We start from the raw sequence: 69,875 nt of genomic DNA, 5'->3' as shown, positions 1-69,875 counted from the left end.
CCTCAAAAACAGGTCTGAAATATTATCAATGTATTTATTATTTATAAGGTAAAAAATAAATTTGATTATCTCATTTGCATATTCATGAATATTAATTAGATTATACAAAAATAGGGTTAAAATGCAGAAATATGCCATTATATAGCATATAAAAACCCTTTTTGTTGTCCTTTTTTATGTTGAAATCGTTGAACTAACAATTTGATGTTTGTAAACTATTTATTTATCAAGATACCACTTAAAAGATGCAAAATATTGCTTAACTACAACAAAAAATGTGGGTGTGGTTGAACCCAACACATAAAAACGATATGTTATGAATTATCAATAATCTAATATCATGTAATATGGCGTTGCATTGCAATTAAGGTCTCTAAGACAGACATACAATTGTCAATACATGCACATAACACACACGTTTCAATATGAATAGCTCGAACTACACACTTTAAGTAAATGTTAATGTTTGTTATCCTTGGTTTTGCAAATAAGAGCATGTCGGTTTATAGTCTGTTCGATTGTGATGTCCACGGCGTTCCTTGTACCCGGGATGTCTGACCTGCTGACACTGAATCCATTCTGTTTGAGAAGGTCTCTTGCCCCTGGATGCGTTGACTCTAAATTTATCAATGTCAAATGGTACACTGACAGGTACTTCGCATAATTCTGGTGATCATACGCAAAGAACAGTGGGCACATCTTTTGGATACATGTAACGTAAAGGTCGAGATCATTCTCCTTTGTTGCACGCAGGAAGGTGAGGATGAGCCATACTTTGTCAATGTAGTCGATCCAGAACTGGGCTGTTTTGCCTAGATGACCTTGTCTCACATTATCTTTGAATTCCAGATATTTCTGGTAGAATTGTACAAAATCGACATATGTGAGCATTTTAGCGAGTTTGTCATGATCTGGACATTCGGCTAATTGTTGCATACTCGCTATCGCTGTCTCGTAAAGCTGGTAATCACCATCAACGAAAGAACGTGCAACAAATTCCACAAACAGGAGCCTTTCCAAAGCCTCTAAGGTCAACTTATGGACTCTCATTGCTCTGTTGTAGTGTTTCCCATTCAAAACTTGTTCCAAAGAACCACTAGCACAGATACCCGATTCAATAACTATTTCTGAGAATCCACTGCCTCGTAAACGTTTCCCAAGAGCCCCAAGATATGAAGCAAGTGTGTGAAAAGCACCCAGGTGAATAATTGTATCTTTATACATTGCAGGGTTCTGCCATGTGATAGAGTATGCTTTCTTGGCCACAGCTAAATCAAATGTCACAAATGTATACTTCTGACCAACGAACTCGGATACTTTTTGTGATTCCTGGAGCACTTTCTGCACTGTAGCATTTTCTGTCATAGGAGCATTCACGGGAGGCAGGTATTCAACAACGGACTGTCTCAAATGTTCCGTTCCTGTGGTTAATGACACCCATCCAGACCAGCTAGGCACTAACTGTTTGTCATGAAGTAAAATTTTCCTACACATGAACCAAGCAAAGTCTGACGCTGATGCTAGTTCGACTGTCTCGCATTCACCAACTGCAATACTTGATGTGTTGATAACTGGTTCAGCCTTGTTGGACAGAAAACATTCTGGGATATTTTCTGGTTGATAATCCACTGATCTAGTTCGTGTTATCTTGGCAGGTTGCGTCAAGGATTCACTTGGATCATCTGCAAATTCGTCGTCTGCTTTCTCTTGAATGACAATCCCATGTGCAGTGTGAGTAGTTCCAGATCCGGATGGAGTCTCCTCATTCAGGTCGAAGTTATCCCAGCATAAATGGGTAATAATATTGTTAGTTGGTGATATCGGTGCTGGGATACTATTCTCCCTTCCAACAGTGCTGTTGCACATGGCCGTTTCTTATTCTAGTATTTGGGAGTAGGATTGACAATGTCCAAAATGATTCATGAGAGTTAGAATCTCAGCACTACCCGTCATATGCCGCAAAGTCATTCCAAGCAAAAGATGTTTTGGCAATTTGAGTCTTCCATTGGTGACTGCGTGACAAAGGTCTTGTCCAAACGAATTAACAAGTCTCTGGGTCTTATTCGACACAGTCGAGTCATTTTTACCACACAAAAGCACCGTAAGAAAATGTTCCAATAAACAAGGCATGTTTTTTGACATTGACAATAAGTTTGATGCCCTTGGTGGCAATTCACTGAATGATTGTCCCTCCTTAAAGTCCAATATATTGCGTCTAAGCATCATGGCGCAATCTTCAACAACACGTTCATCGGATGCTGCCAATTCGAATGCTGTCTCTACAGCCTGACCTTTTAAGATGTTGCTAGAGTAGACAAGCTCACTCCTATAATTTGGTTGCCAAAACTGAATTTGACCTTGAAATTCTCGTAGCAGTTTATTCTTTAGTTTATCAGTTTTGTATGATGGGTTATAGAACTCCGGGCTGTTATCCATCATGAACTGCAAGTACTTTTCGCGTAACATCGTCATACGCATTACATTTCCGCCTTTAACAATAGATTGCTTTACGTAATCACATATGTACGTAAAAGCATTAGCATGAGCTTTGGTGAGACCGTCGTCAATAGCACTTTCCTCTAAGCTTTCCCGTGCTCTGGTGTACGCTTTCCTGCAAGTCGAATGGTAGCATACCTCTTTTGCGATGAGATCTACATTTCTGATTTTACATAATAAATTCTCATCACGCTTTCGATCAGCAGCATCCTTTATACTATTTTCAGCTGTAGCAGTGAGACATTTAGTAAGCTGTTCTTCCTTTCCTTTGATCGACTTGCGTACTTTTCCACAAAATATACACTCGTCTGGAAAGAGTGTTGATTTTTCGGATACTCTAGACCGTTTTGATGCACTAGGATACTGAATTTTGGATTCATCGCAGGATTTCCTCTTGAGATAGCTAGATGAATTTGTAAAGCTTTGGTAACACCATCTATGTACGCCATGAATATCTTGATTAACCTTTTCAGGAACTAAAGAACAAATGTCATCTAGGCGAATGAGTTCATCATCTGAAGCCTGTCTTTCAGTCACAACACTCTTAATCTTTTCAAATGTTTTGTCAGTCAAAGGTTTAATAGTGGTGTCAGATTTGTTTTGTCTAAAGTGTATAATGCATATCTTTTCGCCAACATTTTTAGCTGATCCTGATTTTCTCTTGCTTGATCTTTTAATTCTAACTGGACGTTCCTTGCCCATGGTATCTGGTTCTTGTAGCCTGAAAACATACAATAACGTGTACACTCATAATCTGGTAAAGAAAGAACACAGGTTAATCAATTATAATCTTTTAACATCACATAATCTACAACAATTGAAATCATATACATTTTGTTGGGTTTTGGCAGTATACCATAATATGTCTTCTGAAATATGACCCAAATGTGTTTCCATAGTTTTTTTTATAATGAATACTTAGCTTCATATTAACAGATTGTGATAATTTTTTATACACTTACATGAATTATATCCTATGTAAATTTAACTGAGTCATTCAAACTACTCTAACATTTATATCCAACAATATCCTCATTCCTACGCAAAACAATATTTTTTATCCGTCAAGAAAGTTTGTTGTCAATTTTAGATCAAATATAGCGATCTGGACCGCTCGAAGTAGCGGAATTTAGATGACCATGTAACTAAAAAGACTACTAAACGAATAAAAGCTACTTACATCGACTGTAATGTTTATTTCTAAGAATAACATGATTATCTCCAGCAGACGACACGTTGTTGACACTGGAAACGGAAACTGTGAACGGTTGCAAAAAATATCTGTCGTGAAAATCACTCTAAATGTGAGGTATGGAGTTCCATTACCGACAACTATTTGCTAACATTTTCCAAAGACAGAAAGTTTACCCAAAATAAATCAATTATTTGTGTTTATTTCAATCGCCATCTCCAATCATCAGCAATAGTGCAGTAAATTCAAATAGTGAATGAAAGCAGTCACATATAACACTCATATTGAAAGTAACTAGAAATCAAAGAAAGATACCTTTAAGTGTTTTTGGATTCTGGTACTATCTACATAGTTATTTCCAGTACTTTCTGTGAAAAAAAATCAAAATTCAAATGCATGAAAACAGTGAAAATTTTATTTATTTTTAAAGGCCAATTTTGAAGTATTTCTACAATTAAAGGGACTTAATTCTTGTAATGTTTAGCTAAGAGTTATTTTTTCCTTTTTAAATATACACATCAACTCACAATATAATTAGATTAAGCAATATATGTTGAGAAATTTTTCATTTGGACTCGATAATCTCTTGTGTACAAATGAAAATAAAGCGTGATATTTTCACATCAGGGGGGAGATAATCAATCGCATGATGTAGGCTTATCCAGCGTCCGTTTGTCATCCAACAAGTGGCATTCAATGGGGGATACATTAAGCTTTACAATGATATAGGTGTCATAAAATCCCACTAGGGGGGGACCTAGGGTACAGGTGGCCCGTCCTCTATCGAAGTCAAAATTATCTACACAACCCATGTCGATATCCCAGCCATTTATATATTATTACATGAAAAGTGCCGTCGCTTGTTGTTAATGACTGAATGTTACAATGGCCATAACATATGTTTTTTACATTTTATCAATAAATTTAATTCAGCTATTTAATCCAAGTCAAAACCAAAACAACTGTGGCTTTTTATTTCTACCATGAGAGGCTTATTTATGCAACATTGATGGTTTGTTGATTTACCTCTTGTACTTTACATTTCCCATTGATAGCGTTCTGCTGACTTTAACACATGGTTATTCAATACTGTCCTACCTATCTTAAATTCGTATCATAACGTTACACATGCCTCTTTTTTATCTTAAAATATTTTTTATGATATTAAAAATCAAAACAAAGAATTTCTGAACTAACAAAGAATATCATTGATATAACAATAACGTGACGACTATATTCCTAAAATGTGTGTAAAGTGGTAGGCACACAATTATTAAATACAATTCATATTATGTAATTGTCAATAAAAGAAAAAGACGTGGAATCACATCAAAGGTCGATTGACGAAGATCGAATGTCCTGATGGAACGTCAGGCGTTTTCCATAGAACATCAAAGTTTGGTGTTTTGCTATGACGTCATGCGCTGTTATTTGCCCATCAAAGTTGTTGTTCACGTCAAATTCGTTGTTTTTGTTGTTCTCAATAAGTTGCTGTTGTTGTTGTTGTCGTCAAGAAATAAGGCTATTCTTGTGTTTGTTAAGGTCGATTCTCATGTGGTTAGCGTTTCTGATCTGTGTAATGAAGCTCACATTGTGTTGCTGATCGGAATGCTGAGGCTCATACCGAGGCTTGCTAGATTGTTGATGTTTCTATTGTTGTTGTTGGATCCATCGTCATCACGTTGGTTTTCCTTTTTGCAATAGGAACCATGCATTTCACTTTGAAAGCAAAACACAAGGATGTCCCTATGCTTTTTTATCACGAAGCACCGTTTTCAATTGTAGTGGAAGGCGAAGTGTTGATCAAATCCTATACCTGTTATCGCTTCTTTATTAACTTGTGCAATTTTACAATGACAGGCTTAATCTTTGCATACCGGGACTTCATAAATTTTATCGATTACAATAAAGTACGCTTATTTTGTGATGAGACAGACATGTTTTATACATTCATTATATCGCAACTTTTATGCCTTCCTAAAGGCATATTTCAAGTTAAGGTCTTCTTCTCTAAATAAACTATTCACATGAATCTAATGCAATAGCATTCTTCAACCATGCTTACAAGCAAATGGCGAGATATTTTATGTTAGTTTAAACATATTTATTTCTTTTGGCAAACACAGTGTACATCAAGTAATTTACAAAACAATTAGTATAAGAAAAGGATTGAAACGAAAGAAATAAATCTTATATAGTTTCTCTCCTTGCAGTAATAGTTACGCAATATATGGGTGTATTATAAGACTAGTTAGCAGTGGATATGCCAGAAATAAGAGCTATACGCGATAAATCTGAAAAATAAAAAGTGTTGAAAGAGAAATATGGGGATGAAGGACTGTTTATGCAAGAGATCGTACATGAGGTTGCAGCAATTTGTGACTGGGTCAGTATCAGATTGTTATGAAAAGCGCCTGGATTCTTTAATATATTGTTGTACACATATAAATATTTTGGAGTTTTCCTTTTTGTCGAGGTGCGAACATCCAAAGAGAAGTGTATCGAGTTCCACATCACTAGTTATACCGGTTATGATGTTAATAAGTTCAGTGCGAATGTGGTTATATTTCGGACATAAGAAAAAACAGTGGTTAGTAGTTTCAATAGCACCACAAGAGCAAAGAGGCGACGAGATAATGTTTTTCGCAAAAAGGTGATCATTTAGCGCACTTGATTTGGTTCTTAACCGCGTGTGAGTTAGTTGGAGATAGCGTTTACCTACATAATAATACGCCGGAGTTTTAACTAAGGTCCTGTTTAACTTGGATTTAAAGATGTTTAGCGATTCACTATTTTTAACCTCGTCTGGTAATGTGTTCCACTTTCGTATTACTGCGGGAACGAATGAATTATAATAAAGGGTTGATCTACATTCGGTAGTGCGTAAATCATTTGCATTTCGAAGATTATACCTCGCAATAGATCCTACCTGTTGGGGTACCAGATCGGATAAGTATTGAGGACTTCGAGAGTTTTGCATTTTGTAAAATAATATGAGTTTATGTATATCGCGTCGATCTTGCAGCGGTTCCCAGTTAATTTCGTGTTGCAAATCATTTAGGGACACCAATTTGGTTGCTCCACAGGCAATTCGCGCTGCTTCGTTTTGAATTTTATCCAGTTCATATTTTTCTTCTTGTGTGCAATTATCCCAGATAACATCTGAATATTCGATAAGTGGGCGAATAAAGGACGTATAAATGATTTCTAAAGATTTTCGGTCAAGCTTAAATTTTAGTTTGCGCATAATATTAATTCTACCACATGCTTTATCAGTTATATATTTAAGATGTATGTGCCATTTACAATCCTTCGACAGGAAGACTCCTAGATGCTTGTGGGAACTAACACCAGGTTTTTGTGTAGCGAGCATTGTGAAGTTGTATTGATTAGGTTGTTGCTTTCTGGAGAATGTAAGTGATTCTGATTTAGATGGATTAAATAGAACATGCCATTTTAAAGCCCAGTTAGAAATTTTATTGATATCATTTGGTAATATTGCATTTGAATGGTTGGGCTCGTCTATAATAATGTACAGGGATGTGTCGTAAGCGAATAGACGGATGCTACTTTGGATATCATTTACAATATCGTTTATGAAGATTAAAAATAGGAGGGGCCCAAGTATAGAGCCCTGGGGAACCCCGGCCTCTAGTAAAGCCCAATTAGAGACGGCGCCTGGAATGACTACTCGTTGGCGTCTACCATTAAGATAATTTTGAATCCAAGATAGCAGCTTACCGCGGATGCCATTGGCATGGAGTTTAAGTAATAGACCCTGGTGCCATACTTTGTCAAAGGTTTTGCTTATGCCAAAGAAGACAGCTTTGACCTCTAATCCATTGTCAAGGGCTTTGCAAAACGTATCATATATATATTTTATGTTGAGCTTAACACGCTTTGACCGAAACAAATTGATTAAATATTAGTCGGATTTGCCGCACCTACAAACCCTAAAAGGAAATAAAAATATTGTATTTGTATTTTGCGCCCGCAGCAACAATGTTTCTGCGCAACCATTCATTTAATAATTTAGTTTAATTTAGCCTGCGTATTTTACGACTAAGACTGTTATAACGCTTTGCATTAAAACATTGATTTAAGGACGATACGGACCATGGACCATACGGCCCAGATTACCAGACCATACGGCCCAGATTAGCGGACCATACGGCCCAGATTTGCGGACCATACAAAACATGTGTGAATCAATATTTATATCGTGTTCCACTTCTTTATTATTTATAAATACATTTAATAAAATATTAAAGTTGATGTAATAACATTAATGACTACATTCTTGTTTAAATTTTTAACATTTGCGAACAATACGGCTCAGAGCTTTGGACCCTACGGAACTTGTCTATATTAATATTTATTTCGTGCTCAACTCCTTCAATATTGTATCAATAAATTTAATAAAATATTTAAAGTTGCTGATAAAACATTAAAGACAATATACTTGTTTAAATTTGAACATTTGCGGACCATACGGCCCCGATTTGCGACCGTACGGACCATTTCTATTTTAATATGTATTTAGTGTTCCACTTCCTTCAATATTTTATCAATAAATTTAATAAATATTAAAAGTTGCTGTTATAACATTAATGACAATATACTTGTTTAAATTTGAACATTTGCGGACCATGCGGACCAGACTATACGGCAAATATTAGCGGCAATACGGCCCAGATTAGCGGACTATACGGTCCAGATTAGCGGACTATACGGCCCAGATTTGCGGACTATACGGCCCAGATTTGCAGACCATACGGAACATGTCTGAATTAATATTCATTTCCTGTTCCACTTCTTCCAATATGTTATCAATACACAAATTTAAATATTCAAATATCTGTAATGACATTGATGACAAAATACTTGTTTATTATATTAATATTCATTTCGTGTTCCACTTACATGTATTTCAATATTTTTTTTCAATAAATAAATTAAAATATCTGTAATGACATTGATGAAAAAATACTTGTTTAAATTTGAACATTGGCGGACCATACGGATCATGTCTTAATAAGTAATTCATGTTCATTTAAGATTGTAAGAAAATATCAAATATAAGAATGATCTGACCATAAACGGCAATAGTTCTATTATTTCATCGTTTAAAGCGGGACTGCACGGTTTTGTCAAATATTTATAAATTTATATAAAATGTGTAAAAAAAATATTATACATGTATTTCAATATAAATTAAAATAAAAGTTAAGTAGAACATGTGTCTAAAATGCGAAATAAACCAGATATTTTATTCTGAAATCAAAATGTCAGTACAGTCGAATTCGCCAGCATGTATATCATGCATTTACGATGTGAATCTAAATTTAGTTTACCGGATCATGTTAATTTTCTGCAACGATATCTATTCATACGACACACAAACACTAACCCCGATCCTGTAATGAAAAAACGAACGGTTCGGTTATTGTAGGAAAATATGTACGAAATATCTTCGCCACAATCGGCTCGGGCGTTAACTTGTCTTTGCTGCATTTTTTGAAATTCGTCTTCAATGTATACTTGTTCTTGCTTATTTTGTGTTATTGTAAAATAGTTGTATCAATATATTACAATTTAACACATATAACAATCGTGCAGGCCCGCTTTTGTACTTTCTATATCATAAAATAATACAAAACTATGTAAAAATCTTCAAAAAATCCTCAATTATATGTTTGCCTCTAATTTCTTTATTATTATAATGAAGAAGTTTATGTAACACTCTTCAAGTATTCTTATTTCCACTCACGTTTCAATTTAATGAAACGTAACAAAAATACTAACAAATAATGTTTTATCCCGAAAAAATATGTCCGAACATGAATACATATAATGCATACCAACCTAAAATTCTTCAAAAATAATCTTACAAAATTCGTTGTCATGACGCCTTTTACTGTCTATTTATAACTTTATAAATTTTGAAAACCTCTCCTTGATTGCCATCATTTATTGAATCGACTGACCTGTTTTTATGTCGCAATGTTGTTGTTCTGTTGGCCCGTGATGTCCGTATAGTGTTTTGTTTTACTTCTCGGTTCGATCCTGATCACGGCACCATATAAGTCTGTGTCACCAAGTCATGAAACATAATAACCATTCATAACACCTTTTCAGTTTTCTTTGCGTTTTATGTTTGCTTATTAAACTCATCAACTCGTTTTCAAATGTTTGTGAAATACAAGATAAAAGCGAGGCCTTCCGGCCTCGCGGCACAAAACGTTGTGAGTCTGCTATGCCCAGTGTGTTCGTGGTACTATCCAGTTACCTTAGTTAAAATACCGATAGAAATAATTAAACAGTCGATTGTAATGTGCGCAAATTCGGACGGGCCGTGTGGAAAGTCACGTTACAGTGGTAACGTAAATATGACTTTTGCAACGGACACATAACGAATACATGCGGAATTGACCGATCTTTTGTCTCTGAATATGATACGGAAATGAACAAGGACTCAGCAAGTATGATAAAAACACGTAGTGTCTGACAATTATTGACGTGTTATACCCGAAGCAATCAAATGATGGTCTCGGCGTGACTGTCTTTTGAAGATTGTATAAAATTTAAGTCATTTCTTTGATAAAAATTTTGATTATTATATTTATTCAATAATGCTCCTGTAACATAACGCACACAAAACGCACATTTGGGGCATTGTTGGTATTATATAATGATCGAAATTTGTAGCACATTTCATACAATCTTAAATAGGCAGCCATCTGGATCAACAAATCATTAGCCTCGGGTTATAATTACCGGACACGAATATTTGCTTACCGTATGTGTCAATCTTCGGTCATTTCCGTATTTATCCGTTAGGTGTCCGTGGCATACGTATATTTAGGTTGCAGACACGTGACTTAACAAACGGCCAATCAGAATTGTACATGTAGACACGTGACGTTACACAGCCAATCAGAATTGTACACATAACAATTATCAAAGCTTTCGTTGTTTATATCTATATTTATGGACAGTCTTACTAAAACGGCCGAACATACAAGTCGCATTATTGCTGGCTTTCGCGGGATGGGCCCATTGCGGGCTTCGCATGTATCTTGTATTTGACAAACATTTTGGAAACGTTGTGTTGTGTTAATAAGCAGAAATAAAACGCAAAGAAATCAGAAATGAACTTTGTTGGTTACTGTGTCTTTTACACGAACAATGTGTAATTACGCTACACAGTACATTTTATGGAGCCGTGTACCATGGATACGACCGAAGTACGATCACAAGTGCGATCACGTGCCGAAAAAATGAAAACATCACAACCACAACGCGACAAGAATTCAGGTCAATTGTTTAAAAAAATTATGGCAAACTTGGAGAGGGAATTTCAAAATTTATAAAGTAGAAAATTAAAGTAAAAGGCGTCATGACAACGAAATTTTTAAGAATTGTTTTAAAGAATTTAATGTAGTTAGATGTTAAAAATAATAGTGTTGATAATAAATTATGTACGAACAAACTTTACAAATATCAAAATCATGCCAATTTTGCATTTATCGGTACATTTTTATAAATAACGGTGAATTGAGAATAAAAAGAGATATTTGAGTTTTACATTATTTTTATGAGTTATAGAAATAATGAAATTAGAGGCGAACAAATCATTGAGAATATTTAAAGAATTTTATATAAATTGTGTATGATTATAATAAAGATTGTATACGAACGTGCGTTTTTTGCGCACAAATCCATTTTAAATTGTTGGTATTTTTATAAGTTCCATTTAATTAAAACGTACAAGGAAATAATAATATCTTATATAGTTTTGTTTATTATTTTAATAAAGAAACTTTGGCGGTGGTTTTATTTATTAATATAATTAAAAAAAACTCGGAGATGATACAAATATTCAAAGAATTTACCTAGTATTTTACATTGGCAGAATTAAGAATTTAGGAATTTAGATTATTTAAGACAGTTTTGTTTATTATTTTAATAAAGAAAATAAGGCGGGTTTTGTTTCTTAGAATGATAAAGAAAATTAAAGAGGACGAATAAATAAAATTATTGGAAAATTTAAAAATAGTTTTCCGAATTGTAAAAGAAAGAAAATAGGAAATAAGAAAAATAATGTTGATTGCGAATATGAATAGGGCAGACACACAAATAAAATATGGAAATATGTATATACGTCATTGTGTTGATGCAAATATATGTAGGATGTCGGTAATATTGAAGGTCTTGAGTAATTTTAAGTAAGAATTTAATGCGATCTGACGCGTATAGCGCAGTGAAAATATAACGATATGTACGCATTAAATTTCTAATATAATTGTTTAAGGGTTACAATTATATTTTATGAGCACGGCTGACTGATCAGCGTTCGGACATACCGAGCCCGAGGTTCTGATAACCTTAGCGTCCTCATGAGTAAGAGAATTTATCCCTGTGCCATCGAAGCAAATTACGCTATGGACAGAAGATGCGATGTCGCATAAGAATTATTTGATTAGTTCGATTAGGAGCAAAGACCTGAATTTTGAAGTATACCGATACGTGTTCTTATATTATGAATGCATATATATAAAAGTATGCCTTGTCATATTTGCGCATTTTTACAAGTGCACAGGTCAAACATGTTAATAAATCTATGCCCAACGGCAAAACTATAGTGATAAAGATGAGGTTTATGAAACCATGATATGAACAGGTACGTCTATCATTACCCATTACTCTAGGTCAATAAAGTGGCGCGCGCCTGTCAAAAATTTACTGGCCGCACGTGCGTAAAATGGTTATGCCTAAGGCGGTACACAAGTCATATTAAGTAAATGGCTTGTCAGATGTCAAACTGTCATGTACTTATCCGAAGTATGTTTTGAGGAATTGACTAATATTTTTTCGTTGTAAAGAATTTATTTTTTTGAATAAGATATCACAGTAAGTTGTCATGACGATATTTAACAATAACTAAGGGGATATTTATAAATGTTTGCCATGATTTTGAACAACTGATACTTGTATCACCACGACACAGATAAAAATATCGAGATTTGAAGACAACGCCGAAGAAGAGCGACTTCGCGAGACAACGCCTTCCACAACGAATAGAAGAAACAAACAACATAATTAGAATGGAACATCACGGCGTTTACTCTCAAAGTGAATACCTGGTTCTATCGCTAAAAGAAGACCAACGCCAGAAGATTTCGAAGGACAACAAGTGACGCAACACTGGACACAATACTTGTGACGTTAAACACTATAGAGTAGATGCAGCCGTTCAACTGTTTGACGTGCGTAGATAACGCATTTGGAATGATACTTCCGAGGCCTAAGACATCAAGGAGAACACTGCTATAGTTAATACCTCGTGAGCATTATGGCCAATAGAAGATCTTAATGTCCCGAGAGAAATGAAGACGCTGGGGCCATCAACAAAAGTACAAACGACAACGAAAACAACAACAACGATGAATACAACGGAAACGACAATCGACGACGCAAGTTAAACATCGGAAAGCAGAGCTGAATTAACAAACGCATTCCAATCGCCACGGACGAACCTACAATCGACTTATCTTCATGACGGCGGCAATGACTTCAATGAAACATCGTATTCGCCGCGAGCTACAACTTCAAGACAACATGGACGACACCAGATGTACAGATGGCCAACGATCAACAGATGATGTTCTACACAACATTTTGATTGACATTTAAATTGTATAACAATTACTAATGTTATTTATTTCAGCAGAGATGCTTGTCAAGGAAATTATATTGTTATCCGCATATTTTCCATCATTTGAGTGTGTTTATATGAATGTAGTTTTTTGTTATTTAATTAGTAATTCAATAGTAAAATTTTCAAACATTTTTTTAAATCATAAAATTTAAAAAAATCAAATTAAGGGGGAAAGTTGTGTAACATAACGCACACAAAACGCACATTTGGGGCATTGTTGGATTTATATAATGATCGAAATTTGTAGCACATTTCATACAATCTTAAATAGGCAGCCATCTGGATCAACAAATCATTAGCCTCGGGTTATAATTACCGGACACGAATATTTGCTTACCGTATGTGTCAATCTTCGGTCATTTCCGTATGTATCCGTTAGGTGTCCGTGGCATACGTATATTTAGGTTGCAGACACGTGACTTAACAAACGGCCAATCAGAATTGTACATGTAGACACGTGACGTTACACAGCCAATCAGAATTGTACACATAACAATTATCAAAGCTTTCGTTGTTTATATCTATATTTATGGACAGTCTTACTAAAACGGCCGAACATACAAGTCGCATTATTGCTGGCTTTCGCGGGATGGGCCCATTGCGGGCTTCGCATGTATCTTGTATTTGACAAACATTTTGGAAACGTTGTGTTGTGTTAATAAGCAGAAATAAAACGCAAAGAAATCAGAAATGAACTTTGTTGGTTACTGTGTGATATCAACGAACAATACGCAATTACGTGACACTCCAAATATTCGTTACGTAACAAAAACAGCATTCTTTATTGTTTAAAAAGGTAATACAATTTCACTTATTATATCTAGTTTTGAACAAACTGCTTATTATACAGTATTATACTTTATTTTCATACATGCATTATAGTACATAAGTCATTTTTTCCTCAACATAACATTACGTTGTAAGTACATTTACGTTAATATTATTGTAAGTTGATGATACAGTTTTAATATTTCTTATTGTTTGCAATTACTGTACACGCAACGTAAAAAATAATCAAAATAATGTGATGTGTCGAATCATTTTTGATTGACAGGATTAGCAATGTAAACCGGTAATTAGGTGGAGCAGAATGATGGTATACTTGTTATGAAAATGAAATTATTCATAAAAATAGGTAACTCGCAGGGTTTTAAATTTCTTTCGCAAATTATTGTCGCTCAGTTAAAATTCTGTCGCCACGTAAAATCTAGCCATTTTGTAGAAGTTAATAAATCAGTCTAAACTGCATATAATTAGTTTGTAGCTGTATAGTAATGATTTGAATTGAAACAAACCTAATGTTATATCATCCTTTTTTCTCATTTATACATTCAAATAACACGTACAACAAACATAGATATATAAGAAATCATATATGAGCTTATTAATATGTCTGTAATGATCTTTCTAGGCTTAGCCACTAGCAAAAGCATGTAAATGATGTTAATATATTCAGTGCATATCTTAAAAGGTGTATGACAATACAAACCACTCCACATCATTTATTTGCTCATACAATAGTAGTTAACAATAAGTAATAATAAAACACTGTCATCAACTTACAAAAATGATTACGTACATGTAATATTATCTGTTGAAAAAATGTGGAATAAATGACTTATACATTATGAACCATTTTATGCATGCATGAAAACAAGTATGATACATTATAATAGCACAGTTTGTTCAAATCTAGATTTAATTAGTAAAATTGTATTACCTTTTTAAAGAAGGCTGGTTTTCTACTAGCGAATAAAACATGTATCATGGGACAACAGGTCACAATTGATTTATTTATTGCACAATAAACAGGAAATCCTATACATGGATTATGCGAAAACTGAACCAGCTACTTGCTTCTGTTTAGAATTACACTGTTTTACTAAAAATAATCACAACACATTGGTCTAGGTACTAAGTGCTTTAACAAACTTGTGGTAATTTTTAGTGACAAGTTTGACATTAATTTACAGGCCTTGGTCGGCATACATGGGAACTTTTGTATTTTCCATATGATAAAGGGTTCGATAAAGAGAAGCAATACAGTAGTGTGCTATCAAAACGTATTCACATAAGCCTCCTTTGTTTTCGAAAACGCGCACTAGGATTTGTAACGTGGTGCAATTAATATATCAGAGAACAGTGTTTATATGTATAAATATAATTTTATCTCTTATTGGTTTTGTGCAAAGAATGAAGGCACAACGAAGCAGTTCTTGCCCTTGAGAAAATGTATGGAACGAAATACGAGCACGGAGCCGGCATCTTGTGTTAGTTCAGCTTGGACACAATAATGATTTTACCTAACTCTTTTTACGAGTGTTTTCCACAAGTACTCATATTAAGGGACTTGTTCAATATAAAGAAGTGAAATTGCGAACTAACATTATTGAACGGTGTTAATCGTTTGTTTTTGTTCCGGCATTGGACGCTTTGCAAGACTTTTTGATAAATAGACACAAACCTGAACACCTTGAACAAAATGAAATATTAGGAACTAACATTATTGAATAGTGACAAGCGTTTATTCCTGTTCCGTTATTGGTCAATTTTCAAAACTTTTTGATAAATGGCCAAACAACCTGAGCACCTTGAACAAAATGCTACTTTTGTAGATGGGTGAAGGTTACAGATGAAAATGCCCTAACGAGTTTGGTTTTTCAGATGAAGCGACTGTGCTGTCGAAATTCTTGTGCCAACGTTCGAGTACGTTGTGGAGTTGCGTTATAAGGGAAAGCAATCGTGATATATCGACTATCTCCGGAATCCTCCGCAAGATAGATTAATGCAATTATTCGTCTGTTGTTACAGAGTGACGGAAAAGAACGGATGTTTGCTTCCTGTCCTGAGAGTTTTACCTTTGTTGAAAAATATGGATTTATTTTTAATTATGAAAAAATAAGTAAAAGAATTCAGACGTATAAGATCTTTCATATTGTATTTTGAGCATAGTGTCATACTTGTATGCGATTGTCAATTGTTATATATGTAATTACATACGCCAACATAGTACCGATATTAAACCTTTTTAATCACCAATATTTATTAATTGTATTGTGTTCTTCTGGCGTACTCTTAACCACAGTTAAATTGCACCATACATATGCGTTTTACGGTGAGGAATAGATTAAACCTACTGTAACCGACAGTAGAAGTACATCGGAAACACCTGACAAAAATAGTACAGCACATCAATTTATTATTTGGAATTATCCGCTAATTCACAACATTGCACGAAGGAATGTTAAATACACATATAAGTAGTATTTTGAAACATTGTTTGTGTACTCCAAAATGACCAGCCCTACTATAATGGGTCGATCCTAACCTGTTTGGTATTCCAGATTGAGGTCACGGCTGGATTGCAGCACGCAGATCTTTGTTTTTAATCTTGATTGTGTCGTGCGATATCCTAATTGTCTCGTGCGATATCCTGATTGTCTCGTGCGATCTTTTACGCTAAATAATCTTATCAATGAAAATCAAGTTACATACAGGCATGTAATATTCTGTCATTGAAGTGGTTACATGGTTGTTCTTGATCGTCAATATAATGTTGTTCACGTTGTTTTGGTCATAATGTGAATGAGGTTTATGCGTACGTATGTACATATTGGTAATTGTTGTCCAATAAAGTGCATACTGATTTATAAATGAAGTACAACTAAGTTAAGTTTTCGTATATTGCTTGTTTGTATGGCAATATTGTTAGTGTTGAAAATCTTAGAAATGTATTGAAAGTCTTTGAATGAATAATATCAGTTTGTTAAATGATTTTGTTCGAATTGTGATTTTTACACTATCTGGTAAGGTGTGTCACATCTACTAATAATATAATGTGTTAATAAAATGAACATTAAAGGGGCCTTTTCACAGATTTTGGCATGTATTGAAGTTTGTCATTAAATGCTTTAAATTGATAAAGCTCTAGTAAAAAAATCAAAAATAAAATTTAAAAAAGTAACCCTCAACAGGGCTCGAACCACTGAGCTCTGGAGTTCTGGTGTAAAACTCTATTACTTAGACCACTCGGCCATACATGCACATACAATTAAGGTTGTATTTTATACTTTATATAAACAATCCTCGTAGTTTCACAAAATATAACGACAACAACAGAACTCTCCAAATTATTCAATCGTTTCGCGTTGCAACGCTTTATAATTTTCAGGTTTTTAACTCGTAAAAAGATGCATATAATGGCTATTTAAGAGCATGGAAAATGTTCAGTATTACTGTTTCCTCAAACATATTATAACTAAAACGAAAATGTTCGATTCTGAAACAACTTTTTTTTAATTTCGTCAATTTACCAAAACGTGGAAAAAAAACTTTAAGGATTCTTATGTGTCATTGGATAATGCCATTCCTTTGCTAATAAACAATTTATTTGTTAAAAAGAATATCAATTTGTCATAAAGAATATGTTGACATAAAGATGCAAAGTGTGTTGTTTATTGACGTGTTTCATGCTTGTGTTGTTTATCTTATTAAGCTTAATATTTTCTTGTACCTTTAAACGCTTACAACAAAATGGCATAAAAAATTGAATGCCCCGAGTGCAATGTATTAAAAAGTCTATGTGTATTCTACACATTTTTGCATCAGGAACAGAACATGAAGTTAGAATAACATAGAGACTATGATACAGAATAAACGTCTGAACTTATTTAAGAGAAACCGATTTCAATTATTACATCATATTTTTGTTTTATACTTCATAAATCGTGATAGTTTGAATACAATAACCTCCTAGCACATACATACCTTCTTTATGATTGTTAACACATGATTAAACTTTTTGATAGATTGACTTGATCATATTTAAAATTTTACAGCTTATTTCTGTCTATTAATTTGACCCACAAAGCTTCGTGTATAACAGTATCAAATACCTTTTTATAATCGATTAAAACGTAATAAAGTTCTAATGTATTGTTAATTGGCGTCGTTCTGAAGTGCGGCGACTCGTATGTAATACGGTTTTTTGTTCGCTTATGGGGGGGAGAAGTTATTTTACGGATCAATGTATATATTTTTGTTGTCAGAATATCTTGCATAGTGGTGATTTTTTGTGTAAATTAGTGTAAATAAGTACTGCATTTGTGCCTATTACATTGACTAAAACATTTTTGCCAATAATGCAAAGCTAATTCTTTTAATAAATAACTGATCACAGGGACTGGGCAATAATAAAAGATCACAGGGACTGGGCAAATACGCAAACCGGTGAAACTTTCTGGTTTTGTATAAACACAAAAATAATCAAACTTTTCTAACAATAGCGCAGACTTTTGCTGTTCGAGTTTTGGTTAACGCGTATTTTCTTCAATTTAACAAGACGACAGCGATTACAGGGTTTATTGCTTTATTGATAACCGTTACACTACAGTCACTTATTAATATCTTAGTTAGAACGTGATTTTTCAAGCGGTTCCGTAGTGTAGTGGTTATACGCTCGCTTCACATGTGAGAGGCCCAGGGTTCGAGCCCCAATAGAATCAAATTATTTTATTTGTGTTCTATGTTAACTTTTGGTTTTGATGTAGACATGTTAGTTTAAATAAATATGGTGTTCTATTGTAACCATTTTTATTTTGCCCATGAAATATATGTGTAAGAGGGTGGAGGGGGGAGGGGGGGGTTCGTAAACACATTAAAACTTTTACAGTGTTTTCATATCAATAAGTACTCAACCCCTATCGTAAATGAGCAACGTAAGAATAAGTTCAGAATCATCTCCCCTTGAAGTTGAGAAAAATATGAAATGACGCTAACAAGATGAAGCAATTTTTTTAAAACCTACACAGTTCTGTTCCATTAATGAAAACTTCACACGGATGCCAGTAAAAAAAGGAAACCAATATAAATAAAATGAACCATGAAATATTTGGGGGTTACAACACAAAATCATATATAATGGTTATTTGGGGGCTATAACACAACATCATAGATAATGGTTAATTTGGGGTTATAAAACAAAATCGTAGATAATGGTTATACCAGTATATTTTTCTATTTTGTAATGTTCTGGATTATAGTGTGCAACATAAACATGGATATCCCTTTTGCTACGGTGTGGGGACTTATTGTATTTTCGCAACACAGACTTTGCGGAAAAATAATATGTCCGAAATCCGAACACAATGGTTATGTCCGAACAAAATCTCTACTTGCGAAGTCTTAAGTTAAGCTTATTGCACACAAGCTGCATTATACAATTAAGCACATATTTGCTTGTGATCTGTTGAAAGACTTACTTTTGTATTAAAAAAACACAAGCCATTATGTTCATCTGAGTACGAACCTGGTGTTTCGTATGTTGTTTTTTAAAGTCAACAAAAACATAAGCTCCTGAGCACGTTCTGACATTGCCGGTTTCTTACTCGGCAGCTACTTAATTCTAGGGTTTCCGATGGCTTTTCTTCCTAGTGGCCGGTTAAAGGATAGGAATTGTGAGGAAAGATTATCATCGTTTAAGTTGTCACATAAATCAAAACTTACTGGTCATCAACTGGCAAGGTTTACATAAGAGCTATAGGTGGTCCTCTGCTGACAGGTTTGATCCTACGTAACTTACTTGTGCGAAGGATTTATTAAGAATTGATGTCGAGATAACCGACGGACGATATCTATCAGGTACAAGAACATACATATATAAAACGCAAAACTAATACATTTATCGTCACAAAATAACTCTGTTGGTGAGCTTAGATTAGCAAAACGCTAATTCACAGGGAACGAAGCAGGACATAACGTTACAATAATACGAAACAGAAAACATATTTTTTGACATATTTTTACAACAGATTTTGTATATTTATTATCGAATCCCGGTCCTATACAGTTTTATGCAATAATTGTAGTTTTGCAGCAATATAACGAAACGTACCGGTAATGTTTATTTTGCAAATCATTTATTAAAGGGGCTTTTTAACGTTTTGGTAAATTGACAAAATTTAAAAAAAAAATGTTTCTGATTCTTAAATTTTCGTTGTAGTTATGATATTTGTGAGGAAACAGTAAAACTGAACATTAACCATGCTCTAAAATATCCATTATATGCATCTTTTTTATTTATGATTTAAAAACCTGAAAATTATAAAGCGTTGCAACGCGAAACGATTGAATTAATTGGAGAGTTCTGTTGTTATCGTTATATTTTGTGATACTACGATGATTGCTTACATAAATTATAAAATACATCTCTCATTGTATCAGCACGGATTGCCGAGTGTGTAAGAGATCGACTTTTACTTCAGGGGTCAGTGGTTCGAGCCCAGTTGCGGGATACTTCTATTTCTTTCTTTAATTTCATTCTTGTTTTTTTATGGAACTTTTTAGATCCAATGCTTACATTTATCAATATAAAGCATTTAATTACAAACTTTAATACATGCCAAAATCTGTGAAAAGGCCCCCTTTAAAATGTAGACACGCAGACACAAATGTAATAAATTAAAATCATTTGTGTTGTCTAAGAAATGATAAAGCAATTTACTGTTCCCTGGATCAGTGTACTTATCAAGCTGTCAGATTTAAATTACAGGTAAATGCATAGACCAGCACAACAACAATTAATATAATAATTATCTAGGTAACTGTAACCATTTTGCTTGGTATATAATTTATAATTGATTCGGAATATATTATTTTAGCCAACATGTATCCCAAGTGATTTTTTTCGGTAATAAATAAATTACTATGTATACCGAATATTTAGTTCTCTATCATTGCTTTAGCAATCATGTCAGTCGAAGCAGAAACATCATTTATCAATACAGCTGCGTCTTACGTAAGTAGTTCGCATACCAATATATATATATATATATATATATATATATATATATTCTACAAGATTTAAGAAAATGATGCTTACCAAATGCTTCCTGACTTTTTCCATTATATATGCGGGGCTTAAACAAATATTGTATTTTCAGTTTTCACCCACATTTTTTCCCAACAACAAACTAGAGCTGTCCCTTTAGGTGGTGAATACCCTTACATGCGACATTCCGATACGCTGAAACTCGTGGTATTTTGATAATTATAAATTAACTTTATTTTTGGTTATTTTCTGGTGTTTTTTTTATTCATTTTAATTATATGTATGGCGTCTGCCGAGCTACTGAACAACCGAACTCTATATTTAAAAATTCGTCATAAATACTATTTATACCGTTTTGTAAAGCCCATCCTTAAAAAAAAACAGGATATTTCAAATGGTTTGCGCAAGTTTATGTTGATTACTACTTTTCAAGATACCACAAAACATGTCAAAATATTACTTCAATTGGCAGCGGGATAATAATGTTCAGCTTTTTGTGTTTAATAGCTGAGTTTACACCAGTAAATTCCAATACATTTATTGAAAATGAACATGCTCTGTATGTTAATTATGCGTTCTCATTAAGTGTATTTTTTGTAGAGATTAAACACACGGGAATAATTTAGAGTTAATTAACAAAAACTGTTCAAAGACAGACTGCAATCGGGACCTTGGTATTTGGGCGAACTTAACGGGTTTTCTTATTTTACACTTGATTGGTATCAGGCTATGTCCTGCCCGCATCTTTATAGTTCGATGTAACCTTAATATGCGAAAAATTCCAATCGTGAAACATCGTCTTTCTCCGGAAACTTCGTAAGAGTGTCCGGAGATAGTCGATGCATCACGATTGGTCATCTATGTTAAAAATCAGAACATCAACCAGCTGGAGGTTGGTACCCGTTAATAAAATTATATAAAAAGTACTCACGAATGACTTTTCCATTAATTGAATCGTTAAATGAATATTAAGATTTGTATTTACTTATGTCATTTTATATTGAACATTCCTGACGTTTGTAGCAAGTGTTTGATTCGCACGTGTCTCTATATGTTTATAAATTATGAATATGATTACTGATTTCATTAGATCTAGTTGAATGAACTTGCAAAATCAAACCACTATTTGACCAGAGTCGTGACATAATTATGCCTTGCTTTGAACTTAATGAAGGAAATTGTATGTGTAAATTATTGGCATGTGCCGTATGCTATGAATCGAAATAGTCAAATCATTAGTGAGTTAAATACATGTAGCTATCTATAAATAAACATCCATAAATTATTTATAGATCTCTGCACCAGTGGAGACAATGTGAAAGCATGCAAACCCTGTGTTGCTTACTTATAAGTCAATGTCACATTAAACACTTGAAGGTACTTAGTCCTTTCACACAGGCAGCAGTATCATAAATTTGCCCCGCCCCCCGGGACCCCCCCCCCCCCCCTGGACCCTACCCCCCCCCCCCCCTTGACCCTACCCCCCCCCCCCCCAAGTTTACCCCAGGGGTTCCAGATTGTTAAATGTTAAATTGTTTATGGTTTTACTTTTCAAAAACGAACATTGACAAAAATACATAGTTTGATAAAATAACCCTCAAATAGGTATAATATATGGTTATAGTCACAAGTGATAGTGGTACTGTCTTAGTTTGTGTGACTGTCAGACCTTAGAGTGCATTGGCATGTAAGATCACCATCAACAAATTACTTACAATCACGATGAAAAAGAATTAAATTCTTTGTCATCATGATTGTATTTCAAAGTAGATCTAATTTGTCTTTTTCATCGTGATTGTATTTCAAAGTAATTTGTCGATGGTGATCTTACATGCCAATGCACTCTGTGTTCAGTTGAACATTATTGTAACTTGAAATGTAATTATGATTAATAATATATTGACTTCAAAATTATTTATGCAATGGCCTTATTAATGACTTCAGTCTACTGAACTGTTGACAATTATTACCAGCAGGGCTCGACATTAAAGGTAGTCCGACTGTCCGGGACAACCAAATTGTTAGTGCGGACAAGTAAATAAAGAATCTGCTAGTCTGACGGGACAAGTGGTCATTATAATTGTATTACTTACAAAAAATGCCTTTAAAGCCATTATTTCTGTGGAGATATAACTCAACTTTTCCGAGTATATTTTGTATACGTTTAATCGTCGAAGCCTGAGATATTCCGATAGTTCCATGTGATACATGTACTACACTGTACTGTTCACAAGGGAAGCAACCCTTAACTTTTTTTTCTTTGCCAAGATAACAAGAATATTCTCCCTTGTAAAGAATATGCATTTTACGACACCGGTACACACCGATCTTACAGACAATTAACGTAGTGACGTCCTCTCTATGTATAGAATGATTTTGTTTTTAATTAAATATCAGTTAAGTACTGTACATATACATCACTTTTAAAATTTTCTGTTTGATGTTGGTAACACGGTAAGTCAGGTATTATGGCTTTGTATAATGTTTAAAAATCAATAATCTTGAGTTTTCCTGTTATTCTAGTCAGTTCTTTTTGTATTGAAATTGCCTACAATTATGTTTACATGTATTTTGAACGATTCAAGTCTTTGTGATTTGAGCATTTTGTATTATTTCATTATTTTGCAAAGTACTGAGCTGAATAAGATATAATGGTCAGGACAAGTTGCGTTTTGGTCAGGACAAGTGAAATTATGGTCTACTTGTCCGACTGGACAAGTGGCTTCAAAGGTTAATGTCGAGCCCTGACCAGTAATTTAAATTATTTCAGAATGTAGCATGAAGATTACAGAAAGAGGTCAAACATGTGTACAAGGCCCTGTTGTTGCAGTTGTGAGAGCTGTGAGTACACCCGCATGTTAGTGTGTTAGTTAAGGTACAGTTATCTATAGATTTTAAATGGAATTCTGAATTCATAAGGGGAAAACCAGTCCCCGATTAACAATTAGGCGGAGTGGGTAACTGCCTATGGGTCCCGCGACTTTAAGGGGACCTATGAGATAGTGTCAATTTTTTTTAAATTACTAAGCCTGTAACAATACATTCTCGCATTACTTCAGCAATAATCATGTGCGTATAAAACACAGTACTGAAATATCAAATAAATGATTGAGTAGATTCTATACAATTATAATTGACTTAACTCTATTTCAATATTACTTTTTTAAATGAAAATCCATAAATTTTAACTTTTGTCACAACAACTTTCACTACCTATGGGCGTCCAGTGTGTACTGGCACTGGGGCAAACTGTCACTCATGGTAATGGATTAGTTCTTCTTGGATGCTCTGAGCTTTTATGAGTACATACATACAGCTAAGACCTAGTTCTTCTTGGATGCTATGAGCTCGACCCGAAGGGTCAATATAGCTGGGAGTTGTATTATTGCAACTAGGTAATTGATATACTTTTTTCCAATCATCAACCAGGCATTGAATTTTCTGCCCCTTACTGGTATATTGATGAAGATATGCCCAGACATCTCTTTGGGCTTCTGTCAGTGAAAAAGGTCCTCCCACATATAACTGTGTGAGGTCCTGAGATTTAATGAGTTTAAGTGTACATCCAGTCTAGTCTTGTTTAAGATGAAAGTTTCATTTTTGCATTGCCAATAAATATCTTATAATCTTTTAAAGGAACAAATTTGGATCATAAACAGTTCAGAAATGGCATATTAATTAACCCTTTCCCCCATAAGAAGCAAAGTAAAAATGGCTTTTGCAACCAGCATAAAAAGAACAGCCTGCAAGTAACTTGCAGCCTGTTCAGGTTTTATGCTGTTTGCTGCTCATAAGTATCTGATGGTTGGAAATGAAGCCTTTAAAACTTGAATGTAGTATGAAAGGTCTTTAATTAAATGCAACCTTCTGATGGACAACGAATGCTTCAAAAGTCGTATCTATGTGGTAAAGGTTTGAACGAGTTAGAGGCAGATTTCAGGGTTCTATGCCAGTTGCAATACTCCAACTCCCAGCTATGGTCCATCTGGGTCACTGGTAAATGCAACTGGTATTAACTGCATTTTCCATGTCAACTCTGCCGCCTGGAATCCAGGCAGCACTTTAATAGGTAGAATGAGCAACATAAACTATTTTCTGGCATCTATTATATATAAAACACAAACAGATCATAAATATATCGTTAATGCACAAATGAAAACAACTTATTTGATATGGTGTGCTTGCAGAAAAATGATATCTATCCAAGTTTCAAACATGTCAACGGTTTACGAAAATGTGTTTTTGCAATGGAAATCGCAGAGTATTACGAAATTGAAAATATGCTAATTTATACATCGACTATCTCCAGCATCCTCGGCAAGATAGATCTCCTTTTTAATCAACCAATCATGCTACATCAACTATCTCAGGAACCTCTGTTAGAAAGATTGAATTGTCACTTCAAAACTTTTGCACTCGGTTTAATTCCATTGTTCTTATAAACATTCTGTTCTGAGCATGTATCCAATTAAAAAAACGCAAATTGATATAAATGGTAAGAGGTCTTTGTTACGATGTATAAGGGCGATTAACATGATTTTATTGACAAACTTTAGACTTTTTATGCCCCCCTTCGAAGAAGAGGGGGTATATTGCTTTGCACATGTCGGTTGGTCTATCGGTCGGTCCGTCCACCAGGTGGTTTCCGGATGATTACTCAAAAAACGCTTGGGCCTAGGATCATGAAACTTGACCCCTATTGATTTTGAGGTCACTAGGTCAAAGGTCAAGGTCACGGTGACCCAAAATAGTAAAATGGTTTTTATGTCCCCCACTATAGTAGTGGGGGACATATTGTTTTTGCCCTGTCTGTTGGTCTGTCTGTTGGTCTGTCTGTTTGCGCCAACTTTAACATTTTGCAATAACTTTTGCTATATTGAAGATAGCAACTTCATATTTGGCATGCATGTGTATCTCATGAAGCTGCACATTTTGAGTGGTGAAAGGTCAAGGTCAAGGTCATCCTTCAAGGTCAGAGGTCAAATATATGTGGCCAAAATCGCTCATTTTATGAATACTTTTGCAATATTGAAGATAGCAACTTGATATTTGGCATGCATGTGTATCTCATGGAGCTGCACATTTTGAGTGGTGAAAGGTCAAGGTCAAGGTCATCCTTCAAGGTCAGAGGTCAAATATATGTGGCCCAAATCGCTTATTTTATAAATACTTTTGCAATATTGAAGATAGCAACTTGATATTTGGCATGCATGTGCATCTCATGGAGCTGCACATTTTGAGTGGTGAAAGGTCAAGGGCCAGGTCATCCTTCAAGGTCAGAGGTCAAATATATGTGGCCTAAATCGCTTATTTTATGAATTCTTTTGCAATATTGAAGATAGCAACTTGATATTTGGCGTGCATGTGTATCTCATAGAGCTGCACATTTTGAGTGGTGAAAGGTCAAGGTCATCCTTCACAAGGTCAAGGTCATCCTACAAGGTCAAACGTCATATAGGGGGACATTGTGTTTCACAAACACATCTTGTTGAATGATAACTCAAGAACGCATACGCGGCCAACAGGGCGACCTCTGAACAATATAACTGAAGCAACTGGTCTGTTATCCTAAATCTATAATTATCAGTCCAATGAAACATCATCATTTGTGTAAAAAAAGTGGATCAGTGAAAATATTATTAGAATATGAGATTTTTTGTATATTTTGTATATTAAATATTGTGTTAATGTTTAATTTTGTTGATTAATATAAATATAAGCAGGACAGGGGAGGAAATACACTATTATATCTTTCTTATATACAGGGGAAACAAATGCAATAAGTTTAAATTTCATGTTTAATAAATAGAGGACATTTGTTCATGTCAGTGTGAGATCATTTGTTATTTTTTATGATCACATTTTATTATTACTTTGACAAAAACAACACTTACCTGAATACCACAATGGATTCCACCCAAACAATACCCCACGCCCCCACCAGAATCCCTTCCCCCCCAACCTCGACCCCCAATTATTATTTTTTTAAACATCATCTAATAAATTACCACACCCCACATTATACCCCCCTCTCACCCCCCATCCCCTGTACCCCCCCCCCCCCCCCCACCCCCCCCCCAAAAAAAAAAAAAAAAAAAATTTTTTTAAACATGTAATAAATTACCACACCCAACATTATACCCCCCTCTCACTCCCGCCTACCCCCAACCCCCCCCCCAATTTTTTTTTAAACATCTAATAAATTACCACACCCCACATTATACCCCCGTCTCACTCCCCCCAACCCCCCCCCCCCAAAATTTGTATGCCCCCCCTTCGAAGAAGAGGGGGTATATTGCTTTGCTCATGTCGGTCTGTCGGTCGGTCCGTCCACCAGGTGGTTGTCAGACGATAACTCAAGAACGCTTGGGCCTAGGATCATGAAACTTCATAGGTACATTGATCATGACTTGCAGATGACCCCTATTGATTTTGAGGTCACTAGGTCAAAGGTCAAGGTCACGGTAACCAGAAATAGTAAAATGGTTTTTGAATGATAACTCAAGAACGCATACGCCTAGGATCATGAAACTTCATGGGTAGATTGATCATGACTTGCAGATGACCCCTATTGATTTTGAGGTCAAAGGTCAAGGTCACGGTGACCCGAAATAGTAAAATGGTTTCCGGATGATAACTCAAGAACGCATACGCCTAGGATCATGAAACTTCATAGGTAGATTGATCATGACTCGCAGATGACCCCTATTGATTTTGAGGTCATTAGGTCAAAGGTCAAGGTCACGGTGACCCGAAATAGTAAAATGGTTTTCGGATGATAACTCAAGAACCCATACGCCTAGGATCATGAAACTTCATAGGTAGATTGATCATGACTTGCAGATGACCCCTATTGATTTTGAGGTCACAAGGTCAAAGGTCAAGGTCACGATGATCGGAAATAGTAAAATGATTTTCGGATGATAACTCAAGAACCCATACGCCTAGGATCATGAAACTTCATAGGTACATTGATCGTGACTCGCAGATGACCCCTATTGATTTTCAGGTCACTAGGTCAAAAGTCAAGGTCACAGTGACAAAAATCGTATTCACACACTGGCTGCCACTACAACGGACAGCCCATATGGGGGGCATGCATGTTTTACAAACAGCCCTTGTTTAATTTTTTTTAAACATCTTATAAATTACCACACCCCACATTATACCCCCCTCTCACCCCCCACCCCCACCCCCCCCCCCCCAAAAAAAAACAAACAAATAAAAATATTTTAAATATCTAATAAATTACCACACCCCACATTATACCCCCCTCTCACTCTCCCCTAACCCCCCCCACTCCCCCCCACCCCCCCCCCCCATAAAAAGGGAAAAAAAATTTTTTTTAAACATCTAATAAATTACCACACCCTTAATATTATACCCCCCCTCTCACTCTCCCCTACCCCCCAACCCGACCCCCAAAAACAGGAAAAAATTAAAAAAAATCATCTAATAATCATCTAATAAATTAACACACCCCACATTATACTCCCCTCTCACCCCCACCCCCCCTTACCCCCCCCCTCCTAACCCCCCCCAAAAAAATATTTTTTTTTAAACATCTCATAAATTAACACACCCCACATTATAAACCCCCCTCTCACCCCCAACCCCTACCCACCCGACCCCCCCCCCCCCAATTTTTTTTTTTAAACATCTAATAAATTACCACACCCCACATTATACCCCCCTCTTACTCCCCTACCCCCCCACCCCCCTAATTTTTTTTAAAAACATCTAATCTAATAAATTACCCCACCCCACATTATACCCCCCTCTCACCACCTGTACCCCCCTACCCCCCCCCCCCCCAAATTTTTTTTTTCCTTTTTTTATTTTTGAAAGATCGCCTAATAAATTATTAAATATGAACAATTTCCCCATGATTGCTTACGTTATACTGTCAAGCACTCGAATAGTCAAGCGCGCTGTCCTGTGACAGCTCTTGTTAGGTCACAAGGTCAAGGTCACAGTGACTCGATATAGTAAAATGGTTTCCGGATGATAACTCAAGAATGCTTCAAGGTCACAGTGACTCCAAATAGTACAAGGGTTTCCCGATGATAACTTACATTAGGTCAAAGGTCAAGGTCACAGTGACAAAAAACGTATTCACACAATGGCTGCCACTACAACTGACAGCCCATATGGGGGGCATGCATGTTTTACAAACAGCCCTTGTTTTTATTTATGTCATGCAATGTCATGCATATTTGAACTCTCATCACTATTTATTTGTTTGGTTGGCTGGGTTTTATGCTTAAAATCTAATTAGAACATAATTATCTCATGCTATATATGCTGAATGGATGCTTGAGAATATGGGGTATGTTAAAGGGGCCTTTTCACAGATTTTGGCATTTTTTTAACTTATTCATTAAATGCTTTATATGGATAAATGTAAACATTGGATCGTAAAAGCTCCAGTAAAAAATCAAGAAAAAAATTAAAAAAGGAAAAGAACATTGCCCGGAGCAGGTTTCGAACCAATGACCCCTGGAGTCCTGCCAGAGTCCTGAAGTAAAAACGCTTTAGCCTACTGAGCTATTCCGCCGAGTACACATTCTTGACGTATTTTATACCTTATATAAGCAATCTTCGTAGTTGCACAAAATTTAACAACAAAAACAGAACTCTCCAAATTATTCAATCGTTTCGCGTTGCAACGCTTTATAATTTTTAGGTTTTAAAATCGTCAAAAGATGCATATAATGGCTATATTAGAGCATGGTTAATGTTCAGTATTACTGTTTCCTCACAAATATCATAACTAAAACGAAAACTTACGAATCAGAAACAACTTTTTTCAATTTTGTCAATTTACCAAAGCGTGAAAAGATCCCTTTAAAAATTCACAATACAATTGCACAATTAATCAGTTTATGTAACAATTTAAAAGTTAACCATTCTACGATTTACAAGAAAAACACAAATAACTAATAAATAGGAGCCTTGTTTTGGGAAAACTGGGCTTTTTGAATTTGCGTTAAGTGTATTTCCAGATTAGTCTGTGCAGACTTTCGTTTTTAGGAAGTTTCTCTTTCCCAGGAGGTTTCTTCTAAATGAAACTTCAGTCTAGGCAAAAAGTGTTGCCACTGATTACATGTAGTTTATGCATACTGCACAGGCCAAATAAATTGGGACAGCACTTTCGTCACAGGCATTAAGCACCGTTTTCACAGAGTAAAGCTGAAATATTTGTGCAAGCCTTTCCCAAGAAATTTGTTGAGGCACAGAGGCAACGCCCAAGGATGGGCTATGATTGCGGTTTCAAGGATTGTGGTTTCAAGGATTGAGGTTTCAAGGCTTAGGAAATCCATGCACAGCATTTATGTAGTTTTCATATCCAAATCAGACTATGATGAGGACAAACATATATAGTGCGTTGAACATCTATATAGCCTTTGGTCTATATGTTTTTTGGCATAGACTACTTATAAATATTTGAACATTTCTTTCCAAACAGTGACTTATGAACCCGCCTTCCTTTGATGGAATGATTGTTGCCTGAAGAGACCATAGACCAGCACAACAACAATTAATATAATAATTATCTAGGTAACTGTAACCATTTTCCTTGGTATATAATTTATAATTGGTTCGGAATATATTATTTTAGCCAACATGTATCCCAAGTGATTAAAAAATCCTCCATTTTCAAGTAATATTCTTATACATTGTTTCCGGTAATAAATAAATTACTATGTATACCGAATATTTAGTTTCTCTATCATTGCTTTAGCAATCATTTCAGTCGAAGCAGAAACACCATTTATCAATATATATATCCTGCCCGCATCTTTATAGTTCGATGTAACCTTAATATGCGAAAAATTCCAATCGTGAAACATCGTCTTTCTCCGGAAACTACGTAAGAGTGTCCGGAGATAGTCGATGCATCACGATTGGTCAAATAGATGTCAAAAATCAGAACATCAACCGGCTGGAGGATGGTACCCGTTGATAAAATTATGTAAGAAGTACTCACGAATGACTTTTCCATTAATTGAATCGTTAAATGAATATTAAGATTTGTATTTACTTATGTCATTTTATATTGAACATTCCTGACGTTTGTAGCAAGTGTTTGATTCGCACGTGTCTCTTTATGTTTATACATTATAAATATGATTACTGATTTCATTAGATCTAGTTGAATGAACTTGCAAAATCATACCACTAGTTGACCAGAGTCGTGACATAAGTATGCCTTGCTTTGAACTAAATAAAGGAAATTGTACAGTATGTGTAAATTATTGGCATCTGCCGTATGATATGAATCGAAATAGTCAAATCATTACATGAGTTAAATACATGTAGCTATCTATAAATAAACATCCATAAATTATTTATAGATCTTTACACGCGTGGAAACAATGTGAAAGCATGCAAACCCTGTGTTGCTTACTTATAGGTCAAGGTCACATTAAACACTTAAAGGTACTTAAACACCTATCTTACAGACAATTAACGTACATGTAGTGACGTCCTCTCTATGTATAGAATGATTTTGATTTTTTTAAATATCAGTTAAGAACTGTACATATACATCACTTTTAACATTTTCTGTTTGATGTTGGCAACACACAAGTTTTTGTCAGGTATTATGGCTTTGTAAAATGTTTAAAAATCAATAATCTTGAGTTTTCCTGTTATTCTAGTCAGTTCTTTTTATATTGAAATTTCCTACAATTATGTTTACATGTATTTTGAATGATTCAAGTCTATAATTTGAGCATTTTGTATTATTTCATTATTTTGCAAAGTACTGGGCAGAATTAGATATAATGGTCAGGACAAGTTGTGTTGTGGTCAGGACAAGTGAAATTATGGTCTACTTGTCCGACTGGACAAGTGGCTTCAAAAGTTAATGTCGAGCCCTGACCAGTAATTTCAATTGTTTCAGAATGTAGCATGAAGATTACAGAAAGAGGTCAAACATGTGTACAAGGCCCTGTTGTTGCAGTTGTGAGAGCTGTGAGTACACCCGCATGTTAGTGTGTCAGTTAAGGTACAGTTATCTATATATTTTAAATGGAATTCTGAATTCATAAGGGGAAAACCAGTCCCCAATTAACAATTAGGCGGAGTGGGTTACTGCCTATGGGTCCCGCGACTTTAAGGGGACCATGAGATAGTGACAATTTTTTTTAAATTACTAAGCCTGTAACAATGCATTCTCGCATTACTTCAGCAATAATCATGTGCGTATAAAACACAGTACTTAAATATCAAATAAATGATTGAGTAGATTCTATACAATTATAATTGACTTAACTTTATTTCAGTATTACTTTTTTAAATGAAAATCCGTAAATTTTAACTTTAGTCACAACAACTTTCACTACCTATGGGCGTCCAGTGTGTTAATCCGGCACTGGAGCAAACTGTCACTCATGGTAATGGATCAGTTCATCTTGGATTCTCTGAGCTTTTATGAGTACATACATACAGCTAAGACCTAGTTCTTCTTGGATGCTATGAGCTCGACCCGAAGGGTCAATATAGCTGGGAGTTGTATTATTGAAACTAAGGTAATGGATATACTTTTTTCCAATCATCAACCAGGCATTGAATTTTCTGCCCCTTACTGGTATATTGATGAAGATATGCCCAGACATCTCTTTGGGCTTCTGTCAGTGAAAAAGGTCCTCCCACATATAACTGTGTGAGGTCCTGAGATTTAATGAGTTTAAATGTACATCCAGTCTAGTCTTGTTTAAGATGAAAGTTTCATTTTTGCATTGCCAATAAATATCTTATAATCTTTTAAAGGAACAAATTTGGATCATAAACAGTTCAGAAATGGCATATTTATTAACCTTTTCCCCCATAAGAAGCAAAGTAAAAATGACTTTTGCAACCAGCATAAAAAAGAACAGCCTGCAAGTGACTTGCAGCCTGTTCAAGTTTTATGCTGTTTGCTGCTCATCAGTATCTGATGGTTGGAAATGAAGCCTTTAAAACTTGAATCTAGTATGAAAGGTCTTTAATTAAATGCAACCTTCTGATGGACAACGAATGCTTCAAAAGTCGTATCTATGTGGTAAAGGTTTGAACGATTTAGAGGCTGATTTCATGGTTCTATGCCAGTTGCAATACTCCAACTCCCAGCTATGGTCCATCTGGGTCACTGGTAAATGCAACTGGTATTAACTGCATTTTCCATGTCAACTCTGCCGCCTGGAATCCAGGCAGCACTTTAATAGGTAGAATAAGCAACATAAACTATTTTCTGGCATCTATTATATATAAAACACAAACAGATCATAAATATATCATTAATGCACAAATGAAAACAATTTATTTGATATAGTCTGCTTGCAGAAAAATGATATCTATCCAAGTTTCAAACATGTCAACGGTTCACGAAAATGTGTTTTTGCAATAATAAAACGCAGAGTATTACCAATTTGAAAATATGCTAATTTATACATCGACTATCTCCAGCATCCTCTGCAAGGTAGATCTCCTTTTTAATCAACCAATCGTGCTACATCAACTATCTCAGGAACCTCTGTTAGAAAGATTGAATTGTCACTTCAAAATTTTTGCACTCGGTTTAATTCCATTGTTCTTATAAACATTCTGTTCTGAGATGATGTATCCAAATAAAAAAACGCAAATTGATATAAATGGTAAGAGGTCTTTGTTACGATGTATTACGGCGATTAAAATGATTTTATTGACAAACTTTAGACTTTTTATGTCCCCCTTCGTAGAATAGGGGTATATTGCTTTGCACATGTCGGTCGGTCTGTCGGTCGGTCCGTCCACCAGGTGGTTTCCGGATGATAACTCAAAAACACTTGGGCCTAGGATCATGAAACTTTATAGGTACATTAATCATGACTCGCAGATGACCCCTATTGATTTTGAGGTCAAAGGTCAAGGTCACGGTGACCCAAAATAGTAAAATGCTTTTTGGATGATAACTCAAGAACGCATACGCGGCCAACAGGGCGAACTCTGAACAATATAACTGAAGCAACTGGTCTGTTATCCTAAATCTATAATTATCAGTCCAATGAAACATCATCATTTGTGTAAAAAAAGTGGATCAGTAAAAATATTATCAGAATATGAGATTTTTGTATATTTTGTATATTAAATATTGTGTTAATGTTTAATTTTGTTGATAAATTTATATAAATATAAGCAGGACAGGGGAGGTAATACACTATTATATCTTTCTTATATACAGGGGAAACAAATGCAATAAGTTTAAATATCATGTTTAATAAATAGAGGATATTTGTTTATGTCAGTGTGAGATCATTTGTTATTTTTTTATGATCACATTTTTATTATTACTTTGACAAAACAACACTTACCTGAATACCACAATGGATTCCACCCAAACAATACCCGACGCCTCCACCAGAATCCCTTCCCCCCCAACCTCACCCCCCCCATTTTTTTTTAAAACATCATCTAATAAATTACCACACCCCACATTATACCCCCCTCTCACCCCCCATCCCCCATACCCCCTCCCACCACCCCTCCAAATTTTTTTTTTAAACATGTAATAAATTACCACTCTCCCCTACCCCCCCCCCATTTTTTTTTTAAACAACTCATAAATTACCACACCACACATTATACCCCCCTCTCACTCCCCCCTACCCCCCCCCCCAAAAAAAAAGGATTTTTTTTAAACATCCAATAAATTACCACACCCCACATTATACCCCCCCTCTCACCCCCAACCCCCTACCCACCCCCCACCCCCCCCCCCCCCCAAAAAAAAAAATTGTTTAAACATCTAATAAATTACCACACCTTACATTATACATGTACCCCCCTCTTACTCCCCCCCTACCCCCCCCCCACCCCCCCCCCAACCCCCCCCCCCCCAATTTATTTAATAAACATCTAATAAATTACCACATCCCACATTATACCCCCCTCTCACCACCCGTACCCCCCCTACCCCCCCCCCCCCCAATTTTTTTTCCTTTTTTTATTTTTGAAAGATCGTCTAATAAATTATTAAATATGAACAATTTCCCCATGATGGCTTACATTATACTGTCAAGCACTCGAATAGTCAAGCGCGCTGTCCTCTGACAGCTCTTGTTAGGTCACAAGGTCAAGGTCACAGTGACTCGAAATAGTAAAATGGTTTCCGGATGATAACTCAAGAATGCTTACGCCTTGGATCATGAAACTTCATGGGTACATTGATCATGACTGGCAGATGACCCCTATTGATTTTCAGGTCACTAGGTCAAAGGTCAAGGTCACAGTGACTCCAAATAGTACAATGGTTTCCGGATGATAACTAACATTAGGTCAAAGGTCAAGGTCACAGTGACAAAAAACGTATTCACACTATGGCTGCCACTACAACTGACAGCCCATATGGGGGGCATGCATGTTTTACAAACAGCCCTTGTTTTTATTTATGTCATGCAATGTCATGCATATTTGAACTCTCATCACTATTTATTTGTTTGGTTGGCTGGGTTTTATGCGTTAAATCTAATAAGAACATAATTATCTCATGCAATATATGTAGAATGGATGCTTGAGAATATGGGGTATGTTAAAATTGCACAATAAAATTGCACAATTTATCAGTTTATGTAACAATTTAAAAGTTAACCATTCTACGATTTACAAGAAAAACACAAATAACTAATAAATAGGAGCCTTGTTTTGGGAAAACTGGGCTTTTTGAATTTGGGTTAAGTGTATTTCCAGATTAGTCTGTGCAGACTTCCGTTTTTAGGAAGTTTCTCTTTCCCAGGAGGTTTCTTCTAAATGAAACTTCAGTCTAGGCAAAAAGTGTTGCCACTGATTACATGTAGTTTATGCATACTGCACAGGCCAAATAAATTGGGACAGCACTTTCGTCACAGGCATTAAGCACTGTTTTCACAGAGTAAAGCTGAAATATTTGTGCAAGCCTTTGCCAAGAAATTTGTTTAGGCACAGAGGCAACCCCCAAGGATGGGCTATGATTGCGGTTTCAAGGATTGTGGTTTCAAGGATTGAGGTTTCAAGGCTTAGGAAATCCTTGCACAGCATTAATGTAGTTTTTATATCCAAATCAGACTATGATGAGGACAAACATGTATAGTGCGTCTCTATATAGCCTTTGGTCTATATGTTTTTTGGCATAGACTACTTATAAATATTTGAACAGTTCTTTCCAAACAGTGACTTATGAACCGGCCTTCCTTTGATGGAATGATTGTTGCCTGAAGAGCAAAACATTGGAGAGTACATCAGCTACATATGTCTAGCTTTTAGTTTCGCTCTATATTTTATTGGCATAGACTGCTTAGAAATATTTGAATAGTTGGTTTCAAACCAGTGACTTATGAACAATATTAGGCCTTTGATGGAATGATTCTTGCCACAATAGCTAAACATCCGAGAGTATATCAGCTTATAAATAATTATGCCCCCCTTCGAAAAAGAGGGGGTATATTGCTTTGCTCATGTCGGTCTGCGGTCTGTCGGTCGGTCTGTCGGTCCGTCCACCAGGTGGTTGTCAGACGATAACTCAAGAACGCTTGGGCCTAGGATCATGAAACTTCATAGGTACATTGACCATGACTCGCAGATGACCCCTATTGATTTTGAGGTCACTAGGTCAAAGGTCAAGGTCACGGTAACCAGAAATAGTAAAATGGTTTTTGAATGATAACTCAAGAACGCATACGCCTAGGATCATGAAACTTCATGGGTAGATTGATCATGACTTGCAGATGACCCCTATTGATTTTGAGGTCACTAGGTCAAAGGTCAAGGTCACGGTGACCCGAAATAGTAAAATGGTTTTTGGATGATAACTCAAGAACGCATACGCCTAGGATCATGAAACTTCATGGGTAGATTGATCATGTCTCGCAGATGACCCCTATTAATTTTGAGGTCACTAGTTCAAATAATTATCTATTTATTATCTTTGTCTCTCTTGGTTCATACAAACAGTAATAGATTGGATAACGTCCAAGCATTGTAAAGATAATAATTGATTTGCAGGCAACTGAAACTGGATTGTAGTAGTAAAAGGCTGAGCACAACGTGATCGCCTTTTGTCCGTCGTGCGTTGTCCGTAGTGCTTTGTCTGTTGTGCGACGTCAACATTTGCCTTGTTCACTCTCTAGAGGCCACATTTTTTGTCCAATCTTCATGAAATTTGGTCAGATGATTGGTTTCAATGATATCTTGGATGTGTTCGAAAATTGTTACGTTTGCTTGAAAAACATGGCTGCCAAGGGGCGGGGCATTTTTCCTTATATGGCCTTATATGGCTAATCTTGTTAAAACTCTAGAGGCCACATTTATTGTCCAATCCTCATAAAACTTGGTCAGAAGATTCATCCCAATACACTGCAACGCCGATATATCGCGGTTGTTGGGGTCCAAAGATTGCGAGCACGATATATCCAGCGCGCGATATAACTCGAGAAATGTCTAACTAAATTGTATTGCAGTTAATTTGTCAAATTTCCCCAATGTTTTCATTTTATATACGGCGCTACTACATATTTGTAAAGTGATAATTGCAAACCAATTCTTCAATAAACATTTTTCATAACTACATACGTATCTGTATTTATCATAAAAACCAAAATGAAAATTATATTTTTCATTTTCATGTACGATTGCTCGCGAAACAGTTCAAAAACGCTTTAGCCTACTGAGCTATTCCGCCGAGTACACATTCTTGACGTATTTTATACCTTATATAAGCAATCTTCGTAGTTGCACAAAATTTAACAACAAAAACAGAACTCTCCAAATTATTCAATCGTTTCGCGTTGCAACGCTTTATAATTTTTAGGTTTTAAAATCGTCAAAAGATGCATATAATGGCTATATTAGAGCATGGTTAATGTTCAGTATTACTGTTTCCTCACAAATATCATAACTAAAACGAAAACTTACGAATCAGAAACAACTTTTTTCAATTTTGTCAATTTACCAAAGCGTGAAAAGATCCCTTTAAAAATGCACAATACAATTGCACAATTAATCAGTTTATGTAACAATTTAAAAGTTAACCATTCTACGATTTACAAGAAAAACACAAATAACTAATAAATAGGAGCCTTGTTTTGGGAAAACTGGGCTTTTTGAATTTGCGTTAAGTGTATTTCCAGATTAGTCTGTGCAGACTTTCGTTTTTAGGAAGTTTCTCTTTCCCAGGAGGTTTCTTCTAAATGAAACTTCAGTCTAGGCAAAAAGTGTTGCCACTGATTACATGTAGTTTATGCATACTGCACAGGCCAAATAAATTGGGACAGCACTTTTGTCACAGGCATTAAGCACTGTTTTCACAGAGTAAAGCTGAAATATTTGTGCAAGCCTTTGCCAAGAAATTTGTTTAGGCACAGAGGCAACCCCCAAGGATGGGCTATGATTGCGGTTTCAAGGATTGTGGTTTCAAGGATTGAGGTTTCAAGGCTTAGGAAATCCTTGCACAGCATTAATGTAGTTTTTATATCCAAATCAGACTATGATGAGGACAAACATGTATAGTGCGTCTCTATATAGCCTTTGGTCTATATGTTTTTTGGCATAGACTACTTATAAATATTTGAACAGTTCTTTCCAAACAGTGACTTATGAACCGGCCTTCCTTTGATGGAATGATTGTTGCCTGAAGAGCAAAACATTGGAGAGTACATCAGCTACATATGTCTAGCTTTTAGTTTCGCTCTATATTTTATTGGCATAGACTGCTTAGAAATATTTGAATAGTTGGTTTCAAACCAGTGACTTATGAACAATATTAGGCCTTTGATGGAATGATTCTTGCCACAATAGCTAAACATCCGAGAGTATATCAGCTTATAAATAATTATGCCCCCCTTCGAAAAAGAGGGGGTATATTGCTTTGCTCATGTCGGTCTGCGGTCTGTCGGTCGGTCTGTCGGTCCGTCCACCAGGTGGTTGTCAGACGATAACTCAAGAACGCTTGGGCCTAGGATCATGAAACTTCATAGGTACATTGACCATGACTCGCAGATGACCCCTATTGATTTTGAGGTCACTAGGTCAAAGGTCAAGGTCACGGTAACCAGAAATAGTAAAATGGTTTTTGAATGATAACTCAAGAACGCATACGCCTAGGATCATGAAACTTCATGGGTAGATTGATCATGACTTGCAGATGACCCCTATTGATTTTGAGGTCACTAGGTCAAAGGTCAAGGTCACGGTGACCCGAAATAGTAAAATGGTTTTTGGATGATAACTCAAGAACGCATACGCCTAGGATCATGAAACTTCATGGGTAGATTGATCATGTCTCGCAGATGACCCCTATTAATTTTGAGGTCACTAGTTCAAATAATTATCTATTTATTATCTTTGTCTCTCTTGGTTCATACAAACAGTAATAGATTGGATAACGTCCAAGCATTGTAAAGATAATAATTGATTTGCAGGCAACTGAAACTGGATTGTAGTAGTAAAAGGCTGAGCACAACGTGATCGCCTTTTGTCCGTCGTGCGTTGTCCGTAGTGCTTTGTCTGTTGTGCGACGTCAACATTTGCCTTGTTCACTCTCTAGAGGCCACATTTTTTGTCCAATCTTCATGAAATTTGGTCAGATGATTGGTTTCAATGATATCTTGGATGTGTTCGAAAATTGTTACGTTTGCTTGAAAAACATGGCTGCCAAGGGGCGGGGCATTTTTCCTTATATGGCCTTATATGGCTAATCTTGTTAAAACTCTAGAGGCCACATTTATTGTCCAATCCTCATAAAACTTGGTCAGAAGATTCATCCCAATACACTGCAACGCCGATATATCGCGGTTGTTGGGGTCCAAAGATTGCGAGCACGATATATCCAGCGCGCGATATAACTCGAGAAATGTCTAACTAAATTGTATTGCAGTTAATTTGTCAAATTTCCCCAATGTTTTCATTTTATATACGGCGCTACTACATATTTGTAAAGTGATAATTGCAAACCAATTCTTCAATAAACATTTTTCATAACTACATACGTATCTGTATTTATCATAAAAACCAAAATGAAAATTATATTTTTCATTTTCATGTACGATTGCTCGCGAAACAGTTCAAAACAAGAATTCTTGCTGTAAAAAAACGTATAAAATAAAATTGTGCATATATTGGAATTTACCCTTATAAATAGTCCTAATTAAGGAACTGAAACAGCGTAACGGTAATGATACAGCGTGTTTAAATTATATTTTATTAAGAGGAAATGTCAATGCCACATAATTTGCGAGATGCTGCGGTACTTTAGTTGAAATTTACAACGAAACTTTTACTGGAAATAAAATTATCTCAATGTTGTACCTGCTACGAAACTTTTATTTAGAAATAAATACACCCACGCTTTTTATCAGAACAAATAAATTCATGACCAGTACCGAAATTTAACAGTTTATATACCAGTAAACTGCCATTATTACCTTTGAAATGACACTAATTGGTTATTTGTTAAGTGTTAAAAACAACCCCAGCCGTGTGTACACAACACTGTCACTTATATCTACTGTTTTTCATGCTTCACTGCGTGCCATAGTAAGCCGCTACATATAGGGTGTTAATACAAGCTAGAACCAGTTTTTTGCGTAAGTTAGCGAATTCTCTGATTAAAACATGTCATTTAGTGATCATTCTCGCCGGATTTTTGGGAGCCATAGCCAAAGCGCGATATATTGGACAGCTCGATATAACGGTCCGCGATATATAGGCGTTGCAGTGTATTGGACAGCCCGATATAACAGTCCGCGATATATCGGCGTTGCAGTGTAATATCTTGGATGAGTTCGAAAATGATGTCGGTTTGTTGAAAAACATGGCCACCAGGGGGCGGGGCATTTTTCCTTAAATGGCTATAGTAAAACCTTGTTAACACTCTAGAGGCCTCATTTATTTTCAGATCTTCATGAAACTTGCTCAGAAGGTGTGTCCCAATGATATCTTGTATGAGTTCAAAAATGGTAACCTTTGGTTGAAAAACATGGCTGCCAAGGGGCGGGGATTTGTTCCTTATATGGCTATAGTAAAATCTTGTTAACACTCTAGAGGCCACATTTATAGTCCAATCTTTATGAAACTTGGTCAGAAGATTCATCCCAATAATATCTTAGACGAGTTCGAAAATGGTGCCGGTTGGTTGAAAAACATGGCCGCCAGGGGGCGGGGCATTTTTCCTTATATGGCTATAGTAAAACCTTGTTAACACTCTAGAGGCCTCATTTATTTTCAGATCTTCATGAAACTTGCTCAGAAGGTGTGTCCCAATGATATCTTGTATGAGTTCAAAAATGGTAGCCGTTGCTTGAAAAACATGGCTGCCAAGGGGTGGGGCATTTTTCCTTATATGGCTATAGTAAAATCTTGTTAACACTCTAGAGGCCATATTTATAGTCCGATCTTCATGAAATTTTATCAGAAGATTGGTCTCAATGATATCATCGACGAGTTCAAAAATGATGACGGTTGGTTGAAAAACATGGCCACCACGGGGCCGGGGCATTTTTCCTTATATGGCTATAGTAAAACCTTGTAAACACTCTAGGTCACATTTATTTTTCGATCTTCATGAAACTTGGTCAGAAGATTCATCCCAATACACTGCAACACCAATATATCGCGGTTGTTGGGGTCCAAAGATCGCGAGCGCGATGATAACTCAAGAATGCTTATGCCTAGGATCATGAAACTTCATAGGTACATTGATCATGACTGGCAGATGACCCCTATTGATTTTCAGGTCACTAGGTCAAAGGTCAAGGTCACAGTGACTCCAAATAGTTTAATGGTGTCCGGATGATAACTAATATTAGGTCAAAGGTCAAAGTCACAGTGACAAAAAACGTATTCACACAATGGCTGCCACTACAACTTACAGCCCATATGGGGGGCATGCATGTTTTACAAACAGCCCTTGTTTTTATTGAATTTGGTTTTATCAAGAATAACTGAACCATAAACGCTCTAGGCATTCAAGAATAACTAGGTTCTGCGCCCTGCTCATTTTTGGTTCCTACCACCTGCCACTTAATTCTTTCCCACTCAGAAGCAAAGTGAAAATGGCTGTTGTAATCAGCATAAAACCAGAACAGCCTGCGAGTAACTCATCAGTATCTAAGGGTTGGAAATGAAGCTTTTAAAACATGAATCTAGTAAGAAATTTCTTTAATTTTAATTCAACTTTCTAAGTGACTCCAAAGGCGTCAAAATATATCTAAATGCTTAAGAGATAAGGTTGGTCAACAAAAAAGTAAACATCTGTAGAAAGTGAATATAAGTACTTCAAAAATCGTAAATTCCAAATCAATAAACTTTGCCCGTAACCATATTCACAAGGTGTAGGACATTTTTTTTTTCAATATTAATTAAGTTAATAGAAAAGGTCCTACTTTCAACCCTTGCTTTTTTTTTAGCAGAACCCTGTAGCTTTTGTGATCCTTTTGTCCCTACATGAAATAAAAAGAAATGTTGTGTGCTTACTAATAATCTTAATTTAATCATGGTACATGTATGTTTTTTTTAGTACATGTACTGATTGTCTGCATGATTGTCAGTCCTAGAAAAAAAATCTAGAACATACATATATAGAAATTGCACTGAAATATGGTCCTACAGAATTCTTATCACTAAAATAGCCCAGTGTTTTTTCATTGTTTGCATTGAATTTTGGAAGATCACATCGGTTTGACAAAAATTGTCAAAATGGTGTATTTTATTTTTTGCAAATATTCTGCACACCTTATGGCCAATAAATGGCAATGGGAAAAATTATGTTATATAATAAAAATCATCCATATGCGGGGCGGAAAGTGGCTTAATTAATTGGCAATTGAACCTTACAATGGTTCAAAGATTAATGTGTGCTATTTACTTGCTCCAATGGCATTTCATTGTTTAATTTTCCATTTGAACTCAGTTTAACGCAAAAGCATGGTCTAACATTGCCTATCATGTACTGGTTTAACTACCATTCTGATTTTCTGCTTTCTGATTTGTCAAGTCTGTCAAGCCTGTATTAATTTTTAACTTCAATATTGTCTTTTATATAGGTCTTACGTCGAAAATAGAACCATAATGACTAGCTTAGAGTGTGCATGGTTTCGGACATGTATGGATTGAAATAATTAAATAGGCCTAGCACACAGGACCCCAATACCATGGCTTGCCTTTGAATAATGTCCATAGTTGTTCTTTATGTTGATTGTGCATTTGGTCAATGGTTGCTTGCAAAAGATAATTTGTGTTATTGTCGTAAAGTATTTTAAATTATGCATGTACACCTAGGGTATTCTAAAGTTTATTTTGGCAATGCATAAACAAGGACAAAGTCGGGGTTATGAAGGGCATTATTGTCCTTTTGTAACATGCCAGTATTAACCCTTTTCCACTTAGATACATATTTTGGAGCATTTGTAGTCCCTTAGTTAAATTTAATGTAAGACCTTTCTTACTTCTCCTGCGAAATGTTGTTCTGCAGTTCACGAATAATTCATGAACTGTTCGTGAACTGAGTTCATGAATTGTTCACGAATAGTAAGTGAACAGAAAATGAGCCACGTCTGTGAAATGTTCTTGAAATTTTAGTTCATGAACTGTTCATGAACACTAATGGCATGAAGTGTTCATGAAATATTCTTGAAACCTAATGGCATGAAGTGTTCATGAACTATTCTTGAACCCTTATGGCATGAAGTGTTCATGAGCTATTCTTGAACCATAATGGCATGAAATGTGCATGAACTATTCATGAACACCAACGGCATGAAGTGTTCTTGAACAGTTCATGAACAACACAATTCGTGAAAAATTCTTCAGGGTTTTGCTGTTCATGAACAGTTCATGAACATTTTTTTCTATTTTTCAATGGCTCATTTTCTGTTCATGGACTGTCAGTGAATAGTTCATGAACCATAGTTCTTCAAGAATTCATGAACTGAGGTGGCATGAAGTGTTCATGAACTATTCATGAATAAGAATTTGTCAATTTATGCAAAGGTTATCATAAGTGTTACCAAAGCTCAACAAACAGGTCAGGGTAAGAAGAAACAAGTCTTGTATTAGCACTTAACAGATAGCAACATATAACAATAATTTAAATATAACACTAATAACTGAGATACAAGTGGTTTGATAATACTCTTTAAATTTCATAATACAACTTTGCACTATATGTTCATGAATAATTCATGTATTGAAAAGATTATGAATAGTCTCATTTTCAGTTCAAGAATCATTTACTAATCAATGGTTTCCCTGAAATGGTTACACTTACAGTGCCAAAGAACTTGAAATGGAACCAATGGCTGATCAGTTCAGCCGGTAATTTATTAAAGACTTACATTTTCAAATATAACATAAACCATGTGCCTTCCGTTTCAACTTCCTGTGCACACAATATTCTTCCTTTGTAAAAACAGCAATGCAATGTACATGTTTGAGTTCTTGATATCCTCTTAAACTGTTCTTGAAATAAGATGTCCTTAAAATGTTCTTAAACTTGTCTTTTAAGTCTTCCAAGAACAATGACAGATCCTTTTAAGAACATATTGGATTCTTAAAAAGTCCATCATATGTTCAAAAACATTGAGTAGACCTGTTTAAGAACATCAGAAGGAAACATGTTGTTCAAAAAGTTCTTAAAGTGTTCAAAAATAGTTTAAGAATAATTCAAGAACAGGAAAGGTCCTTAAAAAGTTATTGAACTGTTCCTGAAAGCAGTTCTTCAGAACAGTTCTTGTACAAATGTTCTTAAAATTCTCTAGAACAGGTCAATAACTCTTACTTACAGTGGTGAAAATACTAACTTCACAGGTTTCACAAATCTATAAGATTAGTATGCTAGACATTTCAATATTACTTTCAAAAATATTTATGAAACATCTAGCACAAAGGAATTCATGAATTATTCATGATGGATCCTCAAAGTCTGTCTCAGAAAAGTCATCAGAAATAATTGTTCACGAAATGTTCATTACTAAGTATTTATGGTTAGATGAAGAACTGTTCATGAACTTTGAAGTGTTCAACAAAAATTCATAAACTGTTCATGAACGTGTCTTAAGAATAGTTCATGTCCAAAAGTTCATGAACCAAGATCAGGAACTTTTTGAGAACGGTTCATGAACAATTCCTGATTGGCTTGAAGTGTTCAAGAAATCATGAACAACATTTCGCCAAGGTTGATTCAAGTTTTAAAGGCTTCATTTCCAACTATTAGATACTGATGAGCAGCAAACAACATAAAACCTGAACAGACTGCTAGTTATATACTGGCAGGATGTTCTGGTTTTATGCTCTTTGCACATAGCCATTTTCACTTTGTTTCTGAGTGGGAAAGGTTTAAGGAGACTTGAGAGGTTGATTTCAAGGCACCATATTATTACCACATTATTACTGATGTGAAATATGTAGGAAGTGTGCTATTTGTTTAACACAAAAGTGTGAAAATCTGTTAAATTTTAATACAATTAAAGTCAATCTCAATAGCCCATAAATACCTGCTATGCTTGAAAACCTTAATTATAAGAGTTTGACAAAGAAAGAAAGTCCTTGCTTTTATTAGAATATTGGAAAATGATTTTTCTTGCCCTCCTGAGTGTCATCAGCCCTATCAAAAATCACAATGTTCCATTTGTGTTCGTAGAGGTTTGGTTAATTTTTATTTAGGTGACTGAGGAATATTAAAAATTAAAAGATGTAAACACTTGATACGGTCACTCTTTTATTAAATATTTCGGCGGCAGGCCTTCTTCAGTAAACAATTATACAGAAAATTTCTCATTTTGAGTGGTAAAAGGTCAAGGTCATCCTTCAAGTTCAAAGGTCAAATATATGGCTTCAAAGCAGCGCGATAGGGGGCATTGTGTTTCTGACAAACACATGTCTTGTTTGTTTTTTGTAATAGCTTGACCGTATGGAAGGGAATTTCCCCCAGTGCATGCATGATGTTAAATGACATTCTTATTTTAACAACTGTCATGTGCATTCTGTAATATGGTAAGTTGCATTTCGCCTAGTTACATTAGCTGTACAAGCACTTCATATACTTGTGTCATACTGATAAGTTTATATTTACTTCATATATATCTTTACTGCGTGTGTGTTATTGACAACTGCAGTTGACCTTTTGGACTTTGTATGAATGCTAATTCAAACGGTGTTCTTTGTTTAACTATGTGCATTTGGCTATGTTGCTACTGAATTTAACAAGCTGTTAATATCTTTGTGGATCTATATTTCTTCTTAAGTCGATTGCTAGTGCGTCTCTGATTAGGATTAGTTTTCGGTTTTGCATACACCGCCATTATAAATAGTTCACGTTGCGAAAAGGAGAACCAGTATTCAAAAACATAATTCTAGCGCAAATTGCAGCGTAAATTGCCGGGAGATTACTCTAAACATCAAAATCAAAATCTCCGGTATCAATCGTGATATATCGACTATCTCTGGAATCCTCCGTAAAAAATGCCTCATTTAAATACAATGAATATTCATTATGTCGAAATACCGTCTTCCAATAGCCTCATTAACTAAAAAGCGGTGAGCGGGTTCGGGTAAAAACATAGCCGTCTACAACATGCCTTATGCGGCGACACAAATTACCATTAGCAATTTAATGTTGATGTTTTTTTCTTTCATGAAGCATATCGACTGTTTTGTTGAGAATCTCGAACATTTTTTAAGAAAATGATAAGGAAACATTAGGCATTTTTTGTCGAAAAAAAATAAAACGATGCCTCACCCTCTAATATCATTTTTCTGACTGCGGAATGAGGACGCAAATAAAGGGTTGAGGGCGATTTCTTTGTGTAATAATGACACTTAATTGTTTTGTGTCATCGATCTTTAGTAATATTTGTTTCGAATAAGTTTTGTTCTTGTTCACTAACTACCTGTTATTGTGTATTCAAGTAACATGTCTGCTATTTACACTATAACAACCTACCCCCTAACTCACATATACCGATGTACTAATTTAGTAGTTTTAAAGACCTATTCGCTAATAAATGAATAACACCGGAACCACGAGGCTCGACATGACTTTGTGCAACAAATGACTTGAGACGTTGATTGTTTCGTATTACTTTGTTACTACGTTAGCCCAGTCACACCGTACTGGCGTCCTTACGGCGACCTAAGATTGTGTTTCTGGAAATTTCTGATTGTCATAGTAAGGACGCCAATGACATTTTCGGTAAAATGCTGTTTTTCGCCTTCCCGTCACACCAGCGTCCTAATTTATGGCGTTCTGCCCATATCTTTCCCATCACACGCAACATTCGTATTTGTATATGAGCTTCAGTCTGAAAAAACGTGGCTTAATGCTTGTGCGTAGAGTGTCGTCCTAGATTATCATATGCAGTCTGCACTGGCTAATTAGGGACGACCTTTTCCGCCTAGAGTATATTTTCAATTAGAAAAAAAAACTAAATGAAATTCGATAGGTTCTTTAAACGATACTTAATACACGCATTAATTACGTTTGTAATGCACAATAATATCATATATATTATTAAAGTAATAAACATAAATTCGAATAATTACTTAAAAATTGAAAAGGCAACTTGTCATTCATATGACCCAGGGTATTGAAACTATTACCGACAGTGGTTACAGCAGGCATTACAAGTATAGTCAATAATAAGCCTATACATGAGTGTCAAGCTGAATGAGTTATATGGCCAATAAAGGGATACTAAATACACATGTTAATATCAACTATAACTGGTTTACCTTTGGTTCAGATCTATTTTGTTAGTTTAATATTGTATTTGCAGGTTTAACGCCTGTGGAATTTATGTGCGAAAATATTTTTTTAGGATGCAGTTTCAAAATCATGCTACTTGACCGCATTTAAAATATTAACGGTTTTCCAGGAAAGATTTTCGAAACCAAACAAAAAACGAAACTCGTTATTTGATTGTATCTATTCTTTTTAAATTTAACGCTTGGAAAATCTATCGAAACATCCCATTACTTACAAGCGTTAAAGTGAGCCTTATTCTGGACAAACTGGGCCGAATTCAAGTTCTTAAAGTGTCATCAGAGACTAGGCTCTGAAGTGCGCATAGGCTAATCCGGCACAACACTTTCCGCCTTTATGGTATTTTTCCTTTAAAGTAAGTATTTTCTAAGCAAAATCCTGTAATGATTCAGCCCCTATAAGCCTGTGCGGATCGGCTAATCTTGAATAATACTCTAGGCATATGCGCTTTTAGAAAACTGGGTTTAATGAATGTGCGTAAGGTGTCGTCCCATATAAGTCTGTGCAGTCCGCATATGCAGATGTCCATCAGTACCTTCGGTTGTTCCTTCGTTTGTCCCTGCGCCCTTTCGTCCCTTATTTAGTCTGTCAGTTCATCCGTCCGTCAATTCGTTCGTCTGTCCGTCAATTCGTTCGTCTTGAACACTATTTAAACTTGCTTTTGGTTGTTCGTTCTGCAGTCGGACATTTCCGCTTACCGGGTTTCTTGACTGTATTGTGCCGTGGAGTTTATAATGCCTTCGTTCATCCGTGCGTCCGTTCGTTTTGTCTCTTCTTTCGTCCGTTCGTTCGTTCGTCCTTTCTTCTGTTCGTCTGTCTGTTTGTTTGTTCATTCGTCCGTCTACAGTTTCCGCTAGCGGCTGACAGTTTGTTCATTTAATGCAGGTTATTGTACCAAACTTTTGTTTTCGGCTACTTTTTTGGCTACAGTTTCCACTAGCGGCTGTAAATTTGTCAAATTAAGGGAAATAGTTCACCGTGTTCTGTTTCTGGCTACCTATTGGCCACACGTTTAAAATGGCGCAATGTAGAAATTTGTCAGAGTATATATGTTACAACACCGTGCATAAAATTAACATTTTTACGAACACTACCGATACTATCGAATATTAATAGAAAACTCTGGTTCCCCGTCTCTTTTATGAATTCAGTATTACTAATGCGTTTGTCTTAATGCAGTCGGCATTCGGCTTACCTTATGTGAGCTGCTGCCTTGTGCGTAGTCATTTCGCTTAGTAAAACTTACAATAAATATGCATTTTCATGCATAACTTAGTATTAAAATGATGATAGTTCAGCAACAAGAAGATAGGCACATGGACTTTTTAACAGAAATGATTCATTTGTCATTTGCTCGCAAGAATACATTATTTGCATACATCGAGTAAACATTAAAACGAAGTATGCAAGTAATGTAACACTAACTGATACAAAAAAGCATAAACACGCAAGGAAGACGCAGTTATTTTAAAACAAATAAAACAAAGCAAAATGCAATTGTCATTTAGCAACAAGCATGTAATCGCGGGTATTACCAATTGTAATATATCAACATGGTGTTGTCATGTAGTAAACTATAATTGTCATTAAGCAAATTGAAATTGTAATTTAGCAGCATGCATGCACTGGCGGATATTCCCTTCCATATGACCGAACCCCATGCAATATCCTGGTGCAGTGTAAAAGGATGATCATGTGATTATGATTTATACTGTTACATTGTGTATCACTTGGATACTTTGCCAGATACCCCTTTATGTATATGTTCTTGCTGTTCAATCTTGGTTTCTATGCAATATAAAAAATCTGTAATGCTGAAATTCAAATTTAATGACATAAATCTTGCTGTATTGAAATAAAAATATCTAGAATACAGTGACGTTGGTTGATCTGACATACATGACTAAGGGAAATGCTTATTTAAGTACATGTAATTAAGCAGTATGAACTTTAGCCCAGTGGTAAACTAGGACTCTTGATGCATGGCTGCATTTCTGTGCTGTAACATGCTATTTTTAGCTATGGTTATTTTACACTAAGCTAGGACACTAGAACACTGATAGTATATTATATCAAGCAGAACTGACTAAGGATGTATGGCTATTTGCAAGTAGTAACTGACTTCACTCATGTTCCATTCTAGACTGTTCATCAGTGATAATGATGGTGTAATTTTGTAAAGTGAAAGAATCATACAATATAATTTAACTATAAGGATAATAAAAGGTAAAGAGAGTTGATGATTTTTATTTAGGCTACTTAAATTGTTAATCTGGTGCCATGATAATTGTGTTTTGCATCACCTAACAATATAATGTATTGCTAAGCTTGTTTAATAATACATGTTTAATAATACATGAAGACAACTTTGAATTAACACTTACAATAAAGAGAACATGGTGTATGAAAATGTAAGAAAGGGAAATGTATTTTCTGTGATTTGAATTTTGTATATTGTAATATAAGTGATTTTTTATTTGCTTTTAAACTTGCACACTTTTAACTTGGAAATTTAATTAAACAGACGTGTTTATATTAAAACTGTCAACTTAGGTCATTAAAAAAAAACTGTACACATCTTTTATTGACAGTTTTATTACATTAGCATGTTTCCAACAAAGGTACATTAAAGTAGCCCATTAATTCTCTGCTGTCAAAATTCCCTTGTGAATTAGCATTCAGGGCTTTTTTGACACTTTAGTGATAGTATCAAATTTGATTTTTATTTGTTATCTTTCAAATTTGATTTGTTTCATGATATTTGTCATTGACACCTAACAAAGAAACTTTGTATAAAACTGAAGAATTTTGCAAATGAATTTTTTTTTATCTACAACCACCATGATACAACAAAAAATTATAGGCAGATGCATAATATTTATAAACAAAAATTATTTACCAATGAATTCAGATTAACTGTATTTTTAACAGCAATAAAGAAAATAACTGACTGCAATATCATGAAAAATTACCATTTTAAATTATCAGAACACACAATATTATGTCCTCATACTTGTTTAATTATTTTACAGGTGTGAGTGTTGCCACTGTGGGAGGTTGATCATCCATCAGTCAAGGAAGGTTACAATAAACCAATAAAAGCAACTGAGAAAACTTACCTCATTTTTAACCTATGACTATTATAACTTGGACTCACAGAAGCATTGGTAGAACTTAAGAAGACATTTAATTCAAAAAGAAAATAATAAACTAAAACTGATAATTCATATGTTATACAAAACCAACAATGCCAATCAGCTGCAGCAAATCACAGAAATGCACAGATGTCGTTATAATTGGTAAGTTAAATTAAAATGTTTCAATTTTTTTTCAATGTAAATAATATTTAATTCTATTTTTGTTCATTCTTATACATTTAATTAAGTGCATTTTGAAGGAGAGTGTATATGCCTTAATAGGTATGAAAATAAAGGCATTCTATTTTTTACATGTTATATGCTTATTACTAGAAGAAAGACAAAATAATTTGACTTTGTTGCTTGGTACATGTACATACATGTATGTGAAGAAAGCAACCAAAGATTTACGTTTAGTATGTGTTTGTATTCAGCATTAAAAGCAGAAAAAGAAGTATATAGGAATTCAGATGTGTGTATTATTAAACAAATTTAGGGGAGCATTCATTTAAGACGGTTGTTTTTAACAAAGAGTGTACAATATATTTAATTGCAGGCCTTTTCCGCTCCATTTTGGGAAAAAGCCACACTGGAATTTCGGGAATTTCGCGGCGTGAAAAATTACATTTTGGGAAAAAAAAATATCGCGAAACTGGCTCCATTGGGAAAAATAATCGCATTTAAATAGTGTTTCTTATATTTCAAAGAAGCTGTTAACTGGTAAATAACGACTATTTTGATTTAATTAAAATTTTACAAAATATTATGAACTGTGATAAGTGCAGGGATTTTAACCTGATTTTGGGGAAAGGGCCTGGTATTTTTTTGAGGGAAAACAATCGCGCGAAACGCCCGATTTTGGGGAAAATAAGCAAAGTCTTAAATAATCAATTAAACAAATTTTACTGATTTTAAAACAAAGTCAAGGCAACAGGTAATTTAATTATGCAATATTTTTCTATTTTCTACACTGGATCAGGTTAACTTATATATTTAAAGGTTTAAAAAATATATATATATTTTTAATTTAATTTTATTTTATTTTTTTTCAATTGGGAAAAAACAACCAGATTTGCATTGGGAATGGAGGCGAAATTCGGACCCGTGGCATAGGGCGGAAAAGGCCTGAATTGATGCTGAATGATTAATATTTAACAGTCCTAAAACCTGTTACATAAACTTACATTATGAGTTGATTCATGCGCCTGTATGCGTCAACTATTTCTAAACAAGATGCTATCATTTATTGCTCATTGGTTGAGTTTTGCAACACTTAACACTGTGGGATGCATGTAGTTCAACTTCAAGGATGGATGATCCAAGCCGAATGCAAGAAAGCTAATGTTACGTGTATCTATTTGTTCATTCTGAACATCTCAGCTTATCAACTTAAAACTGAAGGGCTTAAAGGTGGAGTGCAAATTTCAGCTTTGTTTTTTTTTAATTAAATACACTTGTGAAGCAATCACATACATTTTCATTACATGAAAGTTATTTGTTGTATGTATAATATTGCATAAGTTTATGAATTTAACAAAAATAGGACAATTCTATTGTCAACAGTTTTGACTTGTAAACAATTATGAAAGTTTGAATAATAACAAAAAATTTAAGCGTTCATTTTACATAATGAAAAACGTTGTTGTGACTTGAAGTGGGCCTCTGTGTAACATATAGATAGAATAGTCAGATGAATCTGTTTTAAGCAAACAGAGTGACAGATAAGCAAATGTTTTATCAAGTAACCTGCAAAGGAATTTAATTCCTGAGTTCAAGATGATAAAGCTGTGGGAAAATGACACACTCAGGCTATATGTAAACATAAACATCATAAATATCAATGTTGACCTCGGCTGAGTTTAACCCATTTATGCCTAGTGGACTCTCCCACCCTTCTTAATTGGATCAATTAATTTCCAAAATTAGGGATGTCAGGTATATTTATTTCTATTTTTAGAATATTTCTTACAGAATTTCGTTAAAGCAAACAGTGTAGACCCTGATGAGACGCCGCATTATGTGGCGTCTCATCTGGGTCTACGCTGTTTGCAATGTCCTTTTTTCAGGACGCTAGGCATAAATGGGTTAATAGTCAACATGTCCTAGGCTAAGTTGTTCTTAACTGAAGTAAAACAAATTTACCTAGTAATTATTAGAACATCAAGTTAAAAATGGAGTTTTAAATGTAAAATGTACTACAAACATGACTTGTAATGATTTTAATTATATATTTACCCCCACTAATTTGAATGACACATTATCCATATATGTAGCTATTTTAATTACCAAGTTATCATTTTTTGTGTAAGAAAATATTTGTATGAAAAGATTACCAAATAGCTTATAATGAAAGAACAATTAATGAAATAGCTTTTTGATAAATTGTTCATTTTGCACTACTACATTTAGATTTCAGTAATTTTTATTTTACATACATTTCAATTAAAAACTGATTTTATTATCAATATATTTTTTACAGTACTTGTGGCTATACAACTAATTTGCCATTCATAATGATATAGCAACAGAAAAATCCATGCTTATCCTGCAGACAATCTAGAACATACCAGACAACTGGAACGGCCATTGACCTCACCTTAAAGATCATTTCATGCTGAATATCTGTCTGATGTCTAGATTATCAAACCTTTGAAACTACGGGTAACTGATTTCTAAGCCTCAAGGTTTATAATAGGTCCATATGTTTAAATATTATTGTTATTTGGCTCCATTAGTGATTGGCAAATGTTGTAATGATTTGTTCATATTTTAGTTTAATTGATATTACATTTGTATATCATGAAGAATGCTCTTTTGTTAAATGTATTTGGCTCCATTAGTTATTGGAAAACTATTTACATATTTGTTTCTATTTTTAGTTTAATTAACATGATATTTTTCCATTGACTACAATTTCTTATGGGATAGAATAGATTATCATTAGCTATAGATTTAAAATCTATAGGTACCATATTTTTATAACATCGCTTCTAGCATTTACAATTATACTTTTCCTCATAAAAAGGAAATGTTGTTGATTCAATTTATATGTTTTATTGCAAGACAAGAAAATACATTTTTGGATTATTATTTTTTCATTAGCAATCAGTTTTTGCCCAATTTTAAGCGAGGCTGTTTTCGAAGAAAACCTGAGCTATTGTCATAGCCTGCTAGTCATCCGACGTCCACCGTTTGCCGTAGGTGTTGTGCTTAAACCTTAACATTGGCTCTAAAATCAAAGTGCTTCCACCTTCAACTTTGAAACTTCATATGTAGATGCACCTTGATGAGTTCTACACGCCACTACCATTTTTGGGTCTCAAGGTCAAAGGTCAAGGTCACTGTGACTTCTAATATCAAACTTTAACATTGCCTCTAAAATCAAAGTGCTTCCACCTACAACTTTGAAACTTCATATGTAGATGCACCTTGATGAGTTTTACATGCCACACCCATTTTGGGTCACTAAGTCAAAGGTCAAGGTCACTGTGACCTCTTAAAGAAAAAAAAAAAATCTGACAAGCGTTCGCAGCCGAGCGTGGCACCCGTTATGCGGCTAATGTATTGACATAGCCATATTAAGGTGTGCTCATCAAATTAAAACCATCTGCCATTCCATCAAATATTTAGTGTGAACTGCCAAGATTGTTACTTTCGTAGCAAATATAATATATTGAATATTATCATAGTAGGCATTTTTATCAAAACTTACTTAATTTAAAATAATTATTTTAAAAAACATGACTGCATTATGAAAAGTATCATAATGGAAAATTTTGAAAGATTTATGCCTCTTTAACTTTTAACGCAGTTAAAAACGTGATGATGAAGATAACATTTCTCAATCAAAATTATTTACATTGATTCATTTTTGTTGTGATCGCCCAACTGACTGAAAGAACATAATCAGGGTAATTATGTTATAGTGGAAGTATTATAAATGTTGTTCTGTCAACTTTCACTACAACACTAGCTGATGTAGTTAAATGGCTCCATGTTTTTCGCTATTATCATACTAACATGAGTAAGCATATTTTGGGGAGGGTCAAGGTCACATTTGTTATCTTTCACTGGACAGGTGATCTGAGTATGATATACATGTGGTTGAACAACTGTCAACTTTCACTACAACAATTTTATATCCCAGTTACTTTAAAGGCTCCATATTTTGCTCTACATTAATTATTAAATGAGTTAGCAATTTTTATGGAAGGTCAATGTTACATTTTTGATGTATTCAGTAGTGATCCTAGCATAATATACTCTTGGTTAAATAAAACTTGCATCATAAATGTTCTTTTTGAGTGAAACTATAAAATGCTATTAACACAAGCATATTTCATTATGTCTTTGCTTCAAGAAAACTATTAAGAATGTAAAGGAGATGTAAAAATAATAGCATAGCTACAACAAATACCTGTTCTTTTTCCATCTTTGTGAAAACTTACCAAAAGTAATATCTTAGTTTATTACCAAAAAAATGTAAAATAGAATAATATGCTCACAGAAAAGTCCATACTGTATTAAAATCAAGTTTATGCCATCTGGTACCTAAGAACATAAGATCGCCTTGCACTGGGGAAATCAGATAATTCATGTGTGTAAAGTTTACTGTGTGCAAACTGCACAGGCTCAACTGGGACAACACTTAATGGATATGCATTAAGCCCTGTTTTCCCAGATCGAGGCTCATCTATATACAATCCTTTCAGGGAACGGCCCATCAGGTATCTGCCTATCCTACATGTTGTCTGGTTACCGGCCCTACTACACAGGACAGCCCCACCCCAATCCCATGCTGAATGCACGACTGCAGGAGGTGGATAGAAATATTTCACTGGTGGAGCAGGTATTGAATCTTTTTTATTTGCACAGATAATCCTTAAAAAAAATAATTTTTAAATGTGAACAATAAATTATTTGTTCTATATACTGTTCAGTATAAACTTAAAACTTTTATTTTTAAAGTTTTTATCAATAAGTCAACAATTTATTTTCAAATTACTGAAACTTTGTATTTTATATTTTAATTGAAGAGAAAATTTATCTGAATTCACAATGCAACATACGTGTATGAAAAGATTGCAGCCTAATATTCCTTGCGCCCCTCTTTTTGATAAACAAATCTACAATCCATTTCAAAATTCATCAAGGTAACAACCTTGCATATTACTAACAATGGAGGCTAAACAAGCAATATTTTGAAAATGCAGCCTCAAATACAGGCTAAAGAAGCATCATGTTATAGATCTGAGCCTCAAATGCAGGCTAAATTAGCAACATTTTGAAGAATGCAGTCTAAGGCAGGCTAAGTAAGCACTGTTTTGGAGATTGAAGCATTAAATAGAGGCTAAATAAGCGTCATTTAGAAATTCCCAGCATAAAATGATATTTTTGCTTAGTCAAGAATTCCAATGAAAAATTCCATATTGCCCCAGATTAGCTTGTGTGGACTTCACAGGCATGCATCAAGCCATTTTTCCAAGTGAGTGTGGCGGCTCATTTTGAAGATCTCAGACTCATTCCATGATCCCATCTTACAGGACCTAGAATTCCTCAGCGAGGGTTTGGAGGGCCGGTCCAGCAATCCCGTGGCAGTCCTGTTTGACGCTCTCTCGCACCCAGACGCAGATCAAGGGGCAGATAACCCGTCTCTGCTGCGCTGGAGATACGAGGAAAATCACATGGTTGAGCACATGGTGTTGGGAAAATCTAAACCGGGAGGATCTTGGCAGGTGGGTTTCATAGTGTTTCAGTGTTTGTTCTTTCTAGTTTATACACGCCTTATTTTGTAATGTTGACTTTGGTTTCAAAAACATTTCATCGAAAATGTCAGTTAACCCTTTCCCACTCAGAAGTAAAGTGAAAATGGCTATGTGCAAACAGCATAAAACTAGAACGGCCTGGAATAAACTCTCAGACTGCTCAGCTTGTATGCTATTTGCTGCTCATCAGTATCTGAAGGTTGAAAATAACTTCCAAACTTGAATCTAGTAAGAAATGTCTTTAATTAAATTTAACTTTCTAAGAGACTACAAATGCTTGAAAATACATATCTAAGGGGTTAAGAGTTATACTGGAGCCTTATATTGCTGCTGGAGATCATGAGAACCTTAAAAAATTACTATTAGCCCGGCTTTATGAATTTGTATAGGTAAGGTCAAAGGTCATGGTCACATAATATTTTAAGAAATTGGTTTCTTCATGATTTTGTTGGGTGGCGGGAGAGGGCGGATTGATGTTGCACAAACATCTCTTGTATAGGATTACTATTTGCACGCATTCTGACCAGTACATTATTTTCCTAAATAAGTGTAGCTGGATTTTAGGATGCTATTTATATCAGATTGTACTGAAAGTCATTTGGTATATTGTGATAAAATGTTTAAGGTATTTGAAGCTACATGCCAAAGTATTCATTTAGTCTTTGTAATGATGTGGCTATGTTTATGCCCCCCTTCGAAGAAGAGGGGGTATATTGCTTTGCTCATGTCGGTCAATCGTTCGGTCGGTCGGTAGGTCGGTCCGTCCGTCCACCAGGTGGTTTTCGGATGATAACTCAAGAACGCTTGGGGCTAGAATCATGAAACTTCATAGGTACATTGATCATGACTTGCAGATGATCCCTATTGATTTTGAGGTCACTAGGTCAAAGGTCAAGGTCACAGGTGAAGGTCACAGTTACTGGAAATAGGCATTATAAATGTATAAGGATTTAGCATGGTTCAAACAAGGGAAACAACTACTGTTTATGCATGTTCTTTTTATTACAGATTAATTCATTCAAAATCTCATTTTACAGCAGAGATTCCAAATCTGACCTGTAAATGAGCCCCATATTTACTGCCAGTGCTAGGTTACCTTTTCCCATTTGATCATTCTTAAGTATTGGTATTGTAATACTACTACTACTACTACTACTACTACTACTGCTACTACTACTACTACTACTACTACTACTACTTCTACTACTACTACTACTACTACTACTACTACTACTACTACTACTTGTACTACTACTACTACTACTACTACTACTACTACTACTACTACTACTACTACTACTACTACTACTACTACTACTACTACTCCACCACCACCTACGACTACTACTACTACTACTACTACTACTACTACTACACCATCACCACCACCACTGTTCACAGTGACAAAAAACGTATTCACACAATGGCTGCTACTACAACTTATAGCCCATATAGGGGGCATGCATGTTTTACAAACAGCCCTTGGTATGATTGTATTAGGGTAATTTGCTTTATTTAAAAGAAACATTACTTTAACATGCAAATTATTCAGCAAATAAAAGAAGTCAAAGTACCTAACTAGTCATTTTAAATAGCAGTTTGCCTTAATTCAACAACAAACACACACAAAATATTTACAGACATAGAAACTACAAGTTTGATGATGCAATCCCAAAGTCTTGTGTTATGTCTAGAGACCAAGTAAATGTTACAAGCCCATCAATAGGAAACCAGAAGTATTGTGTGGCCTGGTTCAATATTGTTTCATTGCAGGGCTTGCAGACTTGTTCATCGTAATTATGTCCCCCACTATAGTAGTGGGGGACATATTGTTTTTGCCCTGTCTGTTGGTCTGTTGGTTGGTTGGTTGGTTGGTTGGTTTGCGCCAACTTTAACATTTTCAATAACTTTTGCAATATTGAAGATAGCAACTTGACATTTGGCATGCATATGTATCTCATGGAGCTGCACATTTTGAGTGGTGAAAGGTCAAGGTCATCCTTCAAGGTCAAAGGTCAAATATATGGGTCAAAATCGCTCATTTTATGTACACTTTTGCAGTATTTCAATATTCAAGATAGCAACTTGATATTTTGCATGCATGTGTATCTCATGGAGCTGCACATTTTGAGTGGTGAAAGGTCAAGGTCAAGGTCATCCTTCAAGGTCAGATGTCAAATATATGTGGCCAAAATCGCTCATTTTATGAGTACTTTTGCAATATTGAAGATAGCAACTTGATATTTGGCATGCATGTGTATCTCATGAAGCTGCACATTTTGAGTGGTGAAAGGTCAAGGTCATCCTTCAAGGTCAGAGGTAAAATATATGTGGCCCAAATCGCTTATTTTATGAATACTTTTGCAATATTGAAGATAGCAACTTGATATTTGGCATGCATGTGTATCTCATGGAGCTGCACATTTTAAGTGGTAAAAGGTCAAGGTCATCCTTCAAGGTCAAATATATGGGTCAAAATTGCTCATGTAATGTCACTTCTGCAATATTGAAGCTAGCAATTTTATATTTAAAATGCATGTGTATCTCATGGAGCTGCACATTTTGAGTGGTGAAGGGTCAAGGTCATCCTTCAAGGTCAAACATCATATAGGGGTCAAGGTCATCCTTCGAGGTCAAACATCATATAGGGGGACATTGTGTTTTACAAACACATCTAGTTTTGATAACTATCTTTTATGGTGTATCATGAGTGTGTATACAAGGGAGATAACCTTATGCAATGCGTTATGTTGGTAGACTAAAGTGGGTCAATGGTACAATAGTTTTGTAGTAAATAAAAGCTTTCTCCATTTTAATATATCTCACAAAATTGAACAAAAGTCATGAATACAACATTTCAAAGTTTTAAAGCATGTATCATGTAAAAAAAAAAACTCACACTGGGAAAATGGGGCTTAATGCACAAGTGAAAAGTGTATTACTAGATAAGCGTTTGCACAGGCTCTCAGGGACCTTACTTTCTGCCTAGACTAAATTCATTATAAAGAGACATCCTTTAAGTATAAAATTCCATGAAAGTAGCCAGTTTTGTCCCTGATTAACCTGTTCAGACTGCTTTATGCACTACAATTTAATCCCATTTTTGCAGATAGTGGCTCATATGTGAGTACATGGCAGATGAGTCAATTTATTGCATTGTGTTCGTAGGCAATGGAGGGCTCCATGCAAACCCTGAGTCTCAGCAGTTGGATGGAGTTGCCAAACCTGCCCTTCCAGAAGTGGCTCAAATCCAATCATAGGTAAATACCCAGTTTGCAGCTTTGCGTGAAACCTGCCCTTCAAGAAATTAAATAAATAAATGTTGAGACTTAAAAAAAAGTTTTGAGAAACCTTAAATTGGAAATTGTTTGGTCCCCTTTGTAATATGTATACTTTAGGAATGGGTCCCCCTACAGGACCCAAATTTCAATGAAGAAAAACACTGAGATAAATACCCAGTTTGCAGCTTGGCTACATCTATGTGAAAAGTGCCCTTCCAGAAGTGCTCAGAATTGTTTCTTTTAGAGTCTTCTACAAACATGTACATGGTTCCCCTTCACAAGATGGCCACCATAGATCAAAATCAGAAAGCCATTTTTTTCTTTAAACAAATCTACACACATTTTTATCAGTTGGTCCTTTGCTAGTTTTTTTAATGGTTCTTCTCAATTGCACAAGCATGAGGGAGAAATACATTTGTGTCCCACAAAAAGTCAAAGCTTATTAGCTCACCTGAGCGATAGCTCGAGGTGAGCTATTGTGATCACTCAGCGTCCGGCGTCCGTCCGTCCGTCCGTATACAAATTTGTAAACATCTTCTTCTACTAAACCATTGAGCCAATTTCAACTAAATTTCATGTGGAGCATCCCTAGGTCATGGGACAAAAGAATTGTTAAAAAAAATTTGATCACATAACCAAGATGGCCGCCATGACCATATATGGTAAAAACCTTAAAAAATCTTCTTGTCAGAAACCGCTCATCAGATTTTCAAAAAATTTCACAGGGATGACCTTTGAGGGCTCCCCTGAAAAAGTTGTTCAAAGAAATTTGATTTGTCAAAAAACATGGCCGCAGGAGCTCGTTGAACTTTGCATGTTTATTCGTTTTTGCCTATTTTGTGAAAACTTTCAAAAATCTTCCACATTTTTTGTCCGATCCTTTCCAAATTTGCACAGTGTCTTTATATCAATGAGGACACAAACCCTACAAAAAATGAGCATTATTGGTCCATGAAGTACAGAATTACCTCCCCTTGAATTGAGAAAATGGTGTTTATGCAATAAAGTCCAAATTTTTCATCCAATTCTTTCCAAACTTGTAAGGATTTAGCATGGTTCAAACAAGGGAAACAACTACGGTTTATGCATGTTCTTTTTATTACAGATTTGCCTCCCTTTAATTCATTCAAAATCTCATTTTACAGCAGAGATTCCAAATCTGACCTGTAAATGAGCCCCATATTTACTGCTGGTGCTATGTTACCTTTTCCCATTTGATCATTCTTAAGTATTGGTCTTGTAATGCTGCTACTGCTACTGCTACTGCTACTACTACTACTACTACTACTACTACTACTACTACTACTTCTACTACTACTACTACTACTACTACTTCTACTACTACTACCACTACTACTACTACGACTTACTACTACTACTACTACTACTACTACTACTACTACGACTACTACTACTAGTACTACTACTACTAGTACTACTACCACCACCACCACCACCACCACCACCACCACGTCTACTATTACTACTTCTACTACTACTGCCACTACTACTACTACTTTACCACTACTACTACTACTACTACTACCACTACTACTACTACTACTAACTACTACTACTACTTCTACTACTACTTCTACTACTACTACTACACTACGTCTACTACTACTACTACTACTACTACTACAACTACTATTACTACTACTACTACTACTACTACTACTACTACTACTACTACTACAACTACAACTACTACTACTACTACTACTACTACTACTACTACTACTACTACTACTACTACACCACCACCACCACCACCACCACCACCACCATTCACAATGACAAAAAAACGTATTCACACAATGGCTGCTACTACAACTTATAGCCCATATAGGGGGGCATGCATGTTTTACAAACAGCCCTTGTTTCTATGGGATTTTAACCACAACTGTTCATGTTTATCTCCGACACATATTTTTAAGTCACCTGTCATGAAGTGACACAGTGAGCTTATGTGATCGTGTGATGTCCGGCGTCCGTTGTGCGTGCCTGCGTGTGTCCGTGCGTCCGTCCGTCAACAATTTGTTTGTGTAGACAGTAGAGGTCACAGTTTGCATCCAATCTTGATGAAATTTGGTCAAAATGTTTATCTAGATGAAATCCGGTTTGGGATTTATTTGGGTCATCTGGGGTCAAAAACAAGGTCACTAGGTCAGATAATAGAACAACCTTCTGTAGACAATAGAGGTCACAGTTTTCATCCAATCTTTATGAAATTTGGTCAGAATGTTTATCTTGATGAAATCTGGGTTGGGATTTTATTTGGGTCATCTGGGGTCAAAAACTAGGTCACTAGGTCAAATAATAGAAAAACCTTGTGTAGACATTAGAGATCACAGTTTTCATCCAACCTTTATGAAATTTGGTCAGAATTCTTGATGAAATCTGGGTGGGATTGTATTTGGGTCATCTGGGGTAAAAATCTAGGTCAAATAAATAGAAAAACCTTGTGTTGACAATAGAGGTCACAGTTTTCATCCAATATTTATGAACTGTGGTCAGAATGTTTATCTTGATGAAATCTGGATTGGGATTGTATTTGGGTCATCTAGAGTCAGGAACTAGGTCACTAGGTCAAATCATAGAAAAACATTGTGTAGACAATAGAGGTCATAGTTTTCATCTGATCTTAATGAGTCAGGTGAGCGATTCAGGGCCATCATGGCCCTCTTGTTTTCAGTATGTATTCCGTTGCCAAATTTGTTGGATCAGCTCTACTGAGCAAATGGATTGCTTGAAGTTAAAATGATATGTGTGTCCCAGTTTGATATCTCTCTTGTTCTAGATTTTAAAACAAAATATTTATTTAGTCTATTAGAACTAAACCAAATATTGTTGTTAAGTATTTCCAACCTTGACATGTGCCCTAATTGGCAATATAGAAATCTTGCTTTAATGTTTTGTCCCCATTTTTCTCTTCTTGTTTGTTAATTTAAAAAATTAAGATATACCGGTAACGTTTCAGAAAATTATGGGATAATAAGAAAGCCAGATAAGTGTCTAATACTTAAGTGCCCAATAACTTGTTGGCAGGAACAAAAACGTGAGTGATAACCAAGGCTTGGTAACCAAGTTTGTCTGTTTAGGCTAAACATGAGAATGGTTTATGGTCACAAATTAGTACAGACAAATAGAACACTAACTAGAACTTCAAATCCAGGACTTGATTTACAAAGGGGGATTTTAAGGGAGACAACTAGTTTTGGTGTTAATAATTTTTCAATAGTAGTCTTTCATTAATTTTTTGTTTTTAATTTTCATATCAAAACTTGTTTCAGACCTAATGGTGTGCATTAAGAAAGTATAGTGGCATGTTATCAAATAAAGTTAATATGCATACAGATTCTGATTAAATTTAACTTCATTTATGTTATTTTAATCAGTTCATACTATCCAAAATATTTTCATATCTTGTCCTAATTGCAGCTCTGACAGAAGAAAAGAAACCAATGGAGATCGGGCCACTATATCTGATGTCTGTAACTACTACACACACTTTGTGAACAAGATGAACATTCAGAATAATTTCTACAACGGTTATGTTGTCACATCCGTGAAAAAAGTGCATACTCTCAAGAAGACAAGTGGAAAAGAAGACAAAAAATGTTGTTGTGCAGAAATAAATGGTTTTCCCTATTTCTATGAAGTCAAGGGTTATTATACTTCCCCACACAGTAACGACATTGGGGCCACCAAATACGAAACTTGCGAGGAATTCAGCATATGTTCCAAGTATGTTGTTCTGGCAACAGGAACATTTGATGTCCCAAATACTCTGAGCGTCCCTGGAGAGACTTTAGACTTTGTTAGTCATTCGCTTCATGAATTTGAATCTGTGATAAATCAAAGAGATAATTTAGCCAGCAATGAACCTGTTATGGTTGTTGGGGCTGGTTTGAGTGCTGCTGATGCTATTCTCATATCTATACAGAACCAGGTGCCTATTTATCATGCGTTTCGACGAGGCGCAAACGATCCAAGCCTCATTTTACGAAAACTACCAAAAAACATGTATCCCGAATATCATAAAGTCCACATGTTGATGAAAGGAAGTGAAAAAAGTCCATTCTATAAATCCTTCGAGAAACAAGGTGTTGTGCATATAGAACCTGACAAGACTGTTATATTAAAAGAGCACAAGAAAAGAACAGACGAAACAATGTCGGTTAAAGTGTCTCATGTCGCTGTGTTTATTGGTTCGAGACCAGATCTGAGTTTTCTACCTCATGAGGGACGGGACTTGGGGGTTGTGAAAAAGTATCCAATAGAAAGCAAGCACAATCCTATCGACATTGACCCCTATTCCTACCAGTCCATGAAGGAGCTGGGGCTGTTTGCAATGGGACCCCTTGTAGGTGACAACTTTGTAAGGTTCGGACAGGGTGGTGCCTTGGGTATCACCAATTATTTAACGTGTAAGAGTGAATCTTAGCCCAGCTATACTGCATAGTATTTTGGATTGACAGAAGCATGTTATAACTACTATGTAGTTGGATAATTTTGTGCTCCAATTTTTGTGCACTAAAACCTTGTTATTACACGTATAGTGTAACAATATCACGGACCTAAACCGCAAAAATCAGAACATACTGCCTTTATTAGATACAGTTTCTCTTCCAATCCCATCTCAAGTTACTTTTGTCAAGTTAATTTTGTCTGCATATTTGAAACAATGTGCTTGTATATTTTTAAATTACATAATGTAATAGACACACCAGAACTTAACGTGCAAGAGCATGTACCATTATTTTACTGCATATTGTTATATTAATACTAACCAACTTGTTATAGGTATCAGTGATACAGTTAATTTGTATCTCCCATGTCATGTATAAATGATCTCTTATGAGCAATGCTTATGTTATTTCATGATAAAAAATAAGTTGAATGTATTGCGTTATAGTTACCATTGTGGTCAGCAATATTCTATAGTTGTATACACGCTTAACTCATACTCTTAGCCAGAAGTGTTAACAAAAGAAAGTTAACCCTTTACCACTTAGATTCGTCTTTGACGCATTTGTAGTCCCTTAGAAAGTTAAATTCAATTAAAGACCTGTCTTAGTAGATTCATGTTTTAAAGGCTTCATTTCCAACCCTTAGATACTGATGAACAGCAAACAGCTTAGAACCTGAACAGACTGTGAGTTACTTGCAGGCTGTTTTGGTTTTATGCTGTTTATAGCCATTTTTACTTTGCTTTTTAGTGGGAAAGGGTTAAAATCAACATGTGTTCTGTTGGTTTAGCCTTTTATAAGAACATCAGTTACAACCATCATTATCAGTTTGATAAACCAATGTATACTTATAATATCTGTTAAATCCTGTGCCTTACTGTGAGAGAAATCCAATACAAAATATTTGCTCATGTAAATACTATTATTGAACCGTGCTGTGTGAAAAGGAGTTTTAATAGGCTGCACATGCTTATCAGGGACAGCACTTTCTGACTTTACTGGTTTTTTGCTAAGAATAGACTTTGCAAACAAAAAATACCATAACAGCAGAAAGTGTTGTACCTTATTAGCCTGTGCAGATTGCACAGGCTAATCTGGGATGACACTTTATGCACATGCATTAAACCCCCTTTTTACAGAGCTCACCTCATATTAAATAATTTTATCCAAACAGCAATGCAAATTTGCTGTTGTTTATGTTATCATTTTAACAGAGTGATGATGTGCATATGACATACATGATCCGTAGATGGGTCTGCAATCCGTAGATGGGTCTGCAATCCGTAGATGGGTCTGCAATCCGTAGGGTCTGCAATCCGTAGATGGGTCTGCAATCCGTAGATGGGTCTGCAATCCGTAGATGGGTCTGCAATCCGTAGATGGGTCTGCAATCCGTAGATGGGTCTGCAATCCGTAGATGGGTCTGCAATCCGTAGATTGGTCTGCAATCCGTAGATGGGTCTGCAATCTGTAGAAAGGTCTGCAATCCGTAGATGGGTCTGCAATCCGTAGATGGGTCTGCAATCCGTAGATGGGTCTGCAATCCGTAGATGGGTCTGCAATCTGTAGATACAGCTGTAGGTCTGCAATCCGTAGATGGGTCTGCAATCCGTAGATGGGTCTGCAATCCGTTGATGGGTCTGCAATCCGTAGATGGGTCTGCAATCCGCGTAGATGGGTCTGCAATCCGTAGATGGGTCTGCAATCTGTAGATGGGTCTGCAATCCGTAGATGGGTCTGCACCTATACAGCTTGAACTGATTTGTTTAAGCTTTTAATGACAACAATCACATATTCAGCAAATATGCACATATTTGATATACATTTATTTTTACCAGAATAATAAAGCCAGTTAAAAATTCATGAGGCATATTGTCTGTTAAAACTATCTAGATGATGTATAGTTTTTCCGCCTATTCACATGTACAGGAGGTCTCATAATGGGGTTATTTTCTATTCTAATCAGAGTCATATCATTTTGCAGCTTAGGGTATTTTCAATAATGGTCGCACTTACATAACAAGCCTGAATACTTATGTTATTCAACGTTGGTTTTAGTATCATTTGAAATCATGTTTTAATTGAAATATTTTATGCATCAACGCTCACGTGTTATTTATTTTTATGTTTATTTGTATGCTCGAGTATAAAATATGTCTTTAATGATGGTTAATTATAATTAACAATGATTATTTAAGTATTTTAATATCAATAAAGACTTGTTGTTCTTAAAACTGCACCAGTGTTTCGTTTTCCTTTTCTTCATTTTTAGCTCACCTGAGAACAACGTGCTCATGGTGTGCTGTCGTCAGTCAACATTTACCTTCTTAAATCTCTAGAGGACACATTGATTGTCCAATCTAACCTTCTTAAATCTCTAGAGGGCTCATTGATTGTCCAATCTTACCTTCTTAAATCTCTAGAGGGCACATTGATTGTCCAATCTTACCTTCTTAAATCTCTAGAGGGCACATTGATTGTCCAATCTTACCTTCTTAAATCTCTAGAGGGCACATTGATTGTCCAATCTTACCTTCTTAAATCTCTAGAGGGCACATTGATTGTCCAATCTTACCTTCTTAAATCTCTAGAGGACACATTGATTGTCCAATCTTACCTTCTTAAATCTCTAGAGGGCACATTGATTGTCCAATCTTACCTTCTTAAATCTCTAGAGGGCACATTGATTGTCCAATCTTACCTTCTTAAATCTCTAGAGGGCACATTGATTGTCCAATCTTACCTTCTTAAATCTCTAGAGGGCACATTGATTGTCCAATCTTACCTTCTTAAATCTCTAGAGGGCACATTCATTGTCCAATCTTCATGAAGCTTCAGAACATTTATATCTTGGGGTGAGATCGGAAAAGGGTTACGTGGATTCGAAAAGTAGGCCACTTAGTCTAATAAAATCAATGTTTTGTTTCACTATATAGTCACATTTATTGCCCAAGCTGCACGTAACTTGGTCAGAACTTTTGCTCTTATGATATCTCAGCTGAGGTCGAAAATGGTCCTCGTCCGTTGAAAAATATTGCCACCAGAGACGGAGCAGTTTTCATTATAGTAAAACCTTTTTAACGCTCTAGAAGTCTTATTTATAGTCTGAACTTCATTAAATTTGTTCAGAACGGTTGTGTTTATGATATCAGAAATCATTCTAATGTCTTTGTAGAATATCCATCTTATATGATATTGTTTATATTGCAAATATGAGACGAAAACGATTGAAATCTGCAACTGGAATACCATAACAAAACATACAAGATTAGGGTTGGTATAAAAAATAGCTTCGGTCGGGTAAGAGGAAAAAAACTACTTGTTGGGACAGTAATCTTATTTTCCCGCTCGAATAAACAATAGCGTGTGTGTTTTTCGTGACCATGCACGTCTTCGTCCAACCATTTTGAATCTTTATATTGTCATGAGGCGGTAAAAGTTGTCAAACCTTTAATAATAAACATTCAAATTTTCCTAAATTGGAGCATAATCAAAGGGACACAACAGACCGAACATAGAAAATGTTAAAGTTATCAGAACAACTGCGAATTCTGTATGTCAACTAATGTGATTATACACTTTTTATTTGCCTTTTCGTTGTATAATAGTCAATAAACAACTATAAATTTGAACTTAATTTTGTTCTTCCATTCTTTATGGCCATACCTTATGGGTGCAATTAACTTTGTTGTTGTGTTCGAGATTTCGGTTGCAAAGCTAATGTAAACACGAGTACTGGATGGGATAAAATAGTTGTATTTGAGAGCAGTTCTAGGTCTTTGAAAATACAGTGATTGATTATTCCATATATTATAGCGGTTGTTGATATTCGTGGGTGGAAAGAGAGATTGGGATTAGGTTGTTAATCATTTAGTAAAAAGAGAGTGTATATGTTAATTCTATGATTACTTAAAGTTTCTAATCCAACTTCTTGCGGAATCTTTTGAATATAGATATATTTCGTTGCACCTGTGACTATGTTGGACGATTTCGAATCTTTCTTGGTATTTTAATGTGCAGTTGTCGCAAATGACATCGCTGTATTCGAGCAAGGGATGTATACATGATACGTAGTTTCCAATGAGGAACAGTCTAGATTAAATTTTTATGCTCCCTTTCGAAGAAGAGGGGGTATATTGTTTTGCACATGTCGGTCCGTCCGTCGGTCCTCACCAGATGGTTTCCGGATGATAAGTCAAGAACGATCAGGCCTAGGATCATGAAACTTCATTGGTACATTGATCATGACTGCCAGATGACCCCTATTAATTTTCAGGTCACTAGGCCAAAGGTCAAGGTCACAGTGACTCAAAATAGTAAAATGGTTTCCGGATGATAACTCAAGAATGTTTACGCCTAGGATCATGAAACTTCAAAGGTACATTGATCACAACTGGCAGATGACCCCTATTAATTTTCAGGTCACTAGGTCAAAGGTCAAGGTCACAGTGACTCGAAATAGTAAAATGGTTTCCGGATGATAACTCAAGAATGCTTATGCCTAGGATCATGAAACTTCATAGGTACATTGATCACGACTGGCAGATGACCCCTATTGATTTTCAGGTCACTAGGTCAAAGGTCAAGGTATCAGTGACTCGATATAGTAAAATAGTTTCCGGATGATAACTCAAGAATACTTAGGCCTAGGATCATGAAACATCATAGGTACATGATCATGACTGGCAGATGACCCCTATTAATTTTCAGGTCACTAGGTCAAAGGTCAATGTCACAGTGACTCGAAACAGTAAAATGGTTTTCTGATGATAGCTCAAGGATAATTAGGCCTAGGATCATGAAATTTTTTAGGTACATTGATCATGACTGGGAGATGACCACTATTGATTTTCAGGTCACTAGGTCAAAGGTCAAGGTCACAGTTACAAATAAAATATTCACACAATGGCTGCCACTACAACTGACAGCCCATATGGGGGGCATGCATGTTTTACAAACAGCCCTTGTTACTTTTAATTACGTTTATTCTTGTGTAGGCCTTATTAAGAATGTACTCAATATGGGTGGCCGATTCAAGATCTTTCGTAAAGGATGGAAGCTGTCATGCTAGGAAGTTGTATAAGTGTTTTCAATTTGTCTCAGTTTCAATTAAAAACAAAAGAGGTAGTTCTTGATATATCGATTATAGGTAGAGTATTCCAAACATAATTTTCCAAGTTTGCTATTTAAATAACCTTTGGCTTATAATGAATGCATTAAGCTTTTAA

General features: G+C 35.4%; 1 protein-coding gene and 1 long non-coding RNA gene across 21 annotated transcripts; one reads left to right on the top strand and one right to left on the bottom strand.

Moving 5' to 3' along the window:
- Positions 1-22,067: 22,067 nt before the first annotated feature.
- LOC127856139 (oxidative stress-induced growth inhibitor 2-like) lies at positions 22,068-66,884 on the top strand. 20 transcript variants are annotated; one of them, XM_052392149.1, is made up of 10 exons: positions 22,068-22,129; positions 24,008-24,078; positions 30,707-30,798; positions 32,147-32,217; positions 51,022-51,288; positions 55,839-55,975; positions 56,670-56,861; positions 60,060-60,151; positions 63,617-65,938; positions 66,126-66,884. In XM_052392149.1, the coding sequence occupies exons 5-9, from the start codon at positions 51,237-51,239 to the stop codon at positions 64,620-64,622; spliced, it is 1,479 nt and encodes a 492-aa protein (XP_052248109.1). In that variant the 5' UTR covers positions 22,068-22,129; positions 24,008-24,078; positions 30,707-30,798; positions 32,147-32,217; positions 51,022-51,236; the 3' UTR covers positions 64,623-65,938; positions 66,126-66,884. The 20 variants fall into 20 exon arrangements, with proteins under 20 accessions (XP_052248109.1, XP_052248114.1, XP_052248112.1 ...); XM_052392154.1 differs by having other exon boundaries at positions 32,147-32,251; XM_052392166.1 differs by lacking the exons at positions 22,068-22,129; positions 24,008-24,078; positions 30,707-30,798; positions 32,147-32,217 and adding an exon at positions 50,050-50,215 and having other exon boundaries at positions 63,617-64,541; positions 65,862-65,919; positions 66,126-66,182; positions 66,229-66,884.
- Positions 66,865-69,606, bottom strand: LOC127856156 (uncharacterized). Its single transcript, XR_008037871.1, has 2 exons — positions 67,265-69,606; positions 66,865-67,222 (listed from the first exon to the last, which is right to left on the bottom strand). It is a non-coding gene; the product is annotated as an uncharacterized LOC127856156 (long non-coding RNA).
- Positions 69,607-69,875: the final 269 nt, after the last annotated feature.

The sequence above is a fragment of the Dreissena polymorpha genome, chromosome 13 (assembly GCF_020536995.1).
Source record: "Dreissena polymorpha isolate Duluth1 chromosome 13, UMN_Dpol_1.0, whole genome shotgun sequence".
Lineage (NCBI taxonomy): Eukaryota > Metazoa > Mollusca > Bivalvia > Myida > Dreissenidae > Dreissena > Dreissena polymorpha.
The sequence above is the reverse complement of the archived record's forward strand: the minus strand, read 5'-3'. Positions and strand labels throughout refer to the sequence as shown.

Excerpts from the sequence above, each read along its gene's own strand:
- LOC127856139 (XM_052392149.1), top strand. The coding sequence starts at position 51,237 with ATGCCAATCAGCTGCAGCAAATCACAGAAATGCACAGATGTCGTTATA. Across the intron at positions 51,289-55,838 it reads CACAGATGTCGTTATAATTG|GGAACGGCCCATCAGGTATC; the intron begins GTAAGTTAAATT and ends CAATCCTTTCAG. Across the intron at positions 60,152-63,616 it reads TGGCTCAAATCCAATCATAG|CTCTGACAGAAGAAAAGAAA; the intron begins GTAAATACCCAG and ends TCCTAATTGCAG.